Source organism: Balaenoptera borealis (assembly GCF_965194805.1).
Source record: "Balaenoptera borealis genome assembly, chromosome: 7".
Lineage (NCBI taxonomy): Eukaryota > Metazoa > Chordata > Mammalia > Artiodactyla > Balaenopteridae > Balaenoptera > Balaenoptera borealis.
The window spans coordinates 80,989,313-81,061,401 of NC_138864.1; the positions used below are offsets into that span (position 1 = coordinate 80,989,313).

General features: G+C 42.3%; 1 long non-coding RNA gene across 2 annotated transcripts; it reads left to right on the forward strand.

The window, feature by feature from the left end:
• Nucleotides 1–23,975: 23,975 nt before the first annotated feature.
• On the forward strand, nucleotides 23,976–48,044 carry LOC309631556. 2 transcript variants are annotated; one of them, XR_014246356.1, is made up of 2 exons: nucleotides 23,976–40,768; nucleotides 46,121–48,044. It is a non-coding gene; the product is annotated as an uncharacterized lncRNA (long non-coding RNA). The 2 variants fall into 2 exon arrangements; XR_014246357.1 differs by having other exon boundaries at nucleotides 23,976–38,599.
• Nucleotides 48,045–72,089: the final 24,045 nt, after the last annotated feature.

The window sequence follows — 72,089 nt, forward strand, 5'->3', positions numbered from 1 at the left end:
CTACACCTTACCTCCTTACAAGAGAAAATTTGGCCTCAGCAGCTCATGGAATTTTTTTCCTTTCGCTCACTCACAAAACATTCATTGTATACTGATCATAGAAAAATAGAAAAATGCAAACTCTCACATAGCATATAATAGCGAGTTTCTCTGACTACTGGGAACTGGGATTTGTTTCATTTGTTCATTCAACAAATATTTATTGAGCATCAGCTATATGCCAGGCTGTGTCTTGGGTGCTGAGGACACAGCAATAACATGACAAAGATCTTTGCCCTTATACAGCTTATATTCTAGTACAGAGATGCATGATAAACACATAAGCAAAATATGAGTATGTCAGATGCGGAAACGATGTAGAGGAGGAAAGGAAGTGTGAGGGGAGGGTTTCCATCTTAGATACACAGCCAGAAAAGACTACACCGAGAAGGGGACACTTGAGTAGACACCCGAGGAAGTGCTTCTTGGAAAAACTAGGATTGGAATCAGGAAGAGCTATCAGCACAAATTCTTAAAGAAGGGACAGGACTGGCATTTATGGAATGCCACTCTGTGACAAGCACAACGTTGGCCAGTTTATCTATATTATCTCTTTAATTTAACAGTGCCCTCTGTTGGCACTCATCTAATTGCAACAAGTTAGGTGATCAAGGCCAAATGCACTTAGGCCAGTGCCTCAGGGTGTCTGTCATCCCAACTCTGAAGTCCTCTTGGTGCCTAAGCGACTCAAAGGAGTCACTCTTGGATTAAGGTCTTGCTTGCAGCAGAGTAAAAACACACATTTCCTGGACCTGCTACCTCTAGTCTATTAATTTTTCTATTGATTGTATTACCCTTAGCACTACCAACCTTTTAGACTGGATAAGCCTTTGTTGTGGTGACTGTCCCATGCATTGTAGGATGTTTAGCGGCATCCCTGGGCTCTGCTCAGTAGATGCCACTAGTACCCCGACCAGTTGCAACAATCAAAGATATCTCCAGACTTTGCCCTGTTGTCCTCTCTCTCCCCTCTACCTCAGTTCCTGTTCCTCACTTTTAAATAGCAAAGACTCCCGTATTCTTTAAGGCCCAGCTCCAATTGCATCTCTTCAGCCAAGTCTTTCCCAATATTCGACTCAACCCTTTCAAAACAAATGGCTCTGGAACTACATTCCCATAGCACTTTGATTACACTTCTACTACTGCATTAGATCTCAGCTCATCCATCTGTCCGTCCATTTATCCATCCACTTATCTATTTATCCATTCACTTATCTATCCATCCAACAAATGTTTATTGAGCACCTACTATATGCCAGGTACTCTTCTAGATCCTGGGGATCGAGATGTAAACAAATCTAGCAAAAAACTCTGCCTTTGCTGATCTTATACTCTAAATAGGGAGCTAGAAAATAAAATAACTAAATACATGTCGCATGGTCATGGTGCCAGGTGCTACATTAGGTTCTGGAAATAGAAATAAGCTAGGCCCAATGCCTGCTTTCAAAGAGCTCATGGTCATGGCAGGGGTGGGTAGAGCAGGGGGGCTGTAAGAAGTGGGAGAAATAGCAATAGGGGCTGGGGGAGAAAGGAGGAAAGAGCACTTAAGTACTGTGCCCAAGTGTGAGGAGTGCCCAAGGTCACAGAGAGGTCAGTGAGATATGCCTGAAGCCTTGGGGAAGGCTGCAGTTTTGAATCTTCTGGTCTAAGCTTCAGGAGAACCTTCTGAGAGGCTTAGGACATTTACAGGGTGGAATGCATCTTAGGGAGACCTAGCCTCAGAGGTAAGACAAAGAGACAGTTTTTAGAAACAGTAAAATGGAATCCCTAACCAAATTTACCTCAGGCCAGAATTTTTCCCTTTGCTTCAAGGTCACTTGACAAATGATAGTGAAGACCGGACTGGAAGTCCTGAGACCACACCCCTGATTCACATCTTGTTCCTGAAACCCCTAGACTTCCTGAATTCCTGTGCTCCTCAGGTGGGACTTCCTGTCGGTGATGGAGTTAAAGGAACTGAAAAACACCTCCATCCTTCCTAGGATAGGCGTCATTTACACATAAAGGTAGACACATTTCCATAATGCTACCCTGGAGGAAACATCCAGGAAACATAAAGGCTGTCTCCCATGCATACTCCCCCAAACCAGAATATGTAAAATAAAAGGTCAAAGATCATACCAAGAAGTGACATTAAATCGAAAAAGACCCTGTGAGCTTTACTGGCGCTGTTTACCTGGTTTGTCCTAATTCTCTCCCACCTCTCCATCTGCCCCGACTTCAGGGGTGTGTTGACTTTCATTTCCTTGAAATAGTTAATTTTTGCAACCAGGTTCCAAATGGGAGGTTTAAACTGGGGATCAGCTCACTCTATGTGCAGGTCATTTAAGAGCTCAATCTCATCTTTGAAATATAGATTAGCCAGGAGAGTATGAGTTCAGCATTTCTATGTAATGTTGTTTCATTGATCCTGCAGGCCAGCTGGACATAGCTTCAGACGGATACCTAAAAATTAGTTTTAAAACTTTCCCATCTTTTAATATTTTATAACCTGTCAGAAAATCAATTATGGACTCTGCCCCCTTCCAACGCTTGGTTTCATAGGAGCCGATGTTTAACCAAAGTGAGGTTCTTTCCTCTCCTTTACGAAAAGCAGTGGACAAGTTCAGAGTGAATGATAACTTCAGGGAAATTCTTGGATTTGTAAAGATTTAGAGATGAATTGAATAGCTTTGACCTGCCAAGGCCAGAGCTTGGATTTCTCTCTCTCCCATGCAATAACCAGAGACTGGTTTCCCTAAACCCTGGGAAAGATCAGGGATCCAGAGTTTAGTGCTGTGGCGACCCAGCCATAACTCGAATTTGTCAAATATCTTGATATATTTCTTCAAGCCCAGTGAATCACAAAGGGCTTTCTCCAAAACCCATCCTTCCTTTTATGTACACGTATACACATGGAGCACAGTCTTTCAGATATAAAAACATTTTCCCACTTTTTTGTAGTAGAGGAGGATTTAAAGGAAAGAAAAATGTTAGAAGATATGCCAAAGTGATTTTTATTTTCTTCCTTGCCTTTTCTATATTCTGTAAAATTTCTAATATGAAAAATACATTCACGTTTTTTAAAAAATAAGAACCTAGGTAAAGTCCCACCAACATAACACCAAGAAAGTGGAATCAATTTTGGTATTAGTTTAACAAATAAAAATTCCAACTTCCATACCATGGGAGTTATTAAAGAAAACATGCATGAACCAGTCCCTACTGAATGGCCATGTACATCAGGATAAACCATAGTTTGTCCCATGAAAATATCAAGCATTCATACTCAAGAAATGGGGTGAGGAAGGAGGGAGAGAGAGAGAGAGGAGAAAAGATCAATTCCTGGGCTAGGAGGAAAGGGAATAAAAGGAAGAGGAGGTGAAGAGTCAGAAAAAGAAGGTGAACTGAGTGAGGCTGAGGAACCAATAGCGCGTTGGGTTCAGTAGGGAAATTCCAGCTCGCCTCCTACCCACATTTATTACAGTAACAGCAGGAGCCGCAGTACAATAATCCTCGTCCCTGGTAGAAGCTATGGTACCACTGAATGTTATTCTTTAAATGGAAGTAAAACACTTGCTGTCTTTGTTATTCTGACATTTAACAACCAGAAGAGTCCTGGGAGAAAGACACCCACAAGTAGCTGCCTTTGGAATACTGGCCACTGCTCCCAGAATAGTGATGCCAGTTACCTGCCTCTCTTTCCACTTTCTAACAAATTGTAGCCTGAAAACCAACAGTCAGCTGTCTAGCCACCAGCTGAGTCTCTCAGACCTCCCGGTGGCTAAAAGCTTGGGAAGTCTTGGTGCCTAGCCTGGGGCACAGAGAGAATGAAGCGGTTTGCTGGTAGAAAGAAGGCAGGCGGGGAAAGGGGGATGGGGTGGCCATGTTGAATCACACGGAACAGTTACCTAACAGATTAACAAAGAATATGTTCTATTTCTGCTTTGTGCCTACCTGGTTCTGAGAATTCAAGTTCTTTCTTGCTTATCGCACTTGCCAAATTTGCCAAGTCCCTGAAATATGTCACCAGGCAAATTAACCAGTTTGTTTTTTGGAAGGAACAAACAGTAAATGGAAGGAAACATGTTGTTTTCTTAGTCTCACTTGGCAACGACATTTCACCTTGGTTGAGGGCAATGTCTAAACATCCTCCTACTTATTAGTTACAGAGGTGCCCCAATGTAGTGGTGCCCCACTCTCAACTCCACCTCTCACTAGCAGTGGGAACTTGAGCAAGTTAACATACCTCCCTATCTGAGTCTCCTCACCTCTGAAATGCAGACGATGATAATAGTACCTACCTCCCCCAGTGGTTGCAAGGATCACCTTTATTAATGAATGTGAAACATTTAGAAAAATGCTTGGCGCGAGTTTAGAGCTGTTATAATTTTGATCATCGACACATATTTTTAGTACTTGTTATGTGCCAGGCACCAGGCTGAACACCAGGAAGAGAAAAGTGAGGATGCCTTTGGAGCTCACATTTCGGTGAAGTAATAAAATCATGACAAAAATAGCAGTAACAATGGCAACTAAAATTTATTGGGCGTGTAATATGCAAAATCTAATTTGATCTTCATAATAACCTTAAGAGGTAGGTAAGAACATTATTTATAGGAGAAGAATCCACGGGCTTAAAAAGGTTAAATACCTCTGTCGCATAGCACAGCTGGCCGAGCTAGGGCTGGAACCAGGCGACATGGCTCCGGAGTTCTAGGTCTTAACTGTGTCTTTCTATCATTTTAGGGGAACATGGGCTACTTGCAAATAGCAATCGTGGTATTGGGGAACAGCACACCCACCTTGTGCCTCCACATTAAAGCGTCATTATCCTGTCTCTGCTTCTTTTACGCCAGGCATTGAGGTTTTGGTACCACCTGTTTAATGTGATAACATTCAACTACCGGGCGTAAAACATTTTCCCCGCTGGTCAGAGGAACAACTCAGCATCTGAAAGAACATTTAACACTGTTCAGCTCGGCCTTCGTGCTGGGAGACAAGCGCACATCTCGAGGCCTACCCAGAGCCAATCACTGGAGAACGGTTTAATTGGTTAATCATATAAATTACAATCACTTAATCATTTTAATCACCATCAGCCAATTAGCTCAGAGTTATGGGCTCTGAGGTAACAGTTATGCAAATGTTTGCTCCATTGTAGGCTATTAACAGCCATATTTTCTCCATCAAGCAGACAGAGACCGATGGGTTGGGGGAGAAAAGGAAAGTGAGCATTTGTTTAGTTTAACTTCTTTTCTGATGGGTTATAATGAAGCGTTCAGTGGGGAGAAGCACCAAGCACAGTGATTTCTTTATTTTACTCAATATGAGCGTGCCGTGTGGATTAGGGGGAGGCCCCTGAGGACAGTGCAGGTGATGGAGGTGTGGAAGGACCAGCTAAGAAACCTGCGTGAGGCTGAACTTAGCACGCTGCCGCCGAGAGTGCCGGCTTTGCTGGTTGCCCAGGTTACTGCCCGTGTTGCAGATAAGGAAACTGAGGACCAAAATGGGGACATGACTTTTGCTGCTGCCTTTCCTCCACTAGGCAATAGGAAATGTCCACCAATAATGTAGTGCGATTAGATCGAGTGTGGACAGAGCATCTGTCTATACTTCTTCATTACCAACTATAGTAATAATAGTTACTCTATAATAACAGGGACGAATATATAATAGCCCTGGAAAGATAAGCCATGATCAGTGGACCAGAAACTTTGAAGGATCCCTGAAACATTGGTGATGTGGGAGTAGACGTACTCTATACATCCAGTGCCTGGTTTAGCACCTGGCACATGCTAGCTGTTCAATAAACACTTGTGAATGGACAAATTATTAGTGGCTAAATGGGAACCTTTTAGGAAATAAAGGAGTTCTAATCGGTTTAATGTGAATGAGCTCTGCAAATATGTATGTATGTGCTAATGTGTCCAAGACGGTTGGCTTCTGCAGTACAGCTTTCTGCTTGCTTTTATCCCCCTTAGCACCCCATGTAATAGAGCTTTCTGTTGTGTGGTCAACAGAGTGGACCGGCTTATTCGTGAACCTCCCACTGTCATATTTTCAAGAGCTATGACAGGGAGAAACAGCCAGAATTTCAAAGAGAACTAATTTTGTAAGGAATGTGCAGGAAATGACATGGCTTTGCGGTACCCAGAAAGACACTTTGTGACTATGGCAGTCTAGTCTTTCTTCAAGGAAAGCCTCAAGTGCCCCCGAGACTTTTGCCTGCCTTTGCTGGTAGTTAAGCGTAGGCTTGGGGTTGGACCCTCCCCCTCCCTTTTACTAAGCGTGCGCGCACGCACACACACACCATGTTTGTTACAAAATCTTTATTCATTTATTTAATAGTTCATATTGAACTACTGTTATGTGCCAGAGATCACGCAAGGGACTAGGCAGACAGCACTGAACAGAAAAACACTTGTGATACGATGACAAAGTATTGTCAAATGCAGAGAGGAGAGGTCAGTTCTTGAAGGCTGACAGAGTCTTGCAGAACTTTGAGTAATATCCACGTCATTAATGTAGTGATAGTTTTTTTAAAGGCTTTCTATTTTCCAATTTAGTAGTTTTTAATTGCCTGAAGGGAGTAACTGGCCTTGTTTGAACTTCTTTACATAGATGGTGCCCAGAGGTGCTTTAGCCCCAGACTGGTGGGTCAGTAGAAGTTTCTTGGTAGCTTCTTGTTTGACCTGAACTGATGACATTTCCCCTCTTGCTTGCCTTGCTTTTCTCTTCCTCAAACAGGGAAAATGATATTGACCTAGCCTACCACTGTTGTGAGGAAAAACATAAAAAATATGGCAACACACTTTAGAGAACGAGGAACTGCTAGAAAAAATGCCTAACAATGAGTATGCTTAGCTTAGTGAGAAACAGAAAACAATGGGTAGAAATGGAAAATTGGACAAAAATCATATACAGAGGTTTTAAAGATTTTCTTCCTTTTGCATTTACAACACTCTATTATTGCCTTTAGATTTTTTCTTGCACCTAATTAGTCAAAAGCTAGGTGAACACTCTCGGAAATCCTTTTACAGGTCAGACACTAGCTAGGGTCCATATTCCTAAGGACAGAGCTGTGGACCCACTTCCATCTTTGATTACTTCTCTGTTTTTCAGTTTTCATACATACAGCTTGCACTATATTTATTTGCCCGTGTAAGTAGGAAGTCATTTTGTTTGTCTTTGGGTATCCCCCCACCTTCACCCCAAAATATAATATAGATTCCTGACTTCCTGGGGAGCGTGCTTAATGAAGACACTTTGGCAAGACAACTCTCTTAAGAGAGCTTATAAAATGAGACAAGCAGACTCAAAACTGATTCTGATGTCAGCACCTATGGTGGTCAGGCCATATGCCCAGTTTGGTTCAAATTCCTCTTATTTTTCATGGTTCAGGATGGAGTTGAAACTTACCCTAGGCATTCCCTAGACTCTAAGTCCAGATTGATTTATATAATATAGGATGTTTTGTTTCCTCGTTTGAGTCTCCCCAGAAGCAGACCCAGAGACAAGGATCCAAACACAAGTAATGTATTTGGGAGGGGTAGGAAACACAGGCAGGGGAGAAGGAAATGTTACAGTGAGTGACTGGAGCTAAACCTGGGGATGGTATAGGACACACATCTCAGAACTAGCCCACTAGACGGCTGGGGAACCAGGTTATTTAGACACCAACACCGGTCAGTCATTGGTTGAAGGCTGCTGAGGGGTTGTTAACTCCTGGCAGAGAGCTTTGCGCAGTTCCAGAAAGAGCCCTTGGGCCTGGAGATGCAGGGACTGGCGGCAGGAAGTCGGCCTTCTTGGAAGGATACTGAGATGGCGGGGTTAGAGGGATGTGGGTGGGACAGGGAGGGCAGCTGCTACAGTTTGGGTCATAATGTTTGTCCTTTCTTGCCTAAGGGTGCAAGTTGGAAGATGCTTCGGGGACAGAGTAGTGGGCTCTCACCAGGTGACTGCCTCCTTCCTCCAGCAGCTATAAAAATGGCAAGGTCATTTGGAATCACTGTTGGCAATGTGCCTTGAGTAACACTACAGTGAAAGGGTCTGACGTGCAGACTTACTATAAACTTATTATAGCATAATCACAAATATTCACCGGGATACAGAGGATGGTACAAAACAGCCCTTTATTTTTCCCTTGGATCATCTGTCAGAGGAAGCTGGACCTGCCCTGGCGCCCTGAGGGGAGTCATGTTTGGTGGCTTCAGTCCTCTTGCCAATGATTGGTGTACACATGGTCACGTGCCTGCATGGTCCCAGCTGTGTCATGGTCCCAGCTGTGGCCCATGAGACCTGAGGAGAAGTTAAGAGTGTGGGTGCAGGGAATGTGGAAAATGTTTTTCCTGCTCATAAAAGAGATGATGACTGGATAAAAACATCTTTTTTTTTTGCTAGACATTGTAGGGTCTGCTTCTGATGCCTGGGACTTCTATACCCACTTTGTCACCATATGGGGGTGACATGACAGGGGAGACACAATTCAGTCTATAACATTAACCATTTAGATGTAGGGGTGGAGAGGAGGAACATTCTCCTTAGGTGTTCTTGATTTTCTTGTGTTCATCCTCCCTTTATAAGCTAATAATAATTATTATTTATTAAGCCCTTCTGACCTCACAACTTTATGCTAAGCATTTTGCATAAATCAGCAGTCTCCAAAGTGTGGTCTGAAACTCCTGGGGGGTCCCCAAGACTCTTTCGGGGGTCTGCAAGGTCAAAATTATATTCATAATAACTTTAAGCCCTTATTTGCCTTTTGCACTGTGTTGACATTTGCACTCATAGTATAAAAGCAGTAATAGGTATCCAGGTAGCAGCACAAAATGATATAAATAGTCATATTTTTAAAAACCACCACACACTTTCAGGGGAAAAAAAGCCAGTTTTGCTTAATAATGTCCTTGGTAATGCAGTAAAAAGTATTAGTTTTATTAAATCTCAACTCTTGAGTATACATCCTTTTAATATTCTGTGAGATGAAATGGAAAGTTCACATAAAGCCCTTCTGCGTAACAAAGTATGACAGTTGTCTTGAGGAAAGGCATGTGTGCAATTAAGTTGGAAGTTGAACTAGCTGCTTTTTTCATGAAATATCATTTTTGACTTGAAAGGACAACCAACAAATAAGCTATAATTAGCCAGACTTGGGAATTTTTCAGACTTCCTCTTGAAATTGAACAAAGTGAGATTGTCACTTCAAGAAAAACAAGTGACAGTTTTTGTTACCAATGATAAAATTTGGTCTTTCAAGTGAAAATTAAAATTTTAGAAAACGTGTATTTGCTCCTGGGAGCTTGATAGCTTCCCAATACTTCAAGAGTTTTCTGATGAGATTAGAGATAATAATAATTGATATGATTTCTTTAATATTATATAATGAAATGCTGAATGTATATTTTCCAAATGACCGATGTGTGGTGTTTCAAAATCATGCATGGGTAAAAGATCTAATCAAACTGAAAGAGATATCAATGAATTTTAATATAATAGCATATAAAAAGTTCATTGATTGCAAGTAACATTTAAGAAAGTACAACTTGGGCTTCCCTGGTGGCGCAGTGGTTGAGAATCTGCCTGCCAATGCAGGGGACACGGGTTTGAGCCCTGGTCTGGGAGGATCCCACATGCCGCGGAGCAGCTGGGCCCGTAAGCCACAATTACTGAGCCTGCGCGTCTGGAGCCTGTGCTCCGCAACGGGAGAGGCCGCGACAGTGAGAGGCCCGCGCACTGCGATGAAGAGTGGCCCCCACTTGCCGCAACTAGAGAAAGCCCTCGCACAGAAACGAAGACCCAACACAGCCATAAATAAATAAATAAATAAAAACACGTCAATTCATTAAAAAACAAAAACACAAACACCTAGATCCTTAGGAAAAAAAAAAAAAAAAAAAAGAAAGTACAACTTGTCAAGTTTTGGTGTAGTATAAGAAGAACGTCTGGAATTATTTGAAAGCCTATTAATATCTGAGTAAAACATTTTTATATACTTCAACCAAAACAACATATTGCAACAGATTAGAAGAAGATACAAAAATTGAGCTGACTTGAATTTACCCAGACATCAAAGAGACTTGCTTAAATAAAAGGAATATGTTATTCTTCTCACTAATTTTTTGTTTTGACAAGTGTAGTAATTTTTCATAAAAATATGTTATTTATGGTGATGTGAAATGGGTTTACTGTTATTTTTAAATGAATTTATAGATACATTTAAATTTTTTTAAGGCTATAATATGGCAAATATTGATACATACGACCTACATAAACAAAAATTCTTTGGAATCCTTAATAATTTTTAAGCAAGTGAAGGGATCCTGAAACTAAAAAGTTTGAGAATTACATAGAATCAAAACCATCTGAATAGATAGCTGTGTCAGTGTTCTCAGTGGCAGACAACAGAAACCCCTTTAACTAGCCAGTTTAAGCAGAAAAGGAATTCATTTAAATATATTACGTAACCCCCCCAAAGCTAGATGTTATCTCTACCACCTTTGTGAAAAGATGGACTCCATGCCTTCTCACCAAGAAAAAAGTGACGTACTCTCTACATAAAAATGTGTTGGTTCAATTCAGGTGTCATGTTTCAGGGGCCCAAGATTTGCAAGATAATGTGAAAACAGGAAAGGGACATTTTAAAATTCTCCTTTCTTGTGATTGTCAGATATTCAGCTGTTACAGAAGCAATATCCTGAGATGGTACAATTGATAGTGGTCACAGGCTTATATTCTGCAGGATACAGAACAGGGTAAGCCGTGAAGCTTAAATAGAAAGCTGAGAAACATGAAAAGTATCAAAAAGCCATTATAAACTCCTGATTTAGATGTTTAATACAACTGAAAAGTGGCATTGCTGCCAGTAAGGATACCGACTAAAAATCATGCCTTTTTCCAATGGTGGAGAGAGAGAGAGAAAACAGTGAGGAAGACTAGATGAAAAATAATGTGGTTAGCTTTATTTTTAGCAAAGAACTGTTAAGCTTCCAGTATCCAGTAACCAAAAGATCCTATTCACTTTGGTTCGAGGAGAAATTCTTACTGCTCATTTATTGTGTACCTGGGAAGGTAAGCTCTATGAGGGCAGGCACTGGTGGGTCTTGCTCATCACTTCACCCCAAGTGCCTACAACAATATTTGGCATGTGGTAGGTACTCAATAAATATCAGTTGAGGAAGTGAACAAAGGAGAATTCCTTGCTTTTCTTTTATACTACAGCCTCTCTACATTCTCCAATTCAATACAACAAATAACTGAGCTCCCACTAACCGTACTGGGCATGAGACATAACATGAACAAATGGCACCGAATCTGCCCTTAAAGAACTCTTGACTGACCAGTGTATTATGCCCGTGCTTCTCAGACTGCAATGTGCGTATGAATCCCTGTGGATCTTGTTAAAATGAAGATTTTGCTTCAGTAAGTCTGGAGAAAGACCTGAGATTCTGCATTTCTAACACACTCCTAGGTGACACTGTTGGTCCACAGCACTTTGAGGAACCAAGTGTTCTGGTACATCTGACTGTGTCATGGCAACTGTTTAGATGGCTCTGTCAACAAACTGAGTCATAGCCTGATTCCCTTACCAAGTGTAGCCTTAACCCTGGTCTTATTGTCCCCAGCGGTGTTTGAGTCCCAGAGTGCCTGCCCCCCAGCACAAGTGGCCTGAGGGCAGTCAAGACTACCTCACGTTCTGCTGGGGTGTGGAAGACACATGATGGTGGTTGCAGTCTAGGTGCTGATGGGAGGTAAAGCATTTCTATACGTTGTGCCGGTAATAGAGTCAGGGTCTCCGAATATATCATTTCTTTTCCACTGCTGGAGACAGTTAAGCACATTTTCATTGTCACGCCTAGTTGAGATATCTCATAAATCTGCAGGGTAATCGTTTAGAATTTAAGTTCTTTCCCACTAAAAAGTATTCATAGAGGATATGAAACTTAGCAAAATGTAAAGGCTTTTTTCCCCTCACATCACGAATGTGCTTCCTCAGCAACTAACAACTTTCAAATGATCTGTCACACTTTGCATAATTAAATCACAGTCTCAGTGGCTGAGAAATCATTGCAGGAACAGCTAGACAGCACTACTAGAACATGGAGTATGGAGGGGGAGAATTTCTTGGTTAGTAAATTTCTCTTATATCAGGCTAAGTACTCCACTCCAGCGAATGGAGGTGGAGGGAAATAAACTCTCAATTTAGATCCACTGAAAGAACATTTCTAGAGCACCAACTGGGTGGTCCCTGCCCTTGAGGAACCCACAGTCTTATGAAGAACAAAAGGTCAACGACAAAATAGAGTTCACCCTTGGTGTGTCAGGAGCACCATCCGGATAATGATATGATAATTACAGATTGGTTATAATAAGGGTCATTTGATGGAGTCACTGTAAGTACAACTTTTCATGTCCACTTTCCTAACACTCATGTCAGCCACCCAACAACATGGGTTCTTCATCCCTTGGAACTTTTCTCCCTCCAAGACTTTAAATTCAGATTCAGTTCCCCATCACATCATTATTACCCTCTACTTTTCCTGTACCCCACCCTCATTAAGCATCACCAGGACTTTCTATCTTTTTAGACGAGTGTGGTGTTTTGGAACATACAGGAACACAGACTCTGGAGCCTGACTTTCTGAGTTTGTGTGACCTTGGGCGAGTCACCTAATTACAGTGTGCCTCAGTCTGCTCATCTGAAAAATGAGGGTAACAATGGTACTATATCATAAGGTTATCGCAAAGATTAAGTGAATTTAGCAACACATGTAAAGCACATAGAACAGCAGCTGGCTCATAAGCACTAAGTATGTGTTTGCCCTCATTACAATCACTGATCCTTATTCTCACAATTCACCTCCAGCTGCATGGCTTCCCTTGCCTCCTGACCGATGGCAGTTGGTCTACCATGCCCGCCTTCATGATGTACAGCCCTGGAGACCCCTGGAGTCGGTCTTCTCCACTCCCACTGCTAAGATGTCAGGTGTCATTAGGGAAGATGGGGTCATGGACCCCTCTGGCCGTGTCTGTCAGGCTCACTGTGATCTCCATTCTTGGGAACTGTCCCCAACACACAGGGGGTGGGCTGCCAGCCGTTGTGAGCCCTTGACCCCTGGCTGCAGCTGATTGGTCTATGAACAGGCCACTGGCCCGTGCTGGGCCCACCATTCTCTCTCCCAGGAAGCTGAAATTGGAACAGAGGTCTTGACTTGAGCCTTTGATGGCGGAACTTTAGAGAGAGGATCCCTGACCTCTCGATGCTGAGGCCCCTAGCATTGCCCTGGCCCCCTCACTTCTCTTGGCTTCTCTTGAGATACTCCCTTATCTTTCCAAGAAATTCCTTTTTTCTTGTATGCTGACCATTTCTACATTCCACACACCAAGGGAACCTCAACTGAGGCTGCCAAGAAACAATTACAATGAGTTCTTCTTCAAAGCCACGCTATTTAATCTCAGATGGTCCATCACTACAACTCAGCACTTTTTTTTTTTTTAACATCTTTATTGGAGTATAATTGCTTTACAATGGTGTGTTAGTTTCTCCTGTATAACGAAGTGAATCAGCTATACATATACATATATCCCCATATCTCCTCCCTCTTGCGTCTCCCTCCCTCCCACCCTCCCTATCCCACTCTTCTAGGTGGACACAAAGCACCGAGCTGATCTCCCTGTGCTATGCAGGCTCAGCACTTATTTATTCATCTCTTTTTTTTTTGACTCTTTGGAGAATTCCCCACAGCAGCAGTTGAAAATTCTCTCCACTCAGGATACACTCAACCCTCCACCTCTTCCTCGCCCCTATTCTTCAGTGCAGAGGTTCTCAACCCTGGCTGCCCACTGGAATCACCCAAGCATGAGAAATACCAAGCCTGGATCCCACCCCCAGAGATTTTGATGTAATGGGTTGAAGAGCAGCCTGGGTTACTCCGATGTGTAACCAGGGTTGAGAACCACGCCCAGCCAGACAAAGACTACCCTACGTGAGCCCCTTCAACAGACTTCCACTTACGTCTACAGTTTTCCCTTTCTCTGGTCCTTTTCTCCTTCATTCCGGGTTTAGAGGATGACATGTACCTGCCCTTGCTAAGGCCTCTGCTGGTGAAAGTGGCCAGTCCCTACACTCTTAGTTACCCCACTCCTCCGCTTCCTCCCTGTTCCTCCAGCCGAGCTCCGCTGCAGCCTAGGTTCCATCGTGTGCTAAACCAAATTAGGAAGACTGAAAAATATATTTACCCTTCCGGGTATCACATGACCTTTTTTCCCCTTAATTATTGCAATTAAGAGTTTTTAATGAGTGGAAAATGTGCAATAATAATAATAGCAAGCAAATAATAGAGCACTTACTATGTAATACGAGGCACTGTACTGTGCACATCCTGTATGTGTGTATCTGATCTCATTCTCACATCTACCCTATGAGGTAGAAGCTATTGTTGCCACTTTACAGATGGAGAAACTGAGATACAGAGAGGCCAAGGAGCTTGCCCAGTAACACAGCTGAGACCTGTGTAGCTGGGACTCAAGGGGATTCAAAACAAACATTTAGTAACAGCCATTGCTTTTTATTTAAGAAACGTATACATGTCTGTTTTGTTCTAACTTAAACAGTTCCCTATATATGGTTAACCTGGAGTTTGATTTTTTAAATGACAGTCTGACAGAATTCTAAAATTAAGACAAAAATTAAACAGCTGCTGTCCCTTAGCCTACAATCACTTATTTCTGTAGTAATAGCCCCCCCCCCCACCTTTTTCTTTAATGAGAAAGAGAATGTGGCAGGGTAATTGACAGCATTTTAGAGTCTGTGTGAAGGCCAACAATTGTCTAATAGAGCCGTGTCATATGCTAATATTGATTAAATTCAATGCTGAGATTTTTCAGCAAAGAAAAAGAATTCAATCTATTTGTGTCAGCCTAAGAGGGACCATTTATGGAATTCTTGCTGTTTGTGATTGACTGCTGCTAGGGCAGACACTGTGTAATGCAGTTACTCTCAGGGATTATTTTCTGCTCTCCTTTGGAAATGACAAGTTACAGCAGTGCTCGCTGGGAGCACTCTCTGCTGAGCCGGTGTGTGCGGGCCAACAGCGGAGTTACCAGCCGAGCACCAGCAGGCGAGCGAGGCCGCTGCTACTCCCACCATCACAACCAGCTCACGCACGTGACAAACAGGCCAACGCTACCACCTCGGCCTCGAAGAGTAATTGACTGCTGCTCAATTAAGCAGAAATGAGACTGTCACTCACTGAGGTGGAGACGTGAGAACTGCCTTATCTGGTTCTCAATAGCAATTGGGTTTTTGAAAGTTATTTTACAGTTGTAATGACAAAGGGAAATGAAGTCTGCTTTGGCGATGTTACCAGGTGCTCTTCCTTCCATTATGACCTGGATGAATAGCCCCCCAGAGCAAACGCACTGCTGGTCTGCTAACTGGTTCTATTATGCAAATGCAGGATTGAAAAAACACCATTCAGTTGAGGGAGCGGCTTAAGACCCAGGGAGGCGGCTGTCTGTCCTCGTTCAGACCTTTAGGTGAATCATACAAACTATCTTTAAAGTCAACAACATCCTTTTAGACCAAGGAAACCAGATTCTAATCTAGAATTTTTACTTAAAAATTAGATCTCATGAACAAGGAGAAACTTACTGCCATCAGCTGAGCTCTTCTATGGACTTGTTCCTAGTCCCAGTGAATCACCCGAGACAAATATAATCACATGACAAGATCTTAAGTTGGTTTCAGGGAAAGCAGAACTTTTCTAGAATCTTCTGTTTATTTCTCATGGTCAGATCACAGGGTAAGTCCCTTCACTTTTCTGTGCTCTGCTTTTCACTTAAGGGAGTTTTCTAAAATGGAATCACTTCTAAGGAGGACTACTGAGAAAAATGCTATAGAAACAGACCAGAGCAAGGACTTCCCTGGTGGTCCAGTGGTTAAGAATCCGCCTTCCAATGCAGGGGACACGGGTTCAATCCCTGGTCAGGGAACTAAGATCTCACATGCCATGGGGCAACTAAGCCCGTGCGTCACAACTAGAGAGCCCACACACTCTGGAGCCCACGTGCCACAACTAAGACCCGATGGAGCCAAAAAAAAAAAAGACCCAGAGCAGAGTCAGGGTTCCTAGAATGTTGGAAGGGACTTGAGCAGCCATGCCATCTTGTCCTCTCTTTGACAGTGAAAGAGATTGCGGGCCTAGGAGGTAGAGTTGACTGCCTGCCCCAGGCCACATGGCCAGTTTATTGCAGGGCCAGAGAGAGAAGCAAGTCTCTGAGTTCCAGGCCAAGGGCCTCTTTAGAAAATCCTTAAGTGCTGTGTGGAATCCAATGCAAAAAATCGCAACTTACTCCTTCAACTTGACACCCAGTGGGTTGTACCATATTTATTGCCTGTATCTCAGAAAGAGCACTAGCTGATGGGCAAATGGTCTAGGCCATTCCCTCTTGAAATGGGCATCACTGCCATGGCTATATTAAAGAAGGCAACAGTGATATGACATTTATTAAGCATGGACCATCTGTCAGGTGCTGCCCTCATCAGTAAGCTTTCTGATGGGATTCCCATCCACCACCCACCACTGCCCCCCTGCAAATAAATGAGTAGAGTCGGATCCTTTTATACCCTTCTGCCTAAAAAGTTTTTTCCTCTGAAGCTCAGACACAACAATGGAACTAACCAATGAATCTTCGTCTCCCAAGTATTTCAGAAACTCTACACCTCTGGTGGCCAGAGCAAGAAATCACTTGCAAAGAGTTGGGTCGGTGTGCTAAGAGCTAACCTTCTGACCCTTGCAATAAACAAATAGTAAAGTTGTCTTTTGCTAGTCAGTACAAAACTCCCTCTCGCTGCTCTAAAAACCATTTGGAATTGGTCCAGCTAACATATCTGTTGGATGTTTTAGAAATAGATTAAGAGGTCAGCAGGGAAAACGAGACATCTCCAGATGGTTGTCTAAATGGACAATGGTAAGAAGAAAGGAGTGTGGGGTGGGGGATTGGGGGAGTCCGTTGTGGTGAAACAGAAAGAGGCTACTCGAGACCACAGAACCAGAGAAGCCTAGAGTCACCAGGTGAGGGAGCCTTCAGTTAACAGTAGCAGAAAACCCAAGTCAGTGGGATTATACTATATTGGGCAGTACTTCTTAAACTTTAAAGTACACATTAATTACCTGGGGATCTTATTAAAATGCAGATTCTGGTTCAATAAGTCTAGGATGGGGCCTGAGATTCTGTATTTCTAGCAAGTTCCCAGGTAATGCTGATTCGGCTGGTCCTTAGACCATACTTGTTAGGGTATCTGATAGGCCATGTCCCTGACAAGACAACTGTAAGGGCAAGCTTCAGGATTCCTTATCCAGAGGCTCTACCTTGTCCTCAAGAATCCAGTTTCTTTCCACTTCTCTGCACTACCAGCTACAGCTTTGGCCAAAGTCGAAGGACGCTTCACCTACTGCTCAAATCATGGCTTCCAGGCATAATCTGGGCTGCTTGCCTCTTCATTCTCATACAGTAAGTGAGTGATTGCTAAGCAAAGCTCTGGAAATTCACCCCATTGGATCAGCTCAGGTCACGTGCCCACCCATGAGTTGGTGGCTGGTCAGAGGAATGGGATAGGTGAAATTTGTTTAAACTCATCAGGCCCCATCTCTCAAGTTGGGCAAAGGAGGAGGTTCTCCTGAAGCACAAGGGCTTCATGGGCAAGAAGTGGCCAACAGATTTTAAAAACTGGGTACCTCGGGGGGCACGGAGGCACGGATGCTAGGTAGCCAATCAACAGAGCCTTTGGTTATGAGACTTGGTGAAGAGTGTGGGCCCTGCATTCTTTGCCAGTCTTGGGTCCCTTGATGACCTGAAGTTTCTACTGTTTGCAAAGTCACACCCATAAAGCATCCTGACAGTGTCATCCCCGCCCCCCATAATCCACTCAGTGAAGAAAGGAAAACATTTGTGTTTCATGAGCAAAGTGTGTTTTCCAGTCTCCCTCTTCTATATTATGGACCTCCTTCCTTGACCCTACCATGTGTATGGCACTGCTACAAGATCCAAATGTCTTCTCGGGGGAACCTAGTAAAATGTACCTACGCTCTGTTTCACTTTCCAAGGTGATAACTAGCTGACCTGATAAACTAAGTGATATCATGTGTGCCCAACAGTGAAATGTGTTGTTTCTCCTAGAGGGACCATAATTACATTTTTAACTTGTGTTCTCTGGAGTTTCAGCATCTTGAGTTAAAGGACTAAGCCCAATAATGGCATTTCAGGTGTCGTAACAGGCCCCTGGGAGAAGACATTTCTGGATAATGGAGCTTTTGGAGCCCCTTAGGCCATAGCATGTTGGTAGCCATGTATTCTCACCCAGAGAGAATGCTAGCCCAAGACTGGTGGGAAAATGACTAACAGTTTAAATGCACTTTCCCATAGGGAAGCTTTCTCTAATTGCAGCACACACACACACACACACACACACACACACACACACCACCTCCACCACTACCACCATTAGGTAAAAACCATGCTGCTTACAATTCTGTTTAGAACTTATTTCACTCCAACTTGCTGCCATTTTTGTTTCTCTCCCCCATATTGGAAGTTCCTTGCAGGCGGAACCTTCATGGTGCCAAGCACGGTACTTGGTACAGTGCAGATATTAAATAAATGTGTGTGGCAAGTGGAGCTGAAGTGGTGAGGACAGTCACAAAGCCACACCAAGATGCTTGCCGTGACCGTTCTCCTTACTAAAGATAATCTACAACAAGCATAACAAGCATACCACCACAGTTTCACAGTTGTTTTTGAAATTGAAAGATACCATCAGGAGTGTTCACTTCCAGCCATCAAGAAATATATTCCAAAATGGGGACGTAATAATAGAATCAAAGATTGAGAACTAATAAAATCTAAATATAGTCTGTCCCCACATTTATAACACCCTTTCTCAAAAAAGGAAGGGAGGGAGAGAGGAAGAAATTGCTGGCAGGGTGAATATTTTGGCTACTGGGCAGTGGGGCTGAGTACTGAGTTATTTTCTCTTCCTACATAGGTTCTCATAAGATAAAGCAAAATTAAAGTTTAAAACAAGAGTCTTTTGAGGATTACACGGGATTGTCTATGTGTTCTATTAAATCTCCATTTGACAGATAGCTGAGGCAGCCAGCCACGTTAGGAGCGGGACACCGCCCGGTCTCCTAATGAAGGCCAGAAGTGTCATCACTGAGAGGTTCCTGTGTAACCACCGTCATCAACTCTGACACAGGATCACTTTGTTTTGCACCCAGAGGAACCCTGTACCAAGGGGGAATTAGAACAATCTTGGCTCCCCTAGAAATCTTGCACTTTTCATTTTTCCCCCAAACTGGCAGGAAAACTATTTAGATTTACATTTTAAAATGTGCTAAGTTTTGCTTAACACTGGTTTAAATGATTGGATATCGGACCAATAAAAGAATAGTTTCAGGTATAAGTTGAGACTGTAAAACTTTTCTAGAATCTGCTTCCACAGTAAGTTGTAAAAGCTGCTGCTTTGCTCAGAGAACCACTAGAGGTAATTTTCAGTTCCTTAGATCTGGCTGAGGAAGTAAAAAGAGTGGGGAAAGGAGATATTTTTAGTTTTCTTTCCTCAAAATGGGCAATATTCTATTGGAAAAAAGACATAGGAGATCACATGATTTTGTATAGCTCCATTGTGAATGTAAGTTCTTGGGCTTTCAGCTTCTGCCCTGGAAAACACAGGTGGGCATTTGGAGAAGAGAAACAAAGGGAAATTTCCTTTTTCACCCCCAAGAAGCTCATCCTCAGCCTCCTCTGCAAAGGAAGATATGAGGATGAGGCCTTTATCTTCAGGGAATGCTTAGAACTTTCTAGCTATGGGTACAACTGTACACAAGAGAGAAGCGTCAAGTATAACTCCCTATGAAAAATGAAAAGGTTTAGGTTTAAAACCTAAAAGCGAAAGAAAAAAAATTTAAACATAATAACTAAGAAATGGACACCAAATTGTTCTAGATGCCTATTTTCAACTCTAGCTTTCATAAAACCACATTCTAAGATGACATTTAATAAGGGAAAAGAGCTACATTACTGGGCCAGAGGCTTGGCCCATGGTGCCATTTCTGCTATTCACTGCTGTGTGCCTTTAGGAAAACCACTTAACCCAGCAGGGCACCCGAATAATCCTGATTTTAGCCCTGAAAGTCCTGAGTCCCTGGAAACTTCTCAGTCTCAGGAAAATTAGGATGGTTTTTCACTCTCCTTAGCCATGCTGAGTCTTCTTTTACTCATTTGTAAAATAAGAGAATTGGATTAGATCATCTCTTAAGTCCCATGTAGCTCCAGATAATACTGATTACCTTAAGTTGTTCCATTATTTTATTTGTTTATTTACACATACTTGGACGATTTTACCAAAGATCTGAGGAAGCTTATGAGGATAAACAGTATAAAATCAAAAAACTTAAGTAGATTTTTAAAACCAGCGTCACAAAAACATCTAGAATAGAAGAACAAGACCAAAGGTAAAGTGTAACATAGATATGCTGCCTTTTGATCCAGTAATTATTAAAATTGAGGGGCAAATCTGGCTCTGAGCTTCCTGTCAGTCAAAGCAAGAGGGAAAACATAATATATATGTGATACACATTATCCATGAGGGAAAGTATCAGTTTCTCTGGGCAATAAAAGATCTTTCTGGGATTTTGTCTGAAAGAAACTTTACACACTCATCCTTATGTAGAGGACATTGAATCCTGTCAGAAACACTGCTCTTAAGAGTATCCTAAGGGTAAAAGGAATAACGACTCTCATATGGCTGTTTATTGAATGTCTGTCAATGTAAGCAGAGGGTATTATACCAAAACAAACTCAGTGGAAATAATCCTAGAGTCTGCCAAAACAATATGGTACAAGAAGATATTTTTGAAGTTGGCTTGAAGAAGAGAAAACCTACATAATCTAGAACACCTGGTGTACCACATGGCCATCAAACAATCCTCTCTAAATTAATATCTTTCAGTCAGACTTTTTCTTGGTGTTCAAGAAATCTAAGATTGTAAATCATGGAAGAGAAGCTTAAAACTGGATCTCAGATAGAACCACTCTAAGGGTCCATTGTCCCTGGTCTTGTGGGAGGCCGCCCACTGGATCCCTTTCCTCATGCCTTCTCCTCCCCCCACCCAACGCCCACATTGCAGGCCCTCTTACTTCTCCCAAATGGAGTTCTCAGGACTAGTTTCCGCTCTCTTTTTAACAGATTGAATAAAATATCAGCCCATAATATATAGATTCCTCTTATATTACTGTCCAGAACTATTTATCATGAAACTTCTAATTCAGAATTTGATTTGGATTTTATCTTTTTCAAAAATATTTATTTATTTATTTGGCTGCACCAGGTCTTAGTTGCAGCACACAGGATCTTCATTGCCACATGCGGGATCTTCATTGCAGCCTGCGGGATCTAGTTCCCTGACCAGGGATCGAACCTGGGCCCCCTGTGTTGGGCGCGTGAGTCTTAGCCACTGGACCACCAGGGAAGTCCCTGGATTTTATCTTTAAATAACTAAATGTCTATTGAAGTGTTTTGTCCTCAGTAAGCTCAAACTCCCAAGAGTGAATTCAAGTCTCCACCTTGAACTATATAAGAAATTTTAAGGCCTTAGATAAAAGTATGGTAGTCTTTGCAAGCTAGTAGGGTTTCTCCAAGTAGTTATGGCACCCACAATTGCCTGGGGAATGTGGGTGGGGATTTTGGAAGAGAACTTTCTTCCTTTTCCATGGCAAATGCCAAGGATTGTGAACTTTTCTTTGTTATACCTACATACAGATGTAAAGACAGGGAAATTAAGAAATTACATCCAGGTGAAGGTGAATGAGCATCTTGCAGAAGCAGGGTCCTTTTTAAAAATTAACTTTTTGGCTTTGTTTTGCTTTTATTATTGTTATAAAGTCACTGTATGCTAATAATTAAAAATTTAAACAATAAAAAGGGTAAAAAGTTAAAAGTAATGTTTCTTTTCTCACAGAGGAAGATATGCTTCTTACATATCTGATGCAAAAATGATCAAAGATGGTCTGTCAAGGATCTGAATGCTGATTTAACAAATAACATTACTTTTTCCCAAAAAGTAGATACAAGCTACTGAGTGAGTATAAAAGTCATGGTTCTCAATTGGATCTCAAATCAAAGAATGCACCTTATCATTTCATAACCAAGACCCTTACTCACTTAACATAGGCTACCTAACATGGGTAGCCTAACATGACAGCAGGCAAAATATTCCAGAAGGAAGAAATGTGTCTTGACTAGTTACCTAGCAAATGCAAAGATTCATTAGGAAATCCTGTGAAATTCAAAAACCTATATTACCATGATCTACAGAAATTTAGATTTTCTAAGATACAACTTGAAATGTCTTGATATGAGATGGTAGATCTATTAGATTCATGTTTTTTAAGTTGGTGGGATTCTTCAGGTGGTTAAAAGTTCCAAAACTATATTAAGGTTTTTGGGTATTGAGAAGTAGAGTATAAATGACACCAAATTCAGCAAGGAGAAAGAAAATAACTCCCTCAATACTTGCCTCACTTTTTTTATCTTTATGGGTCCTTTTGAGGGAATCAAGACAACCAGAGCAGGGATGTCTTTTTCTGTTCCTCAGTGTTGGTGGCAGCTGGAATTCTGAAAGTCTGAGAGCTGGAAACATCTATAGGCTCTTCTCTCATGTGTCTGGAGGTTGATGCTGACTGTTGGCTGAAGGTCTAGCTGGGACTGAGGGTCAGAATACCCACACACGGCTTTTTCCTGTGGCTTTGGCTTCTTGAAAACATGGAAGGTGGGGTCCAAGGGCAAGTGTCCTGAGAGAATGAGCCAGGTGGAAGTTGTATCCTTTTTATGACCTAGCCTTGTAAGTCATATATCATCACTTCGACCATGCTCCATTGGTGGGCAGTCATACCAATATTCTAGGGGAGGGAATATAGACCTAGGGGAGGTCTATAGACCTCCATCTCTGGGTGGAGAAGTGTCAGGCACATTGTAAAAAGATCATATGGGATGGGATAAATGTGTCAATGTGGCCATCTCTGGGAAATACAATCTGCCATACCATCCAAGAGAGGAGAGGTTATAGTTAGTAACGACATTATTGCTAGGAAGGTCCACTAGACATGGTTAATGGCGTGCCTCTTTTGTCAGATCCTGGACTAGCCCCATGCAAAATCAGAGATATAGGTAAGGCATATCTTCAAAGATGTGTACCTGCCCCAGCCTTCTACTTCTGTCTTCTATTTCTGCTTCCTTCTCTCCCAAAGGCTCATTGTTCCCTAATGCCTCCTAGATGCCCAGGCTCCTCTACCTTCCATACAAACTTATCCTTGGCTGTGCCATTCCACCAAGACCCCCCAGGAGATCTCACTTTCACTTGCTAAAGTGAAAATAGCTTAACTTTTTAGCCATCTCAGAGGATAAACACATTTCTACAGTATGAGGGCTTTGTGAAAACAATGTCGTATGCCAAGGCATGGTCTGGGGAACTGGTAAAGCCAATAAAGCTCTTGATAACTTGTGCTTTTAGGGAATTTACTCCTTTCTTCAAAAAAGCAAAAGAGGGGCTTCCCTGGTGGCGCAGTGGTTGAGAATCTGCCTGCCAATGCAGGGGACACGGGTTCGAGCCCTGGTCTGGGAAGATCCCACATGCCGCGGAGCAACTGGGCCCGTGAGCCACAATTACTGAGCCTGCGCGTCTGGAGCCTGTGCTCGGCAACGAGAGGCCGCGATAGTGAGAGGCCCGCGCACCGTGATGAAGAGTGGCCCCTGCTTGCCACAACTAGAGAAAGCCCTCGCACAGAAACGAAGACCCAACACAGCCATACCATACATACATACATACATACATAAAAAGAATGTAAGCAGACAAGAATAGCATTAAAAAATAAAAAATAATTAAAAAAAAAAAAAAGCAAAAGAGTGTCCTTGATATTCATCCAACTGTTAACTCTTGTTATCTGTGGAATTGTGTTTGACTTTTATTTTATCCTTTTGTATTTTCAATCTTTTATAAGTTTTCCACAAAGAATGTGTATTGATTTTGTAATTTGGAAGCAAAGCTATTTTTAAACAGGTTTATTGAGATATAATTCACATACCCTACAACTCACCTGTTTAAAATGTACAATTCAGTTGCTTTAGTATATTCACAAAGTTGTGCATCCATACCATAGTCAACTTTAGAACATTTTTATTACCTAAGAAAGAAACTCCATATCTCTTACCTGTCATTTTCTCAACCCACCCCCCATCCTACACCCCTTATTTTCTGTCTCTATAGACTTGCCTAGACTGGACCTTTCATATAAATGGAATCATATAACATGTGGTCTACGTGACGGGCTTCTTCCATGTTTTTAAGGTTCATACATACTACAGAATGTATCAATACTTCTTTTCCTTTTATCGCTGAACAATATTCCATTGAATGGATATATCACATTTTATTTATCCATTCATCAGTTGAGGGACATTTGAGTTGCTTCTACTTTTTGGCTATTATGAATAATGCTACTATGAACATTCATATACAATCTGTGAATGGACAAGTTTTCATTTCTGTCTAGGAGTAGAATTGCTTAGATCATATGGTAACTTTCTTTAACCACTTGATGAAACACCAAACTGTTTTCCAAAATGGGTGCATCATTTTACATTCACACCAGCAGTGTATAAAGGTTCTAACTTCTCCATTTCCTTGCCAACATGATTATCTGTCTTTTTTATTCTAGTCGTTCTACTGGATGTAAGGTGACATCTCATTGTGGTTTTGTTTTGCATTTCACAAATGGTTAATGATGTTGAGCATTTTTTTCATGTGCTTGTTGACCATTTGTACATCTTAGGAGAAATGTCTATTCGAATCCTTTGCCTATTTTTCAATTGGGTTGTCTTTTTTAATGGAATTGTAGTAGATCTTTATGCATTTTATTTTATTTTTAAATGTATTTATTTTTTGGCTGTGTCGGGTCTTAGTTGCAGCACTCGGGCTCTTTGTTGTGGCACGTGGGCTTCTCTCTAGTTGTGGTGAGCAGGCTCCTGAGTGCATGAGTTCTGTAGTTGCTGCATGCGGGCTCTTTAGTTGTGGTGCACTGGCTTAGTTGCCCCATGGCATGTGGGATCTTAGTTCCCCGACCAGGGATCGAACCCGTGTCCCCTGTATTGGAAGGTGGATTCTCAACCACTGGACCACCAGGGAAGTCCCTTTATGTATTTTAGATACAAGTCCCTTATCAGATATATGAGGTGCCAAATTTCTTCTCCTATTCAGTGAGTTGTCTTTTCACTTAATGATGTCTTTTGAAGCACAAAAGTTTTAAATTTTGATGATGCCCAATTTACCTGTTTTCTTTTGCTGCTTGTACTTTAGTGTAATATATAAAAACCCATTGCCTAATACAGGGTCACAAAGATTTACCCCCATATTTTCTTCTAACAGTTTTATAGTTTTAGCTATTACATTTAGGTTTGATCCACTTTGAGTTACTTTGCACATGATGTGAGGTAAGAGGTCTAACTTCATTTTTTTGCATGCGGATATCTAATTGTCCAAGTATTTTGCTGAAGACACTATTCTTTTCCTCATTGAATTGTTTTGGCACCCTTGTCAAAAATCAATTGACATACATGTTTATTTATGTTATTTTGTTTCCACAAAGATTTGTTTCTGGTTTATCAATTTTACTCACTGATCTATATGTCTACCATTAATGCCAATACCACAATGTCTTGGATACAACAGCTTTGTAGTACATTTTGAAATTGGGACATGTGAGTTCTCCAACTTTGTTCTTCATTTTCCAGATTGCGTTGGCTGTTCTGGATTCCTTGTATTCTCATATGAATTTTAGGATCAGTTTGTCAACTTCCACAAAGAATGGGATTTTGAAAAGGATTGTGCTAAATCTATAGATCAATTTGTGGAATATTGACACCTTAACAATATTACATCTTCTGATCCACTAACATGTGATGCTTTTCCATTTATTTAGGTCTTCTTTAATTTCTTTCAGCAACATTTTATAGGTTTCAGAAAGAGTTTTGCATGCATAATTTTGTCAAATCTACTAAACAATAACTTTTTGTTAAATTTATTCCTAAGTATTTTATTCTTTCTTGGTGCTATTGCAAATGTAGTTATTTTCTTAATATAATTTTGTTTGGTTCATTGCTACCACACAGCAATACAATTGAGTTTTGTGTGTTGATCTTGTATTCTGCAACCTTGCTGAACTCATTTATTAGTTCTAATAGTTTTTTAGTGGATTTTTAAGGATTCTCTATACACAAGATCATGCAAATAGAGATAATTTTATCTCTTCATCTTCAATTCGTATAAATTTTATTTCATTTTCTTGCCTAATTGCCCTGGCTGGACCTTCCAGTACAATGTTGACTATAAAAGGTAAGGGTGGACATCCTTGTTTTGTTTTTGATCTTAGGGGGAAAACATTCAGCTTTACACCATTAAGTATGACATTGGCTTTGGCTTTTCCATAGATGTCTTTTAACAGATTGAAGAAGTTCCCTTCTATTCCTTGTTTGTTGAATGTTTTTATCAAAAAGCGGTGTTGAATTTTGTCAAATGCTTCTTCTGTATCTATTGAGATGATTACGTAGTTTTTGTCCATATTCTATTGGTGTGGTGTATTACACTAATTGATTTTCAGATGTTAAACGAACCTTGAATTCCTGGGATAAATCCCACTTGAGCATAGTGTATCATCTTTTTATATATTGCTAGTATTTTGAGAACTTTGGGGTCAATATTCAGAAGAGATATTGCTCTATAGTTTTCTTTCCTTGTGATATCCTTTGTCTGATTTTGATATCAAAGTTAAAGTGCCTCATAGAGTGAGTTGAAAAGTCTTCCCTTCTATTTTTTGGAAAAGTTTGTGAAGAATTGGTATTGATTACTCTTTAAATGTTTGAGAGAATTCATCAGTGAAGAAATCTCGGCCTGGGCTTTTCTTTGTGAGAGGTTTTTGATTCTCAACTCAATCTCTTTACTTATTTTAGGTTTAGTCAAGTTTTCTGTTTTCTTCTTGAGTAAATTTGGTAGTTCATTTCTTTCCAGTGATTTTCCCGTTTCATCTAAATTATCTAAATTGTTGGCATACAGTTGTTCACAGTATTCCTTCATAATGCTTTTTATTTCTGTAAGGTCAGTAATAATATCCCTCTTTCATTTTTGATTTTAGCAATTTGAGTTTTCTCTCTTTTCTTGTTTAGTTTAGCTAAAAGTTTGTCAATTTTTGTTGATCTTTTTGAAGGATCAACTCCTGTCTTCACTGCTTTTATCTACTGTTTTATGTTCTCTATTTCATTAATTTCTTCTCTGATCCTTTTATTGCTTTTCTTCTGCTTGCTACAAAAGCTATTTCCGAGTTATTGACAAGAAGAAAAAATTATTTATCCAATATACTATTGATGATCATTTGGATTATTTCCAGATTGAAGCTACTATGGATAAAGTTGTATGAACATTTTTAACATGTATTTATATGAATATATATTTTCATTTATCTTTGGTAAATAGGTAAATATCTAGAGAAGGATTAGGAGTGAGGTAGGTGTATGTTTAACTTTTCAAGAAACTGTCAAACAGTTTTCCAAAGTAGTTGTACCATTTTACATGCCAACCAGAATCATCACACCTTCCCAATATTCAGTATTGCTAGCCTTTTTCCATTTAGCCCTTCTGCTAGAAGTATAGTGGTATCTTCTGGTTTTAATTTGCATTCCCCTGATAATCAATGAGATTGATCACCTTTTCACTTCTGTCAAAGTGAAGTGAATTTCTGCTCAAATTTTTATCCTCATTTCTATTGGGATGCCTGCCTTTTTCTTAATGATTTGAGTTCTTTATATATTCTGCGTATGTATCCTTTGTCAAATAAATTATAGTACTGATGGGGTTCAGGACACACTACCTCAAAATATGGTACCTTGGCATATAGAATATTTCAAGCTGAAGGAATTTGAGAAATTGCATGTGCAGGAAGGACTTTCTGATCTCCTCTTGAAGTAGGTCATAAAAACCCTCTCATCTCTCACATGTCGTCATGTGAGAGATGGCCTCCCAATATCCAGAGGAAAAGAGCATCCTTATCTCTAAAGATGAAGGGACACAGAGAGAAATCTGAATGAATGGGCCTTGCTAAGTTTCCCCCAGTTTACTGCACTTACCTCATACTCTTTGTCCTATCATATCTTTTCACAACTTTCCACCCTTCATCAAACCTAGCATAAAAACACCCAGATTTAATCATTTCCTCAAGTCTTCATTTCTTTATGAAGCCTCCTGTGTCACATAAAACTTACATTAAATAAATCTGTTGTTAACCTGTCTTTTGTTACAGGGTCCCAGTTAAGAACTTACAAGGGAGGAGATATGGGGATATATGTATATGTATAGCTGATTCACTTTGTTATAAAGCAGAAAGTAACACACCATTGTAATGCAATTATACTCCAATAAAGATGTTTAAAAAAAAAGAAAAGAACTTACAAGGGTAGAGGAAAAAGATATTTTTCCTCCTTTACAGTGAAAATATTTTTCCTCCCTTACAGTACATTTACACAATGGACTACTAGACAGCAATCAAAGTGAATGAACTATTGCTATATACCGTTAATGTGATAAACTCACAGACATAAAAATGAGCAAAAGAAGGCATTATAAAAGAGTATATACTGTGTAATTCTATCTGCATAAAGTTCAAAAACTGGCAAAACTAACCTACTGTGTTATAAGTCAGGAAAGTAGTTCCCTTTAGAATATTGGGTAATAACTGAGATGTTGCATGTGGAGATCTCTGGGGTCCTAGTAACATTCTGTTTCTTCAACAGGTCACTGGTTACATGGGTGAGCTCACTTTGTGAAAAATCCATTGAGTTGTCACTTTGTGGTTTGTGCACTTCTCTGAATGTTATGCTTGAACAAACAATTAAAAAGAAGGAAAATTGTGTTCTTGAGAAAATGTGGTAGTTACCAAATACTTGGTATTTACTAGCACGTTCTCTACATATGATGCATTTCTCACTTACTGTATTAAGGTGTTTTTTTTCCTTTGCACTAAATATTTTCCTTTTGTGCATACTTTCTTTATATTATAAGACTAAAATTTCATCTAATAATAGGTCAATAGCAGAGTTTAATTTTTCCTTTGCTCTGGACTGTAGACACCTTGGCAAATAACACGGTCTGAGTTCCCAAGGGCTATAAGATTGTAAAATCTGCCCCTTCCCCATCAATCTCATAATGCTGAATACAGTGCTCATGCAATGAAATGCCGCAGCTAACACCACTGTAGCTGCCCCCTTAGGAATTCACTGTAAAAGGGTTTCACTGTACTTTGTAAAGCAATTTGGAATCCTTCATGATGAAAGGTTCTATATAAGAAGGTAATATAATGGACTTGGCTTTCAACTTCTTTCACTTAAGCCTTAACAGAAACATGAATCTACTATATTAGCATCATAAACCAATAGGTGCTATATAAATGCTGAATAGAAATATTCTGGGTGAATAAAATTGCAAATATAGCCATGTATTAGCTAAGTGCTTTACCAAGTATTATGCAAATGAGGATTAATAAGGCAATTATACTTAATTAAAATAATAATAATAATAACGCTACATTCTTCTAATTCTCTTGGCACGCATTGACTTAGTTATTTGGTGTGTGTCTAAATCCCAAGTCTAAATGCAAATGCAAAGAACCTACTGTATAGCACAGGAAACTATACTGAATATTTTGTAATAACCTATAAGGGAAAAGAATCTGAAAAAGAATACACACACACACACACACACACATATATATATACATATGTAGGGGAGTTCCTTAGTGGTCCAGTGGTTAGGACTTGGCGCTTTCACTGCCTTGGCCCAGGGTTCAATCCCTGGTCAGGGAACTAAGATTTCATAAGCCACGTGGAACGGCCAAAAAAAAAAAAAAAGAATATATATATAAAAATGAATTGCTGCGCTGTACACCTGAAACTAACACAATATTGTAGATCAACTATACTTTAAAAATAAAGAAAATGCAAACTCACATGAGATGCCTCTTTGGAAGGAAACAATCTTCCTCTGAGCTGAAACCAAACAAAAGCTCCAGCAAGTTAGGAGGGATAGGGGCAAAGGAAGCCTCTCTCATATATGAGATTGACTTGATGTATTTAAAGAGTCCATGGTACTTGAAACAATTCTCCCAGGCCCTAGAAAATATGTAATACTGCCCAGAGTTACTTTTATGCTTCTCAGCATTTCTTTTGGTGACTAGATTCTCCAATGCTTCCCAACACTATAATCACCAGGCCTTGCATCATTAAACACTTGCTGTACTTCACCCCAAAGACGATGATGAGCAGAAATACCCAATGTCATCCCTACATGGAGTCTAAAAAGTTATTAGAATGCTTTTGATAAAAGGTGTGTTAATATAAATCATTATTATCATACTGTTCGTTCTTTGTAACATCTTTGGGGACCGAGTGGTGATCCCCACTTCTACAGGATCTGTAGTCCGAACAAAATTATTTTGTGGGTCTTCAAGTTCAGATTTACAGAGAAATGTACTAAATCTACAACTATTAGTTTTGCATGTATGTCAGATGAACTACTCAACTTTATGGGTGAAAAAGAGGCATTTCTATGTCAAGCTCTTATTTTTGATCCTTACCGTGATGGGACAGAGCACAGTAAGGGTCTTGCTAGAAGCCGATTTTCTTGCAGCCCCAATGCACAAAATGATATAAATCATCAATCCTTTTGCAGAAATCTTCAAATTTCACTTTAGATAGGCAAAAAAATTTGAAAATGGTGGGGAGGAGAGATTGCACAGACTCGAGCGGATGATAAAGAGAGGATGGTGAGCGGCTGTTTCCGGTCTCACTGAAGATGGGGCAGGGCTTAACTGAAGTGGGAAGGGTGGGGTTTTATGTCTAAAAGGAGCCGCATTGAAATGTGCAAGTCCCATATCTCAAGGAAAGCCTAGAATGAACCCCATTCTTGGCTCTATTCCTTTTGGTTGCAACATCACAGATATTTTACAAGAAATAGCATATTCTATGCAAGAAGATTCTGGTCTTAAGGTTGTCCAGTGGGTTCCAGAGCCCTTTTTGATAAGGAACACTTTGTTCAAGGAAATCTTATAATGAAACCCCAAATAGAAAACAAATTGAAGCCCTCCAAGGGAACCCTCAGCAGTCTGTTTCCTCAGCTCTAGTCTAGTATTAGGTAGATCTACACACTCTTCAGTGACGTCTTCATGGAGAAGATGGGATCTGAACCAGGCTTTACATGGCCAATAGACTCTGCCTGGATGATGTGTCTCTCAGATTTCAATGCAGGAAAAATAAACCACTCAAGGCATGTCAAGCAGAAAGAGATGAAACACAGGGAATGAGGTGCCTACAGTATCATTGGAAGGACTGGAGGAATAAGTCAGGGGTTCTTTCGGCTGGACTTTGGCTTCAAGGTCACACTACAGTAGTTGTGATGCAGAGATCAGGAAACTGCCAAGACTGTACTGCCACCAATCTGGCCACTCCAGAGCCACCCACCACACGTGAGCTGGTAGAGCTGGGCTGCTGCAGCCAGTGTCAGTGTGTGTGTTAAGCAGCAACACTGCAGGAAGATAGCATCTGCCTCCTCCTGCCTTCTAATCTTCATGCAAGAGCATCTCACTGCAGAACCTAAATTGAACCACAGCCTCAGAGAAGTCTGGGAATAGAGCTTTTAGCCTATTTTTATCTCTATGACATAAGATGGAACCTAGAAGAAGCTGACTGGATCCAGTCGAGAAGAAATGGGAAGAGGCAGTGTTTGGGGAGAGACTTAGCAAAGGTGGAGCTGATGCAAACTGGAGGACCAGTTCTGGGTCAAGTGGAAATCTGCAGCCTCGCTGTGAAGTCAATAAGAAGCCTTGAATGGATAAATGGAGGGCAAGGAATCACTTTCCATAGAAAGTTTAAGAATAGCCCAAGCAATCTTTTTAGGATGATTTGAGATGCAGTCTTTTATTTCTTTCCTGTTTTATAGCATAAGTAATCTATGTTCATTGTAAAAATATTAGAAAATGCATTAATCCAAAAAGAAAAATAAAAGTCACTCATAATCCCACCATTGGGAGATAATCATATATTGGTGAATCTCTTTCCAGATATTCCAGGGTTTCCTTTACTATGATATCATGGTTTTTAACTTTTTTAAACTTATGAACAACCTTCCACATTAATAAATGGCCATCTAGCGACAACATCAATATGTTACCAGCCATACTGTCAATAGTATTCTGTTATAGGGATGTCTCATATTTTATTTAATAAATACTTTATTTTAAAGCCCCTCTTTGTTGGACATTCCAATATTTTAGATTAATAGTGATGGAATGAATAGAAAATGCAGTATTTCAGAGAGGGGTCGAATTGTGAGGTGCTAAAAGCAAAAATATCAATGAGATGGGAGAGGTAGCAAAGCTCATAATGTGTTAAAGCTGGAAAGAACTTAGAGGTCATCCTCGTCCATCTTCCTCATTTAACAGATGGGTGCAATCGAGACCATATTTCACTCTCGTTATCCCGAACTCATCAGTCCTTGTTCTCCATCTTTCTTTCATCTTTCCTAAGCCTTGTGTACGATTTATACTGAGATCCAAATCTAAACAGCAACTGACAGAAAATATGACTTAAAGAACAAGGTCAACAAAACCCCAAGTTATTACAGTTCAATTCAATTCAACTCAATTCATCTAGCGTTTATTGAGAGGCTTCTCAGTGGTTAATACAGTGTTTGGGGAGAAGGGGATGTAAAAAAAATTCGGATACTGACCCTACCCTCCAAGCACCTACTGTCTTATCTCCTTTGATGAGAAGGAAGGCTTCAGGCATGTTGAAGCACCTGCCTGTCTTTTATGTGGGAATGGCCTTGGGTCCCAGACAAATTTCCTCCACAATTTCCTCACCTCTTGGGTTTTGGTTGTAAAAAAGCAGGAAAGTGAGAAGGAACTGTATAAGGTTTTCTATTTTCCAGTACAAGAACATTTAAGACATGATCTCTAATATTTTTCTTGTCTAGACATTCTCATCTTTTTACTTTTTAATAAAGCAATAGGCAGTTATCCCTTGTGGTTTGTAGCTACAGTTCATTATCAGAGGAACGCCTGGCTTTTAAACGGTGTTAACACTGAAATCCTCTTCTCTTGTCTCTTTCTAGTAAAGATTTCCTTGTCTTGATCCTCTCTCTCCACATATTGATCACACATTGCCTGCTTCAAAGTGTTCACTTAATCATTCCACTTTTTCTAAGGGAGTATCTAACTCTTAATATGCCGCAGGTTTCCTATGACACTTCCTTTGCCTTAAAAATATCTTGAAAGAGTAAATCTGCCAATAAAGAAACTACCCAGACCAAAAAAAAAGCCCTTCCTCAAATTCTCCCAAATGGAGCTGGACTGTAAGTGGAGACAATGTAGCAGTGACATTCGAACACTGTCTCCGAGCTCCTGGACCCATACACGGACTGGTCCAACTCCAGTGGAAGCCTCAGCCCATCACTCCCTCGCCACTTGACCGGTACCTTCTGAGATCTCAGCTGGATGCCCTGGAAGCTGTTTGGGGATAATGAATTCCAAGCATGGTTTGAGATCTAGTCATCTTGCCCTGTTGTTCTTGTATTCCTTCTGTTTAACAATTTGTAGCTTTTAATGTTTTTGGTCAGAGTTATAGCTCTTAGGCAGATGGTTGTAATCAGTCCCCAGGGGAGGGCCTTGGAGGGAAATTGGATGGGAGACTCAGCAAGGAATGAGAATTCTGACTCACTCTGCTCGACCGCAGGGCCAGCAGTGAGGGTGCTGATTGCTCTCAACCTGTTCTGGGACGAGTAGTAAATGTTGATTGATCTTTCCTCATACGGTAGGGACGATATCCATATAAGAGAACATGAAAAATAGTATGTGCCAAAAATGTATTCACGGGAGCCAAACTCATGCGTGCTTAGAATCAAGTTGCTGAATCCAGTCCATTTGTCATTCTTTTTATGTCCAAGTTTTAGTAACAGGATGTTTACAAATAGTTTACATTCCTCTTGGGACATCTTCCCTAACCAAATGTCATACTAGTGTTAGCCGGGAGTTATTTGGACTTGCTCAGTTCTTGTTTCCAGCCCCATGATTTAGGCTATTTATGTAAGCAGAATCCTGCATTGAAGATAATGGGCTTCTCTTGTCTGTCCATAAGGAGAAAAATTATTAGATCAGTGGGAATTTTACAGAGTATGTTATTAAATCCTCAGACGTTAAATATTTCAGTTACTTGGAATGCACACATGATAGAAGCAAACTTCAGCTGACATTCAAAAGCATATTTGATGAAAATGCCAGTGCTGACATTTATTTTTATTAATATTATTTTATGTAATGCTATTCTCTAAGGAAATTATATTTATCAGGCCTTTTTTTTCTCTAAACTCTTTCATTGTACTCCAAAATATCTTTCTTTTCTGGTTATAGAGTGGTAAATCTTTATTGTAGAATATTTGGAAAACAGAGAGAAGTATAAAGAAAACTAAAAAGTACCTATGATTCTTCGATCCTGTGGTCTTCAATATTTTAAAAGATAGTCAACAGTGAACACTACCTGAAATCTTGTAAAACTTTGAAATTTTTTTCTGAATTGAATATTTCCCAGTTTAAACCCTGATTCATTCTTCTGATAGAAATCTTACCCTAAAGTGTCAAGGCTCCCTGATGCCACACATCAAATGGAGCTTAGTTCTAGAATGACTCCTTTTCAGATAAGTAGACAGGAAGATGGGCAAGAGGTAGTTCAGCCTGGTTCCTTTCACTGGAGTCATGGTTAAACCACTATTTCCTTTTTTTAAAAAAAATAAATTTATTTATTTTATTTATTTATTTTTGTCTGCGTTGGGTCTTTGTTGCTGCTCGCAGGCTTTCTCTAGTTGCGGCGAGCGGGGGCTACTCTTCGTTGCAGTGTGAGGGCTTCTCATTGAGGTAGCTTCTCTTGTTGTGGAGCAGGGGCTCTAGGCGAGCGGGCTTCAGTAGGTGTGGCACATGGGCTCAGTAGTTGTGGCGCACGGGCTTTGTTGCTCTGTGGCATGTGGGATCTTCCCAGACCAGAGATTGAACCCACGTCCCCTGCACTGGCAGGTGGATTCTTAACCACTGCGCCACCAGGGAAGTCCCACACTATTTCCTTTTTAATGTAATATTCTGAGAATAAAATCTAGAACCACGCATGCAATTGAGGAGATCACTCAGTTGTAATAAGAGAATATATTCAGCAGGTTAGAAAATGAAGCCTCAGCCTTGGCTGCAAGGAGTCCTGGGCGGTAAGTATTCTGAGTTGGACGTATTGCTGCTGTGGGCAAAATGGTGATTCTGAAGTGAGGGGCAGGAAGAGAGTGAATACCCGGTAGGCAGCCAACGAGTCTGCTGAGGCAACGTTACTCACAGAGCCAGTCGGGGCAAATATGGGACACTAACTGGAGGCCTTTAACCCCACATGCCACAAGCTTTGAGCTAAGTGGACTTCTTATGCCCACTTTTCCATATAAACCTGAAACCAGATGAGCAAGACAGTTATGTTTTAGAATTGTTCAACACAAGTAGTGAAAGATAAAGTAATATTCTTTTAACAGGGTACATGGAGTTTTTACTGAACCAAACCATGTAGATAGATGTATTTATGACTGAATTCACCTCCTATCTCCAGCCAGGTCTCTGGAAGCAAATTCTTTCCAGCTACAACCATGCTAAGATCCATGCCAAGAAATGCTTATTCTAGAGCCAGTAGTTTTTCACACAAGCAATTTCTAAACTCAAAAATACACTCTGGCTGATAAACATCAGATAGGAAAAAAAAAAAAAACCCGATGTATTTAATTCAACAAATTTTTATACTGGTATAACTTAATTCTACGGGTTTGTGTATAGATGTAATTCTAATCTTGTAGTATATCCTTCATTTAATGTGCTTCATATATATCTTGATTCTAAAATTCTCTCTAAAGTGACATTTCTATAGCTTTTTCTTAGGCGTATGCCTTCCGATCCCTGTTTGAAAGTGAAGGCATTCTCCAGCTAATACCCACCACCTGGAATGCTAAGCTGAGAACTTGCTAATTATTCATCACCTTTCCATTCTTTGCCTTCTTTTTCCTCCTAGTTACCACCTCAATTCACTTACTCTAGCCTATAGATCGAGAGAACAATCTAGAAGCATAATTGCAGATATTATTTGGAACAACAGCTGTCATACAAGTTTTTGTTTTACTGCTGTCTTGCCCTTCCTCGCTCTTTTCTGCAAGTGAGTGGCTAATTGCCCAGACTTTCTAAGATCTGGGGTTTAAAACTCCACCGTCTCAAGGCTGTACCTGCTATCAGATGAGATAACTACATTTGGCAGAAGTGTGTAGAGCTGTTTTGATGGCAGAGAACATTAATTTGCAACTACTGCCACACAGAATGAAGGAAATGCAACTGCTGTCCTCCTGGGAGAAGACACTTAGGCAAGAAAATAAATAAGAGGATTTTGATTATATTAGGGACTCTTATGTTTGTGTCCAGGGAGGCTCCATCTTTAAACTTGTGTTGTTATGTTTACACAAGAATTATAATGGAAGAAAAATGGCTCAGAGCTCTCTGGACCAGCATTTCACATTTAAAAAATATAACCATGTTCTATGAGTGTGATACAAGCCACCATTTGCATTCATTCATTATTTCATCTTGTTAAATGAGATAACAAATGTAAAGGGCCCAGCGCAGTCCCTGGCATGTAGTAGGCCACCTAGAAATGTCCTTTCTCATCCCTTCTACCTCTCTCGCTTACATCTTTTTGCCCCTGCTTCTTGTCAGAAGTCGTATCTGAAGAGAATCCAGAACTCCAGCATGTCGGTGCAGTAGTCGGTCAGAGCCAATGAACACATGCTCTGCTGTTGCGCATCAAGCTCTCCAGGTCCCACTATTTTCTGTGTGTATCGTGGCTCATCCTTGTTGGGTACAGAGAATCATGTTCATGCGGGTTGCTCTTACCCGACCTACTACTTATGGAACAAATGGAGTGTTGGTCTAGTGGAGGGAGAGATATGCACATGAATAACTCATAATAATACTCTGTGCCAGGCACTGGGTGATCATACTATAATAATAATAACCATTGTTAGTATAGCTAGTAATTATTGAGCACTTACTATATGCCAAACACTGTTCTAGATGTTTTTACATACTGGATATACTTATTTACTGAAGGGGCCCAATGAACTAGGCTTCAATCTAGAAACAACTTTATCTCCTTCAAACACAGTCTGTCAGAAATTCGACAATATCAGATTCCTATCTTTCCTTCTCACTTGCAGTTATTAAACCAGTCCCAATTTCATGTATGACAAAGTCCAGACCAGACTAAAACAAAACTTCAGACTCAGGTCAGGTTTAAATCTGCCTGGATCCCTCCTGGCTTCCCAGTTCCCATCTGCAATCCCCATGAAGACCAGCTGTGCCTGACTGCATGAGCTGCCCCTGTAATTGTTCAATATCTTTCTCTCTTTATTTGAGCAAGCTGGCAACCTTACAACGAACCTTCCTTGACTAGAAGAAGATGGGCAATAAATTCTCAGCAGAGCTTTTGAGAAACAAGACACTTTGGCTGCTGCAACCACATTGGCCACCACCCAGTTGCTCTGGTAGTAATTGGTTGCCTCTTGCTACATTTTCCCCTTGGACAGCTCATGTGTTGTGGTGTCATGAGTTTTTAACTAACATCTTTGTTTCCGTAAAGGGATGTTGAGGCTGAAGTCTCAACTAGGCACCGAAAGAGGGGAAAGGGGAATTTTTTTGAGGAGGGTTTTTTGGCGGAAAGCTTCACCCTCTATCTTGAGAGAGATTCTGCCCTCTCACCTCCAGTGAGATGAGGTTACTGGGCAAATTTAATATGTAAACCTCATGAAGTTCACTTCCTCTCTAGCCTTCTCTCACACAGTCTTTTGGGGCCATGATTGCCGGATCTCGTAGGCCCCTCTTTGTAAATCCCAAGGAATGTGTCTTGCTCTACTCTTTCATGTGGGGTTCCTTATCACCTCATGGCCACCCCAGAGATTCACTGGGAAGCTAAGGCAACAGGATAAGCCCCCTCCCACATTCTTTTGCACAAACATTATCTGACTTGATCCTCACAACAGCCCTCAGAGGGAGAGAGTAAGGTTCTTGAATTACAAATGAGCAACAGTAGGGAGATTAAATATCTTATCCTAGATCACATACTCAGTAATGCTATTACTAGAATAAAACCCAGGTTGGGCTGATTCCAAAGTCCATACTTCCCACCACACCCTGGCAGAGAAGAAGGTGAAAATATTACAGAATAAGCGGGGCTGTGAGGGGTGAGCCTGCGATGTCTGTGTCTCTGATGGCAAGTGCTCCCGGGGAGCTGCAGACGTAAGAAGCATGTGGAGATGGTGGGACATGGGTCCAGAGAGGAAGCCTGAGGCCAGACTGGGGAGGGCCGTGAGTAGGTGATGGGCCCGGAAGACGGGGCGGGGGAGTTTGGACTCTGCCAGAGGTAATCAGAGTCATTCAGGTTTTGAGCAGGCAACTCCCTCATTTCTCTGCTTCAGAGATCGTCCAGGTGGTCGAGTGGAGAACAGGTGGAGGGGAGCAGGGCTGCAGTGAGAAGTATTGCAACTCTCTGAGTGAGAGGAGGTAAGAGTCCACCAGGCAGTGCAGGTGGGGCTGGAGGAGGAGGGGCTGGTGCAGGAGCAAAAGCGGTGCCCGCGGTGCCCACTGGTTCTCCACACACACACCGAGGATGGAGGCAGGGACAGGAAACAGTGTGGGTGCTATCCAAGGTGCCCTAGAAAAAGGCAGATCTCCAGGCTTCCCCAGGCAGCCCAGCCCGGCTGGCGCACACCACGTAGAGGTGCTGAGCTCTGCAAAGGGAAGATAAATGCTCAGCAAAACGCATCCCTGCAGCTTTAGACAGGGAAGGCCCGAACATGTGTTTGTAATGGGTTCTCAGGCTGCCAACAGTTAACACTGTAAGTGACCTGTGGAGAGTGCAGAGTCATGGGTAAGGGCTACCCGAGAAGCTTGGTGCTCACCTGTGAAGTCTGCAAAGTGAGCCTGGGCTGGCTCTCTTCTTCTCCTTTTCAAAATACAGATGCTAGAGTCTTAAGGGGGTGTGGGCGTGCGCGCATGCAGGTGTTCGTGTCTAAATCGTCTTCTCTCCACGTTCAGCAGACTGATTTCCCTGCCTGGGTCAGGTCACCTTGCTGTGGCTGGGAAACTCTATGCCATGCATGAAGCTTTTCATTCTAAATCACTTTTTGTTTCTAAATGAGTTTTACAAAACAGCAACCATTAATCAACACCTTGTTCGGCCATGGGTCCTTTTCAGCTGCATTAGGTGTCGTGGGAGCGTCTGCCGGGGGCTCCCAGATGAAGTCCACATTCCTGTCCCTCCAGCCCTTCACGATCTGCCTGCTTCTTGCCCTTCCAGCCTCGTCTCTCACCGCTCAAAAGCTCCCTAGTTCTCAGACTTTCTGGACTTGCAGTTCACCCTACATGCTTCTTCACATCCAGGGGCAGGGGCACATTTCATCCTTTCTGCTTGAAAGGTCCTTCAAGCACAGGCACCGTGAGCCCCCTCCCTTCTCCTGGCAGTTCCGACTCACCTTCCATGCTTGGCGTAGGTGATGTCTCTTCTGAGAAGCTCTCCCTCACTTAATGGCTCTGAGTTTTCTTCTTCTGTGTTCACATGGCTTTGTCACACTTTCACACTGTATTTTAAAGTCTTTTTCTTTCATTATAAAAGGCACTCAGACTTGCAGTAGAAAATTTGGTCAAGACCAAAAAAAAGAAAAAAAAAAACAAGCTTAAAGGAGAAAAAAAATTAAGACAAAAGTCAACAACTTGGGGTTATAAGTACTGTTAATAGTTTGATGGATTTCTTTCCAGAATTTTTTTCTATACATATACTTATACATTTTTACATATTTAGAGAAGGAAAAAAAATAAATCAAATGCTGCAAAAAAGACAAGGACAATATTGCCTGTAACAGTTCAGTGCATGTAGTGTTTCTAGGTGAATGGTAATTTTTAAAAATAGTTCAGAAAGTTTGCAAATCAGATTGCAAGGGATTTTTTAGCACTGGTTTAACAAAAACATATGCTGGAAAATATGCTTAAACAAATCTGTTTAAACAGTCTGTATTCTCTTTTTTCATCTGGTATTTTTCATGTCTTAAATCTTCTTTGAAAATGCATTTTATTTTTAGTCCATAATCCTCTGTTTTATAATTCTCATGGTATTATAGTATTTGCTTACTTTTTGGTAGTCCCTACCAGATTGCAAGCTTATTTAAGGCTGAGCCTGTGAATTTTATCATTTTATCTTTAATACCTAATGCAGTCTGAGTGGGTTCAGTTGGCATGAAATACAATGAATGAATGAAAGATGACCTCATTCTTTCTGAATTCTTTACTCAGTCAACCAACCCCTGACTATTTGTTATCTACCTCTGAGGTGACCAAGACTATGCTTAAGTCCACAGATCTGCTGGATGCCAGGAAGTAGAACCACAAGCCACATGTCCCTTCAGGGGTGAAGGTGTGACTCTCCCCACTGCTGACAGAAAGCCCTTGGGGATTGCCTCTCCTAAAGGGAGCTGCTTTGTCCAAGGTCAGCCCCTTTCCTAAGGTCGCCTGCATCCAATGACTGGTCCATGGACGTATAAAGCCCTGGTTCCGTCTCTGAAGAGTTGCTGTCCCAGCTTCTGAACTCCCCTTAGTGTCTGTCTGCTGAGGCCACCACAAAGACAGCACAGCTCAACTTTTCCCTTTGCCCACTCCTGCTTCTTTCTCCTCCTTTACTCGGGTGTTGACCTCAAGAGCACCGCCCCCAAACTTTCTGTGCATTAATCTCCACCTCAGAGTCTGCTTCCTGGAGAGCCCAAGCTGCAACAGTAGTGACCCAGAAGATGCGTAGACACACCCCTAACTTGAGTCTCATGCACTTCCAGATCACAGACTGTAACACCTTGAGCAGAGACCATGACTTACATCTGTCATAGCACTAACCTCACCACAGTCTCTAGTATGTAGAACACTCTCAAATTCTGAGTAAGCATCAGCTGAGTGTTGCCAGCTATTGGGATTAAAGGCAAGACTGACTGGTTCTCGAGTTTCAAGTCTGAGAGGCTGAGTGAAGGAGATGCTACTGGGAGCAGACGTTAATTTTGTGGAAAATTGGTTTGATGTTAGTTTGGTGCAAACCTGTTGCATTTGAACAGTGTCAGAATCTTCGAAGGGAAATGTCTGATAGGCAGTAGGCATACAGAACCAGGTCTTGTGTACAAGACAGTTTGGAAATAGAGATTGAAGCACTATAGATTCACTCAGAGCTACTAGTTGAACCTATGAGAATAAGGAAAGCTCAGAGTTGGGGGTTTTTTCTTTTTAAATTTAGAAATAGAAGAGTAGCAGATCCATCAAATGATGGCCCCTCGATTAAAGAAGGAGAGAAGAGGATGTATTGAAGGGAGAGAGGAGGGGTCAAATATATTAGGAAGAGACTCCATATGGTGCAGTATCTCCAGAAACAAAAAGAAGAAAATTTCAATAGTGATTTCTTCATGTTAATTTGGCTCAAGCTATGTTGGAGCTGCACATTGAGTTATCTGTCCCACGATGCAAGTATGGTAAAGGACACAGAGGCAATGCAGGGATCAGGGCAAAACTTCAGGGAATAATGATTGTTATCTTCAGAGAGGAAGGGAAATAGCAAGATGCTAGAAAAGAGGAATATCCAGTGTACAATAGAAAGCTCTTGGAAATTAAATACATGATAATAGAAATTTTTAATGTAATAGAATTGGAAGATAACTGACTAACTCTTCCAGAAAATAGTATAAATAGGGAAAAGTATGGAGAAGAGAAAGTTGGAGAATCAATTCAGGAAGTCTAATTTCTGAAAGATAGAACAAATAAAACAGACCAGGGAATTATCAAAGAAATTACATAAGAAAACTTTCCTGAAGGATATTTTTCAGATTGAATGAGCTCCACAAAGGCCCAATACAATGAATGAAAATAACCCACAACAATGATATTGATAGATATCAAAGATATTGTAGATTTCTGGGGTTAAAGAATAAAAGCTCTGGGAGACAGAGAGACAGAGACAGAGAGAACAGATAACAGATCACATGCAGAACCAGGATGGTATCAGACTCTTCAATAGCAGTACCAGAAGTTAGAAGACAATGGAATAATGCCTTTGAGGTCCTAAGAGAAAATAATTTCCAAGCTAGAATCTCATACCCAGCTAAGCTTTCAATCAAATATGATGGCAAAAAAGGACAAGATCTCAAAATGTATCTTCCATGTGTCACCTTTTTTTTTTTTTTGGCCGTGCCTCGAGGCTTGCAGGTTCTTAGTTCCCCACCTAGAGATTGAACCTGGGCCACCCGGGGCCACGGCAGTGAAAGCACCGAGTCCTAACCACTGGACCGCCAGGGAATTTCCCATGTGTCACTTTTCAAAAAGTTCCTAGAGGATATGCTCCACCAAAACAAGGTAGTTAAGAAAGAGCAAGACATGAGATTAACGACATCAGTCACAACAAATAAACAAAAATTAGAGGATCCAACAGAGAAGAGAAGAAAAAGGAATTTCACGGATGATAAGGTGGAGGAGCATGAGAGCTGAATTCTGATTTCTACGGCAGGAAGTTAATGCATAATAGCTGTAACTGAAAAATAAATAGCAGTATAATATTGTTATTTAGAAATATGAAGGTAAATAACAGGAGGTACAGCTGAAGAGATGAAAGGAATTTCCTGGGATCTCATGGAAGAAGAAACTAGAATTTCCTGGAATGTCATGGAAGAAGAAATTGGGGGAGGGGATCGGTTGGGAAAAGGGTTGCTGTTTTTCTTTCAAAGTCTTGTAGTAGTATTTGACTTTTAAACTAAGCACATTTATTACTTTCATACAAATTAAATTTAGGTAAAAAGTCCATGAGTATGCCAGAAATCATTTGTAAATTGTGTGTAAAAATAGCCCCCTCGGACTTCCCTGGTGGTGCAGTGGTTAAGAGTCCACCTGCCAACGCAGGGGACATGGGTTCGAGCCCTGGTCCGGGAAGATCCCACATGCCACGGAGCAACTAAGCCCGTGTGCCACAACTGCTGAGCCTGCGCTCTAGAGCCCGCGAGCCACAACTACTGAAGCCCGTACACCTAGAGCCCGTGCTCCTCAACAAGAGAAACCACCACAATGAGAGGCCCGCGCACCGCAACAAGGAGTAGTCCCCGCTCGCCGCAACTAGACAAAGCCCGCGCGCAGCAACGAAGACCCAACGCAGCCAAAAATAAAAAATATAAATAAATAAAAAAAAAAAAAAAAAAAAAATAGCCCCCTCACCCACACTATTAGAACTCATCGTTCAGGAGAGAAGGCAAGCTCCTCTGATTTGTCTTTCTTCTTCCGCAAATGGTTTTTGAGCAAATTCTTGGGAGCCCAAAAATCTGCCAATTAGAAGAAAATGCAAGCGTAACAGCAGGAATCAGGACTGCAAGGAAACAGTTACCATCCCATAAAATTATCGCCTTTACCAAATTAGAATAAACCTGTCAAAGCGATGTTTAACTATCTTTATGTAAAAATCAAAATGGTCTGACTTCAACTGTCACACAGACTCTTCCAACTTGTCTGTAACAAAGTGCTCCCTTAGTAAGTCATATACGTCAAGTTGCATTTGCACTTTGGGGAGCTGCCAGCCCAGGAATCCAGGAGGCTGCCTTTTCCACGGCTGCCTCTGGCACACATAGAACGGCCCGCTAGCTAAGTTGGCCTGGCAGTTGCAGCAGGATGGGTGAATGTCGCTCCTGCAGGAAAACTATGAAGTAAAATATCATTGTACCTACCTCACTGATCAATAAAACAAAATTAAAAATCTAGCTTCTCCACCTGAATGAGAGGCAATTTTCTGTGGCTTCTCACATTTGCTAGAATTTTACAAATATGTTTCCCCCAAACCACCAGATGAGAAAAATCAGTACTAGTTATTTTTATGTGCTGCCTCATCCTTTATACAAAGTATCTCAGATCACTTTAAAGTGAGAGGGAAGAATGGAGAGTGTGATTTATGGAGCCTGAGGGACCAGGGCTAATGCTGCAGAAGTAGGGGATGGCCCACGGAGGACTCAGGAAGGAAGGAAGTCTAAGAGTCGGATACGAACCACAGTTACTGGCCCTTGCAGGGACAGGGAAAGAATTGTAGCAGGAGTCACAACTCTACTCTCAGAGTTGAGGAGGTCATCATGGAGGGATGGTCAGAACTAGAAGATAGGTGAACACTAACAAGGGTTGACATGCTTATAAATCTCTCTTCACACTAATTATTTTTTAGAAAGAGCTTTATTGAGATATAATTTATCCTTCATGCAATTCACCCACTTAAAATGTAAAATTCAATGGTTTTTAATATATTTAGGGAGTTATGTAAGCATCAATCAATTTGAGAATATTTTCATCACCTCCCAATAAAACCCATACCCCTTAGCGGTCACTGTCCTGTCTCCCTCCCTGCCTGACATACAGTCGTATGCAATCACTATTCTACCTTCTGTCTCTGTGGAGTTGCCTTTTCTGAACATCTCATATAAACAAAATCATACAATATGTGGTCTTCTGTGACTGGCTTCTTTAATGTAGCATAATTCTTTCAAGGTTCATCCATGTTGTAGCATGTATCAGTATTTCATTCCTTTTTATGGCAGAATAATATTACATTGTATGTATGTACCACATTTACTTGCCCATTCATCAGTTGGACATTTGGATTGTTTACACTTTTTGGCTACTATCGCTAATACTTTAGAGAACGTTTATGTATCAATTTTAGTGTGAATGTGTTTTCAATTCTCTTGGATACATCTCTAGGAGAGGAATTTCTGGGTTATATGATAACTCTATGTTAAACATTCTGAGGAACTGCCAAATTTTCAAAAGCACCGTTTTACATTTCCATCAGCAATGTATGAAGTTTCTAATTTTTCCACATCCTCATCAACACTTGTTTTTACCTGTCTTTTTAATTATAGCCATCCTAATGGGTATGAAGTGGTATCTCCTTGTCCCAATAATTTCTCATCTTTAATTTCGTTCCTACACTCTCATGATATGCGGGCTTTAATGGTCAGTGGCTGTTTTATTAAAATTCCAAAATGGAAAGAAAAGGATCAATAAAGAACTCCTGAACTTCAGTGCACCTCTTAAAATTGTCCACAGACCCCAATGTTTGGAAGAAAAATTACCCCAATGCTTGGAAAGGGTAAACACAGATATTAAATAAACTATGCATTATCACTATTCATTACCATCATTACTTACTGAGGACATATATACCATGAAAGGACCATGCCAAGTGCCTTAGAGGAAATGAAAAACACACAGGCTCCTGACCACCAAGGATTTGCAGAATTCTGGAACTCATAATGATGGCAATAATACTGATTGCACACAACTTAACAGATTATAAAGGGCTTTGAGATCTTAACTCTGGGTTGTTTTGGGTTTTTTCCTCAGAAGTTGAAAGTTAAAGCAGCCAGGGGCTCTGTGACCCCTCTACTCCCACAAGACAAGGGATCAGGGAGGGGCTTATCAGGAGGTAGATGTGCCATGGGGCAGCATGGCAGAGGAAATGTATCTGACAATGGCTCTGACAAGGAGCCCCACATGCAGGGAGCATGAAGAGCCAAGAAGGGCTGGTAGCCTGGGAAGGAAGTCCGATCATGTTATGACACCATGGGCAGGAGAAACCATGGGGTACAGAGACATGTACTGGGGGGCCGAGGCGCCCAGACAGGAGATTGGGGACCAAAGGGGGGGTGCCTGGGCACACATCTGCAATGGCCTCGTGAGCTGCCACTGGCTTTCCCAGGCCACCTCCACTTCCCTAGCAATACTGGCCCATTTGTGAATTTTCGAATGTGCCGCCCATTCTTATCTTTGTGTGTTTCTTCTACAGGTTGTTTCCTGAAACACGTCCTCCAATTCCTACACAACCTTGCCAAAGACATTACCATTCGAGACAGCATCGGTTGCTTATTAAAAACCTTTTGCTCCCTCACCACCACTTATGTAAACGTGACCAAAACGTGGCATTCAATGCTGTTCCCAATCTGCCCCAGTCCCCCTTTCCCAGCTCCTCTGCTGCCCCTTCCCCTGGCATTTCCCGCTCTCCCCACACACTCCGCAAAGCCTTCCCTGAGGCAGAAGTGATTGCCTCTCCTAGGCAGAAGTGATTGCCCTTTGCCTGTGTTCCCTCATCCTTTGCTTTACACCATCATTGGCCTCATCATCATCTAGCGCGCTACAGACAAAGTTGTGTATGTTTCACTTCCACAGATCGTGGGGTCACTGCAAGCAGGGGCTCCGCCTCATTTATCCTTGTAGCAACAGTGCCAAAGTGGGTTATCCAAGTGGACATGTCCAAAAGGTAACGTGTGAATGAATGATGGATGAATTAATGAATAAATGAATTTACACAAAATGTTAGACCAAACCTGGCAATATTTAGGAAAAAAAGTTGCCTTGGACAAATGTTATGGTTAAGAGTTAATCTCAACATCAGATCAGAACAACTGGCAAACTGTGTTTTTGCTTATACCTTTGTTCTTAAGAAAACCGATATAACCTGCTTTGATTAGAGCTCCTTTTTTTTTTTTTAAACAAATTTATTTATTTATTAATTTATTTTTCCCCACCAGGGAAGCCCTAGAGCTCTTTTTTGATTCGAGTTCATAAAGGATATAGAAGTGGGCTTCCCTGGTGGCGCAGTGGTTGAGAATCCGCCTGCCAATGCAGAGGACACGGGTTCGAGCCCTGGGCCGGGAAGATCCCACATGCCTGCCGCGGAGCAACTAAGCCCGTGGGCCACAACTACTGAGCCTGCGCTCTAGAGCCCGCGAGCCACAATTACTGAAGCCCGCGAGCCTAGAGCCCGTGCTCCGCAACAAGAGAAGCTACCGCAATGAGAAGACTCCGCGCCATAATGAAGAGTAGCCCCCGCTCGCCGCAACTAGAGAAAGCAGGAGTGCAGCAATGAAGACCCAATGCAGCCAACAATAAATAAATTAATTTAAAAAAATAGGATATAGAAGTATTATTCAACCAAAAATGCAAAATGACAAAATATAAATGAAAAAGTGAAATGCAAGCATGCTTTTATTTAACAGTGGTCATTCATATCAGTGAGCTAGAAGAGTAAACAGAAGCATAGTTCCTGGGCCTGATTATTCTCCATCGTAGTAAGATGTGTATAAAAAAGGAGGGGATGGTGCTGGCCTTTGAGTTGATTTTCTAAGAAATGTAGTAGGACTTGTACATTTGTGAAACAGTTGGGCAATGTCAGAGATACATTTTGTGGTATACTGTGTCCTCAGCAAGCAAATTGATCTCTAGAGGAGAAAATACCTATAGCGCATTAAACATGGCTGCAAGTTCTTTGCCACTCCTCTCATTAAGAGGTGGATCTATATCCTTTCACCTTGAGTCTGCGCTGGCCCTCTGACTTTCTTCATCCAATAGAAAGCAGCAGAAGTGACACTGTAACTTCCCAGGCTGAGCCTGGAGAGGCCTGCAGTTTCTCTTGTGTGCTAGAAATGCTCCCTTTTGGAATCCAGACTATGCTATGAGACACTCAAGCCATGTAGAAAAACCAAATGGAGAAGAACTAAGGTGCTCTGGTCAACAGTCCCAGATGAGCTTCCAGCCACCAGCCAGTGCCAACTGCCAAGCATATTGGTGAGGCAAATTAGAAGTTCCACCCTGGTGAAGTCCCCAGATGACTGCAGTCCCACCCAACACCACACAGAGCAGAAGAAACATCCAGCTGAGCCTGGTTAACTCTCAGAAATGTGAAAGACAATAAATGGCTGTTGTTATTTTAAGCCACTAAGTTCTGGTGTGGTTTGTTTTCCAGCAATAGATAACCAGAACAAACCCTGATTCGGAACCAGGCAGGCTGAATTTACTGGAAAGTGAGACCAATTCAAAATTCTGCTCAGCCCTAGGAATACCAAAGTGGGACAGAAATAAGACTTTCTGCCTCCCAGGCAATTCCTAAGAGAAAGAGCTTAGTTGGCTGTGGAAGAATTAATAAGAACAATGCAGTAAAGTGAGATAAACTGTGCTTTGTCAGCAGTGTCAGTGGCAAAGTGTACAAAACCTATCATGCCATTAAAGTAAGCAATCTAATTACTACAATATGTATGAAGTAAAATAATCAACTTGCAGTTTGATGAGAAGAGTATATAAAATCAGTAGCTGTAAACAGCACGGTGGAATCAATAAAGTTTATGAAAATGGGATTTGTTTTGTGTGAATGTGAGTGACAAATGCACAACATGTCTTGTTCTTAGGAAATGAGGAGAGGGCCCTCTGTGGTCTGAGGCCACATTCAGGATAAAGGGTTGATGTATACCTATCTACTGCTTGATTTATTTTGATTACATCCAGGACTGTTGGGTTTATTCTAATTTTTTAGGTTTCGCATTTGCCCAGACACCTGTCACTTGCCCATTTTGCCTCCAACCCAGTGGACTCCTACTAATCAATGTCCAGTTAATACCACCTCTGTGAAGCCTTCCTTTATTCCTCCTACCAATAACTAATCATTTTCCTCAGTGTGTCCCAATGACACCTTTTACACATTGTTAAAACAGCACATATCACCTTGTTTCAATTTCTCATTATGTGAGCTTATTGGGGGCGGGACTAAGCCTTATTCAGGTTGGTGTGCCCTCTAATGGGTAAGACCTGGTCCTGGGCATGTAGAAAGGCTACACAGTGGGTATTCAGTATTCAAATGGATGTGGAAGGACAGAAAGAAGGTTAAATGGGGGTGGGGTGGGGGTGGATTCCCCTTAAATGGTGACTTATGGAAAATACTAAGAGTTGAAAAGATAGGAAAGGAGATTATGCGATGGCTTGAGAATTTCTCTACAGGAAGGGCCTAAGCATGAGAGTACTGTTGGAAGGAGAGGTTAGAGAGTCTGCTTAGAAGCACACACTCTTTTAATTTAGATTTCATGTTTATTTGGGGTGGATTTGGGGCTCTGTTTGAGGCTATGGAAAAGCTAAAGCCACACCTTGGTACAACCACTGAAAAAGGTGCTTGCAAAATAAGTTTGATTGGTTCTCAAGAGCTTACTGGTTGGTGGCAATATCTAATGTGCCCAAAGAAGGCAACTGGGACTGAGAACAAAATTACCTGATTGGGGTTTGAAGCTTGACCACTGGGGCAACAGCAAGAAAGCATCATGATTTCACAGCACCGGGCATAGAGGTCTCTGTAGATGGGGTCTCTGTCTTCCAAAACTGTTTCTCAACCATGCCTGGGCTTGCCCCCATTCCTTGGAGACTTTGATTTGATTGATTTGAGGACAGACCCTTCAGCATTTTCTAAAATCTTTCTGGGTGTTTCTAATGGACAGTCAGGATTAGAAACCATTCATTGCTCTAGGAGCTTACATTCAGATCCAAATACAATGACAAGGACCACAGTGTTTTCAGGATACTCTGGCAACAGAATAAAAACATTGCCTGCATATGAAGAGAGCCACATTGTATTTACATTAATTGAGCTGACATTTATTGAGTGGCTATGATGTGCCAGGCCCCATGCCAGGGGCTGGGAAACAACCATGTGCAGCGTTCACGGCGTTTACATAAGTCTAGTTGGGGTATTAGACATTAAATAATAAACACATATGTAATTACGAATTGTGATAAATGTTCTGGAGGAAAGGACAAGATGCTGCGATACAGAATAATCCAATTTAGGTGGAGTGGGGCAGGAAAGGAAAGCAGAGAGCAAGTCCCATTTAGGTTGAAACCTCAGAATACAATTCAGTGATAGATGTGTTTGAGGAGATGGAGATTAGCATTAGGTTGAACCACATGAAATTGCTGAGATTTAACCATTTATGACCTACAAAATGGCAATTTCATACGGTTCAGCCTAATATAAGCATGTAATCTGAGCAGGGACCGGGGAGAGAAGGCATGGGGTGTTCTATTTTCATCGTAGCAGGTACAGATGGCTGCAAGATTAGAGACAACTGCAGCAAAGGAAGGAAAACCTGCAACCCCACATTATAAAAGTAGCACTGGAATTTGAGCAGTATATTGAATGTTTATAGCATCCTTTGATTTTAAATACCCATACTTGTTCTCAAATCACTGATTCGATGTTTGGAGAAAAATCCAAACTTCCGTTATCTCCCCTCCTTCTAAAATAGAAGTGGAGAGGGGCTGTTGTTTAAAGTTTGGTTCTTGGGGGCTGTGCATTTCTGAACAAATCAGCTGCTCCCATCACCAGGTAACCACACGGCGGCACACAACGTGGTTCAGTTACCATGACTGCATAACAAATCTCCCTGAACTTAGTGGTGTAAAACAACAATCATGTAGTATGCTCATGGATCCCAGGGATCAAGTATTGGAAAGGCCACAGTGGGGATGGTTCTTCTCTGCTCTACAATGTCTGGGGCCTCATCTGGGAAGATTTGGACTACGAGGGGCTGGAATTGCTGGAATTGGAGGATCTATCTCCCACATGGGCTCTTCACTCCCTTGTCTGCTACCTGAGCTGGGATAGGTGGAAGGCTGGCTCAACTGGGACTGTGGGCTGGGCTACTGCCCTTGGGCTTCTCACAGCCTGCTAGCTAAATTCTGAGAGGAAGGGTCCCAAGAGGGGACCTTTGAAGAGTGAGCATTTCAAGAAGGCCAGTTCAAAGCCAACTGTTTCAGAAGTCACAACGAATCCTTTCTGCCACACTCCATTGATGGAAACAACAACAAGCTTACTCAGATCCAAGCAGGGGGAGAGAGGGACAAAAATCCCACCTCTTGATGGGAAGACTGTCAAGGTCACATTGCAGAAGAGCATGGGGTATGGGAGATATTACTGCATCCATCTTTGAAAATACAATCTGCTGTGAAGTGATTAGAGAGTAACACCCAGAGAAGCCTTCATGAAGGGCCAGGTAATGGCTTTGCACAGGATAGTTGTGCCTGGACAAAGTGAAGGTGAGAGTGAGCTACCTCTGTTACAAGAAAGAAGTGATTCCAGCAAAAGGAGTTTCCACAAACAACACTTCTATTGTCATAGTGTGCAGAGCAATGCTGGTTCTTCCTGAGAGGATGGAGACACGCACACCCAGTTTAGAGAGAGACAGAGGCCTTCTGCTGGCAGAGCCAGAATTTTGCAGAGCATGTTAGAGGGAAACAGAGTCTTCCAAAGAAATCAAAGGCTCAGTTTGAAAAGACCTCTTAAAGAGAACTGCAGAAGCAATATCTGAGATTTAGTGACTGGAGGCAAGAAGCAGATGTCAAGATTTAAGACGTCCTAGACTGCAGCCTGGAAGGAAGGAGCCAGGGGGATAAATACCCTGACCTTTCTCAACTCCTGCCCTTTGATCTCCTGCCAGTACCTCCCTTTGGCCAAAGCAAACCAGAAGCCAGAGGGCAGGAAGCCTGGGCCAGGCAGCCCCTGGAGGCCTGCTTTTCGAGGTACAGAGCAGTGTGGAGAGCGGTGGAGGTGGATCCAGAGCACAAGCCCTGAATGAAAGAACACACTCAGAGTCTGTAACCCACACTATATGGACACCTGGACCTGGGAGGTCCAATCTGTAGGCCTAACCTAACTATTACATTCAAGGTTTGGCCACCAGGATGAGCAGAACTGGGATAAGCATTGTCCTTATTTTGTGTTACTGAGGCTGAACTCTGTTCACATACGGTATTTGTTGGAATGCTCCTGCAGCGTTAGTACACACAGACAGAGTGAGTGTCTTTGTGTCCCACGTTATTTATTATAAGGCAGGGCAGCGAGGGGGTTGAGATCCAAGCTCTGGAGTCACACAGCCTGGGTTCAAATCCTTGCTCTGCCACATATTAGTGTGGTAGGTGAGCTACTTAACTTCTCTGTGCTTTAGTCCCCTCATCCTGAAAGGAGGGATGAAGATTACTCTGCATGGGGTAGTCTAAGGGTAAAATGAAATCATGTGTATCAAGCACAATGCTTGACATGTAGTTTAAGGATTTGATAAATGCTGTTATTGTTTTCTTGCAACAGAAGCTTTCTGAGGGTAGTTTACATGCGGAAAGCTCCATACTTCTTCAATGCAGTGTAAAGTTGCTTTAACACCCTTTTCAATGCTATTTTAATAACATGTCTCTTAGTCATACTTTAACCCTTACCCCCGATACACTGTCAGGTGGACAAACACGTAGAACATTACAGTCACAATTTAAAATACGTATGCCTTTTGACTCAGCAATCTAAGAGTAGGATTTTAACTCACAGATATAATCACAGATACGTCTATTGTACCCAAAGAACTATGCACAAGAATATTCTCTATAGTTTATATTTCAAAAGATTATAACACAGTTTAATCTTCTAAAAAACATCTTTAAAAACATTTAAAAAAATCTTTTACTGCTGAAAAACTGTGAGACCAACACAGTTTTTCAGCAGTAGGGGACTGGTTAAATTATGGCACACAGAATGAGGCAGATCATTCTGATATGAAACAAACTCCAAGATATACTATTGAGTGAAAAAATTAATATGCAAAAACAATGCTTACAGTGTTACCACCTCTTGAGGTTCAAAAAGGATACGGTGTATATATATGCATGCGGACACACACACACACACACACACACACACACACACACACACACACACACACACACAGGCTGGTATATATGTAGACTAGCTCTGGGAGGACACAGGAAAACTAGTAACTGGGGTTGCTCCTTGTGCAGGGGAAACAAAGGCCTGGGTGGGAGAGGGGCAGAGGAAGGGAGCCTATTCTTTGTCATACATTGTTTTGGACATGTTCAGTTTCTAACTATGTGCATGTATTACTTGGTAAAATTGATTAAAAATCCCAACACAGTAAATACACAGCAAAGGATACTGCTCTATACAGTATACAGCAATGACACATTTGGGGGCTGAAGGAGTAATGTGAGCACATTACTGAAAATGTAATACTTAGGTATCACATTTCTAATGATGCACAGCTCGGATTTCTAGGGATGTGGAGGAAAGAGGGAGGGAGGATCCACATGCAGGTGGGCTGCAGGGGAACATTACCTTGGTTTCCTCAGCTAGGAGACGTGGCTCCGTGGTGAGGGCTCTGACGACGAGGAGGGGCCTCTCTCTGGGTGGCTTGGCCAACTGTCCACGTCAAATATCATTCTCACTCCTGCCGTCTGGCAAACTGGATGTGAATTTTAAGAGGCAAAGCATCAAACTCTGACTTGTCCCATTCATTCTTTTCCAAGATGTCAGTTGCTAACATATTTTTAGCAAAATAGGACTATCTTAAGGATGCAGAGAGAGTGAGGAAGCCTGGCAAATGCTGGGAAAGTGAAGGCCTTGCCTGGAGAGCAGGAGAGGTTTCTGAGTGACCTTCAAAAGCATGATTTACCGCCCTGCACCCAAAACCCTCCCTGTTTCTGAAGGGGAAGGCTGCCCATGCAAAAGCAATGCCTATACTGCACGGGGCTCTGTGAGCTCCACCACCGGGTTGCTGCCGGTGCAATTCAACCTTAGCCTAGGACCCAGGAGCCAACCAGAAGTGGCAGCCTTCCCGTGAGGCTCAGTGGCCTCCAAGACCACACTGCATCCTTAGCAATGGCCCATCTGCAAATGACCAGGGCTCTCGGTGACCCCCCTGAAGAAGTCACAGCCCTGGACCCCCTTCCCCTTCCACCCACTCTGATGGACTGAGCCAGCACCTCCATGGCACAGGGGCAGTACTCATGCTAGAGGCTGGGCACCTAGTGGACCGTGATTAGACCCTGAATCAGGCAAAATTAAAGCACAGGCTTCTAAATTCTGGTGTGCAGAGCTTGGTGGAGTGGAAAGTTCCCTTGACTGAAATCGTGTGGACAAATAAATATATCCCATCTCGGTGCCTACATAATTGTTCACGGGCTTCCCACACAGGCCAGAATTACCACGACAGTACACACGTTTGATGCAGAGAAAATCAAGGAAACAAAGGCCTGAACCAGAGCAGCAGGGCACTAAGTAGCTGATAAAATCCAGCTCCTCTGATTTCTCTGGGGTCTGGCTTCCTCTGTTGGATACTCACCTGGCCTGGGAGTCCTACAGATGACTGCACGCTTCTCTTACCTCTGAATCCCACTTCATACTGGGCATATTTGCCCAGAAGGAATTCATCTGTCCTACATAATTTTTTTTTAAAAGAAATATATTTTTCTTTTAATGAGAAGCCTGTAATTTTCACTTGACCCCTGACTGCAGTGGAGGTCCCAACCCAGGTAGCCTTTCCCCTGGAATGTGGAGTGCAAATAAGTCCTATTTGCCCTCACTTCCTCTGGGCCAGGCCCCTACTAGCTGGTTAACAGCATCAACTCACCTAATCCTCACAACAGTTTCTGAGCTGTGTTTTATTTTTAGCCCCATTTTACAGAGAGGAGACAGGTTCAAAGAGGAAAAGCAAGTCGCCTATAGTCACCTGGGCAGTGTGACTATCACTCAATACACCTCATGCTCTTTAGTAGTTTAACAAACAACAAAAACTGAAAAGTTAAAAATCCAAGATTCCATTTCTTGACTCCCAAAGTCCTGCTTTTGAATCCAGTGACATGGCCCTGAAGTCCAGGCCACGCAGGGTGGAGATCGGGGTCAAAACCCGGCGGCCGCGCAGTACTCAGGCGCATGCAGGGAAAGGGCACCGCTGCCCGCCGCTATCCCAGGGATGGCACCTTTTCCTCTGCCAGGCCAGATGCGTTCCCAGGTGATCTGCCCCAGTGAGAAGCGGCTGCTTCCAGGCAGGCGGGGCGGGTGTGTGTAGGCAACGGCGGGGTCTGACTAGGCGGGCTCCTGGGAGTGGGGTCTGCCCTGGCAGCCGTCATTGGGCATCCCCTGGGGCTCAGGACGCCCAGCTGCGGGTCCCAGCGGGCGCGCGTGGGGCGTCCCCTCAGGGGCGGTCCTGCGCAGGTCTCCACTCAGGCTTCCTTGCACCTTCTCCCAGCGGGGAGACCGCCTGTTTTCATCAACCTCTAATGAGGTCCCTACCTGATTTAACAAGAGCCAGCGTTGTCTCGGCTATTCCTGGAGTCTTTACAAATCTTTACTTTGAAATCCCTGGAAAGAAAGAAAGGTGCCCTAAACATCTTTCTGCCTCACCTTTAAAGGGGTTCCCATCCCACACCCTCTCCACTCCCCCCCACTTCCCTAAACCAAATGAAAAGCATTCTTTGCAATCCCTCTAATTAACAGTTTGTTTTTATTTTTCAATATTTGGTGGCCAATTTAGTTTAAGGTCCTTGGGGAATTTAAACTACATAGATTAAATAAAAGCAGCTGAAAAATGGAGAATGTTTCAGCAGAGTTTCTTTTCTCTCTCTTTTTAATTGGTAGCAGCACCATCTGTAACAAGGTGAGTCTAATTCCATTCTGCTGAAAGAAGAAGAAAGTTTTATTTTATTATCCTTCCAAGAATATCTAGCAAATTGGCAGTGTTGGTGGGTTTTTTTTTCCCCCCTAATAATAATGAAAGGGAGAAAAGCCCCAATTTCTTTCCATTTCTGAGGAATCATCAAGTATGGGAGTCAAATGAGGACACGGATACATCCCTTGCATCAAGACTTTGCCTTACTCTAGAGCCCTGACCCTGGTACCCATTTTATCCAGTCCAGCACGGGCTGGCTGCCCCGCCCCCAGCCATTAAAGCCAGCCTGCTCCTGCTCCACTTGGCAGCACAAAGTGCCTTCTCCCCTCCAGCCACTCTGAGACATCTCCCCACTGGGGACAGGCGGGCCTCTGCTTCACATCAGCTGTTTCCTTGACCTCTGGACCAGTCAATTACCTGCTTTCAAGCCTCACCTCCTCCATGAAGCTTCCCCAGACTAACACAAACTCATCAGACTACTCCCTTTCTGTGAATTCCACACAATCCTGCACTGTTGGGCATAATTCTCTAGCATGGACAGCAAGCTTCAAGCTTTCACAGACACTGTTAAAAACTATTATTTATATATTCTCAGTACTCTTATACTGGTCAATTAAAAAGCAACTAGATACAGCCTTAATGAAAGGCAGCTTAGTAATATGAATCAAAAAACTTAATATTTCATCGGCCCTTTGACCCCAATTATACCTCTAGGAATATAACCTCAGGAAAAAACATGTATGAAGGAATGCTCATTAGAAATATTTATTACTTCTAAAATTTGGAAATAATCCAAGTGTCCAACAATAGGAAAATGGTTAAATAAATTATAGAGCAGCTATACAATGGACTATTCTACAGCCATTAAAAATATTATATAATAATACTTAATGACAGGGAAAGTTATTCAGGTCATATTTTTAAGTGGAAAAACAGGCTTTAAATTAGTGGCAAATTTTACTTTTAATCATCTAGCTTTAGCTCAGAAGAGCTAAAAAGGGAAATAGACAAGTCATAAGATTACAAGGCTCCCTTTATTCTCCCTTCTTCACATGTTAGATGAAGAAAAATTTAAATATAGACAAGCAAGGAAAAAATTAACCAGGTTGTTTCTATCCACATATAACCACAATTAACATTTTGATGGACCGTCCTATCTTTTTGCTATGTGTGCATGCATGTATGCATGGGGGTGATTGCATGTATCACGTTATACACTCTTTTACTATTCTTAGAGTCATTAAGAGAGACTATAATATACATCTTTGATTTTAAAAAGTCTAATGTTATTTTGTATTTTTACTCTCTTCTGATAATACAAGAACCTTAGGTCACTACTTTACCCCTCTTCCACTTCTGATCTCATGTGATATTGTTGACATGTATTTTAATTCTATATGTATTATAAATTCCACAAAGCACCTTCATAATCAATATTTATTTATGTTCCCTACATACTTACACTTTCCATTGCTCTTTATTCCTTTCTACACCTCTTATTTCCATATGTGATCATTTTCCTTATGAGTAAAGAACACTCTTTAGTATTTCCTTTAGTACATGTGACAAACTCATCCAGTTTTGGCTGAAAAATCACCTTCATTCTTGACGGATATTTTCACTGAGTATAGGATTCTAAACTGGCAGTGATTTCCTGTCAATTCTTTGAAGATGTTTTGAACAAATTTACTCTGATTTGCCTAGGTCTGGTTTTTCTTGTATCAGTCCTGCTTGGAGTTTGTAGTGATTCTTGAATCTGTGGCTTGATGTCTTTCATCAATTTTTTTCAAATTCCCAGCAACTATCACTGCAATTGCTTCTGCTCAATTTCTCTCCTCCACTTTTGGGATTCCACTTACACATTATGTTAGACCTTCTCACAGATTCTCCATGTCTCTTATTCTTTCTTCTGTTTTTTCCTCATCCTTCAAAATATCATTCCAAATATTTTTTAGTGACCTTTCAGCTCATTAATTTTCTATACAGCTATGTCTAATTTTCTATTAAACCCATCCAATGAGTTCTTCAGTTCAGTTACTGAAATTTTCAGTTCTACAGTTTCCATTTCATTTTTCTCTGCCCAAAATCTCAATTTTATCTTTTATATCTTTGAACATATCAAGCATGATTATTTTAAAATCTTCATTAATACCTCTATTGTCTGGATAATACCATTGTTTCTGTGGGTCTGTTGTTTCTCTGGATTTTTATATGTGTGTTTTCTTTCCTTGTGTGTCTGGTTATTTTTGATTGAGAGTCTGAAATTGGATAGGAAAAACAGTAGAAAGGATTTGAAGTCTAGGGTGATGTTATCATTCCTTCAGAAAGGATTTATCTTTGCTTCTGGATGATAATTAGGGACATAGCAATCCAAATTAAGATATGAGAGGATCTGAAACCGGGGTTCAGACTCTTTGAGAGTTAGTTTACTTCTGGTCACCTTTACTTCCAAAATATAGATATTTAGGGGTATCACCCAAATTATGGGATGCTTACTAGGCTCCCTCACCTTGGGAAGCCTTAGACTCCAATTTTTGTCTCCCCATGTCCTACAAGGCTACCAGAGCCCTGCTTAGCTTCTCAACCTCCCAACCACCTCTTCTGTAATTGGCAGATATGACCCTACATGCCACTGGGTTTCCATTGCTCTGGGTGTCTATCTTCTCCCAAATCTTAACCTGGTAATTCTTTTCTGCCTTATTCACTCTCTAATGCCTTCAAGTGGATTTTTTAAAAAATGAGTTGGCCCAGCTTTTCTAATTGTTCTCAACAAATAAGTTGATCCAAGTTTCCTTATCTGCCACTACTGAAAGTAAAAGTCTGTCACCTATTATGAAATTCAGTTTTTAAAGGGCTCCTATAAATATGTTTAACCCTTGTTATTGGATAATTGGCCACTGTCTGTTTCTTGTCATTATTATTGAGTTAGTTGTTCTTTGTTCCTTTGAATATCAAAAGAATTGCCAACAAAAACTGGAGAAAATCACTTCTGCCTGGGGTAAAGTTGGGGTAGATAGCCATTCAAGGATCCTTTCTTTGTGGTTTATCTACTTTCCCCCACTGTACTGGTCAGAGACTGATCCATGATGTTGCCTATTTCCTAGCAAACCAAGGCCCAAGTGAGACTAAATCCTGATGTCTGAGTACACACCACACTGCGTTTTCCTCCCTGAGGTCTAATTCTGGCCGAGGGGTGGAAGCCTGTAGTGAGTCAGTTCTACTGTCCCAATTCTATTGCATGGGGCTGTGGAGAAGAAGGAAAATACAGTCTGCAATTCCACACACCAAATACCTGGGAAACCAAGCTGATGCATCCACAAGATAACATTTTAATTTGCCTTTTGCCCCCCTCACTTGAATTGGTGAGATCTTCAGCTACTGGCCCCTTTTCTGAGTGACTCACACACTTCTGTGGCTAGTGCTGAGTTTCGCAGCTACCAGAAAGAGAATCTAATGTTTCTTTTTCAAAGGTCAAGTATATCAGTGTTATTAATTTCCTGTTTAAGCTAATTTTAAGAACAGCCTTTGGAAGGAGAGAGGATGAGGTGGTATTCTATAATAGTGCTTCCCTCTCCAAGGCTCCTGATGAACAGAAGTGGGTCTCGGGAGGAGGTGAGTGTAGTGGTGTTGAGGACCTCAGGGCATGGTGCTTCATGGTTTCTGGCTTCTTAAGGAAGCATCAGAAACAATGGGTTTTCTGTGCCCCATAAAGCTTATGTCAGTTAGTGACCTTTGGACACCGATTAAGGATGAGTACCATAGAAATCATGCCTTTTAGAGAACTGGGAGGTTTCTTTTTTTTTTTTTTTGCCATGCCACATGGCTCACAGTATCTCAGTTCCCTGACCAGGGATTTAACCCGGGCCATGGCAGTGAAATCTCAGAATCTTAACCACTAGGCTACCAGGGAACTCCCTAGACAACTGGGGGTTTCTAAGCCTGGCAGGGAGGGATCTATCCTAGTTCTATCACATTCCTTTCATCTTTCTATGAGAGGAAGATCTGCCAGACTCCACCTGCTCATGTGAGCACCAGCTCCCCTCATGGCTCATGCAAGATTTTAACAACACTGCTAGCCCCTCTCCCTCAGGCAAGTTCTTAGTAGCTCTTTCCCCATCCTAACCCGGCTTCCAAACCCATGGGATCTAAAGTAATAAAGGCTCTGGGTGAGCAAACTTTAGAAATTGAATTCAATTCAAATCACCTTTGTTGAATTCTTGGGGCTGAGGATATGACCAGGACACTGCATCTTTTAAAGAAACAACAGTCTTTATAGTGACCTCAAGATGTCTATCATATGCTTTTGGGGGGAAAATATTTGATAATATCATTTTAGACATATAGACACATCTACATATAAGTAAATGATAGTATATACATTTAAAAAATCTAAAAGAACACAAAACATGCTGTTAATATAATTACGAAGGGAGGACTTAGTTTTTTACTTTATATACTTCTTTCCTTTTTTTTTTTTTACAAGCAAGAATTACTTCTTAATAAAGATTTAAATTTTTTAAAAATAGAGGCTTTGGAAGAGTTTCAGGAAAAATAAAATTATAACAAAATACACTGGAATACTCAGAACTTTAAGTTATTTTAGATTTAAAATTCTTTTCAGTAATTGATTCATTTTTTATTCATTCCACACATATTTCTGAACATCTCTGTTCTTTGCATTTTATTACTAGGTGATTTTTAAGCTTAAAATGGATTGGGTTAGGGGAGGGTAGAGGGAGCAGAGAAGAACCATGAAAGGAAGACCAAAGAACTAGAAAACAAGGTCCTCATGCTTAAACTTACATAATTTATTCATCTCATCCAAGCATCCACCCATCCATCCCCTCAATGAATATATACTCATCAGATACTTACTTCTTGCAGGACTCTATGCTAAGTACTTCAGGGGATAAAGAGATTAGAAAAATCACTCCCACCTGTAATGAGTCCACAGTCATGGCCCTAGAATGTTTGTACTATGTCTTGGAAATAGTAATGCACCTCCCAGATCCACCTTAAACAAAAGATCTGCTAACCCAGCTGCTGGGAGTGTTGGACAGGCAGCCTTCAGTTGTCAGTTCCTTCAGGGATGGCCTCAGCTCCAGAGAGCCACCTGGCCCAAGGTGTGGCCCCTTCCCAAGTGGCCGATATCCAATGACTGTTACAGGAGCATAAAGGCCCAGACATCTCAGTACAACTTGGGAACACTCTGAGGGGATATTCTACGTCCAGAGCTCCTGTGGAATTGGCTGAGTCTATAGCTGGGCCTGCATCACAGCTTGGCTTCTCTATCTACTCTAACTCCCCCCTCCCCCATTTTCCACAGGTGATGATACCAAAGGCATTCCTTAATAAACATTCTATTCATTAAACTCCCTCTCAGAGTCTGCTTCCTAGGGAATTCAATCTGCAACACACTAGCCCTAGAAAATCGAATGGTTACAGAAAATGTTAGAATAAGTCAGCTTCATCTACTTCTTGGCATTAGTCCAGCCAGGGCTACAGAAGCAGTATTGCATAGGGCAGGGGTTGGCAAACTTTTCTGTAAAGGGCCAGATAGTCGGGCTTTGCAGGCCACATAAAGTTTCTGTTGCATATTTCGTGTGTGTGTGTCTGTGTAAGTGTTTAAGATGTAAAAATCATTCTTAGTAGATTGGCAGTAGAAAAACACAGGCAGGAGAAAACACAAGCTGCATGCCGTTGGGTCATAGTTTACTGACCCTGGTGTAGGGTATTAAGAGCATAGACTTGTTAGGAGACCATTCTCCATGGGTCACTCATATTTCTGCACATCTAGCAAAGCAGAGACAGGAATAACATTGTCCCACACTACCTTTTTAAGTATTTTGTATAGCCTACAGCCTAGGAAGATACAGCCTCTCCTTCCACAGAAGAGGTCAGGCATGATCTCTGCCCATCTAGCAAAGCAGAGACAGGAATAACATTGTCCCACACTACCTTTTTAAGTATTTTGTATAGCCTACAGCCTAGGAAGATACAGCCTCTCCTTCCACAGAAGAGGTCAGGCATGCTCTCTGCCCACTGTAAAAGATTGCCACTTAGGTAACATGGGAGATAGAGCCCATCTAAGTCTCTCTTGGCATCAAGCCTATTTCATGATTTTTCCAAAGTATACTGTGCCTCCTTCTCTACTCGCTTTCTGATGTGCCTTCATGAGGGAACATGTTTCCTTCCCTCCCCCACTGAGAATCTCTGATTTAATGTCAGTGGAACCTCAACAGGGTAAAGAAGTATAGACCAAGTACTGCAGAGTGCGTTCAATTTTTATTACTTAAGTGAATTCTCTGTTATTTGTAAAGTGTAGGCCTACAAATACAGAGAAAGGAAGACTTTGCTAAGGGCTGAGTGCTGTACACGCCTTCCCTCAATTAACTACACAACAGCTTTCACGGACGGCAGCATCAGCACCTCCCCTTTGCCGATTAAAGAAATCAAGGACCCAGGAGGTGGGGCCTCTGCCTGAGGAACTGGCAGCTGATCAGTGGTCCGGGGGGAGCCCCATGTCTGCTGGACCCCGAGGCCTGTGCTCTCTTTCATATCATGCGGTGCCCTCGCTGTTCTTTTCTGTTCGTGGGTCTCTAGTCAGGCCGAACCAGGATCACCTGGGAGTTTTAAAAAATACGGCTGCCCAGGCCCCAACCCAGACCAATTCAATAAGAAACCCCGGGGATGGAGTCTGGGCAACTGTATTTTTAAAAAACACCTCCCCGGGTGGTTCTCACGTGCAGCAGTGTTGAGAGCCACTGACCTCTCTGCCCCTGGTGGGGGGGCGCCTGTCCCTTCAAGGCCCCGTGCTCGCCTGTGGGTTGAGGGGAGGGGAAGGCTCACTGAAGCCCGCCTGTTCCACTTTTCCCCACACACAGAGCGAGGTCACTGGCTTCTTGGGTGCCTGGGAAGCTGCCAGCCCTGGGCCTGCCTGCTCTGGCCATGGCCCTGGAACAGAAGACTGGAGTCCCTGCACCGCCGATGGCACTCTTAGTCTGCCACTTGCCAGGAACATTCTGTGGCTGAATATTTCTGTCAAGAAGGTGATCAATAAAAATGGTACCTGCTCGAGAGAAAGAGCAGCTATTAAAACACCGGGATGCCTGGGGTGGAGGCTGGGGGCTGGGAGCTTACTCACAGGGCCAGACAGAGAGAGGCGTGACCTGGGCTTCTTTCCAGAACTCCTCCAGGACCAGAACTGCTACTCTGACCCTGCACAGTTATTCTCTTCTCGGTGCCAGGTGGGACGGAGCGCGGGGCTCCGGGATGTTAGGTCTGGCAGATTCCAGAGCTGATCATCTAGCAGAGGGTTGTCCAAGCTCCTTGCCTGCTTCTGCCTCCGCCTCCCTTATAGCCCACCTGGTGGTCATTTCACTGCTCATTAGCACCTCCTCCAGAAGGTGAGGGGTTGGGGAGGAGGTGAAGCTCAAACCCAGCAATCCTGCCTGTTAGCAGCGCTTATAAAAGCCTTGACACTTATAAAAGCCTTCACGGAGGAGCAGGTGAATGCAGTTGGCTAGAACCCGAGCCTCCGGCATCCTGGTGCCGCAGCTGCCTGGGGCCTGGCATTTGCTGAGCATCTCCTGTAACCACCAGAGCAGCAGCTGATGGTGTGAGAGGCGCCTGGGAATCTGGGAGGTGCTTCAGAAGTGAGCCTCCACCAAGCCTGTGAGGTGGGTACAATTCTTGTCTTCCCTGACAGATCTGGAAGCTGCGTCTGGGAGAGGCCAGTGACTTGTGCAAAGCCACGCAAACCACAGCGAGTAAGTCCACCAGGAGTGTGAATTCTGGCAGAAGTCGGAGTCCGGATGCTACAGGCCTTACTCTACCCCTCTGGTTTCCTACCATGTGCGCTCCATGTGAGGCTTAAGGTCCCCACTCTCAAGGGACTTCTGACCCAACAGGAAAGGAATGTCATTTTTTTGAGTTAAAATTGAACAACCCACAAAACCCAAAAGGGAAGTGACGTGTGAGAGTCACAGCTGCTGAGAGGAAGAGAACCAGGAGGGGGATCCTAAAGGGGAAGCATCGGAGACCCACTTTGAAAGGGGGCAGCATTTGGGTAGATGAAGATCAGAGGAGATTCTAGGCAGGGACATGCGACTGGAAGCCCTTCAGAATGACAGGGGCTGTGGTCAGGTGAGCGGAGGTGGGATCGCAGCTGGCCTGGGGCAGTGGTAACGCCTGCTGCTGCCTGGCAACCTTTGAAGGCTGAGAAGGTCAGGTCCGAGTTGCGGCTGTGCTCCAGGAAGGCCGCAGGGGCAACCGTGGGTGGGACAGGCGGAGGGGAGAGCGCACAGGAAGCAGGATCAGTTCTGCTGCCATCCTGGTCCAGGCTGAGCCAGGAGGGAGGAGGGGCCCGACCAGCAGAGAGATGCCCCACAAACCAAATCATCCCCGTTTTTGGAGCCTGTAACCAACTCCAGGCGGTGCCTTTAAAATGAGACTACGGGGCTTCCACGAAGTCAGGTTACCTTGTTACGGCGTCAAATGGGTTAGTTTTTGGTCCCCAGATGGCTGATATATCTGCTCTGGGATTTACAATTTTTCTAGAAATACTCAAGTCCCTGGAATTCTTAAAGATTTCAAATCCTTCAGTAATAATTTTTAAACATTAAAATTTTCTCCAGCAATTTCTTCCAGGCTTCATAAAGTCAGCTATGCTATTAGGCTCTTGGAAGAGATATAAGGGGGTGGCCTGTCTTCTGAATAATCACCCAGCAAATCTCAACCAGTGCGACTGTCTCTCACCAGGCTCCCATGTACATAGTTTTGTATCTTGTCATGATATGTCTCTAAAATGAACTGGCCCACAGAAGATCTTAAAATTAATGTTCAGGGGGCTTCCCTGGTGGTGCAGTGGTTGAGAGTCTGCCTGCCAATGCAGGGGACGCGGGTTCACGCCTTGGTCTGGGAGGATCCCATATGCCGCGGAGCAACTGGGCCCGTGAGCCACAACTACTGAGCCTGCGCGTCTGGAGCCTGTGCCTTGCAACAAGAGAGGCCGCGACGGTGAAAGGCCAGCGCACCGCGATGAAGGGTGGCCCCGCTTGCCGCAACTGGAGAAAGCCCTCGCACAGAAACGAAGACCCAACACAGCCAAAAATAAATAAATAAATAAAATGCTGGCTTAACTCCTAGAGAGTTTCATTAAAAAAAAAACAAAAAAACTAATGTTCAGTTCCCCATACACATCTTTCCCTCCTTCCTACCCTAGAACAGGTCTGGCAATAGATGAATTTAGGAAAGTTTTCTATTGTCTTGGTTCAGACTGACATTTGCCTTGGGAAGCAGGTAAGTGCTTTTTCCCAAGATGCATTCAGAATTTCATGCTGTGTTTCTTAAAATCTGTGATTAGGTTGATGGGTGGTCAGGAGCCCACCTCTCAGGACTCTCTCCCTGCCTGCCGGTCAAGGAGCAGCCTTTATGCAGACCACTTGCCTCCCATTGAGCTGATCAAAGAGTCCAGTCCATAGGCTGGCCAGTGGCTATGTGTGGCTGGGAGCAGAACACTGAACTGGGCCCATCAGATTCTAGCTCTTGAGAATTTGATCTGGCAAATATGGAGGAAATCAGGCACCAATATGAGCTGAAGTTGAAAGGACGTGATGATGGAACAAAGTATTCGGAGAGGGACCATGATGGGCCAAGTGGAAGACAAAGTTATGAGGCAGAAGAAGCAGCGGGCAACCCATTCCCTAGAGCTGCCTTGGATCTTGATTTCAGATTCCAGCTCAGGTCCATGTATATCCCATCAGTAAACCTTCTGCTTTTGGAAGTGCTCTCAGTTTGTGTTTTCTGCTCCCAAAGAATACCCCTTCAAACTAAAAACTTACTAATTATAACCTAACACAGTATCCCCTAACACAGCATGGGCTGAGCCCTACTCAGTCACCAGCTCTTCTCAGACCTGAATGTGAAAAGATCCTATTATTTTGCAGATTCTGATTCAGCAGGTCTGGGCTGGGTGCGGCTGGGGTTCTGCTCCCAGGTGATGCCATTCCTGCTGGTCCTAGGTCCACAAGAGCCAGATGATAGGTAACTGTTGTTACGTACTTGGAAAGAAAGAAAAACCTAAACTAAACAAAGCCAACAAAGACTAGGTTTCCAACCTGTCCAAAAGATAGGCAGTAAAGAAGCAAAATCAGTGATACTTTCTAGCCCTTTTCCTTTCTACGGCATTTAGAAAGAGAGTGGATGTAGATGGTCAAAACTGACATGACTAAGGGCCTCTGAAGTTTCAGGATACTGTAATATTTGAGGCAATCCTTTTTTCTTTAATTTTTTTTTAGAGCAGAACTCTTGGCATCAATAAATTCCATCATTTGCTAAACGGACTGGTTTTGAATAATGTCTATGACTCTTACAAGAAACTGTTACATTTCACTAGAAGGTAGTATGATGGAAGTTGGTAATCATTCTAAACTCAGCAAGTAAGTTTCCTGCTGCGTCATTTCCAACACTGCTGCTTTCCACTGCTGCTGAAGTTTGGGATGCATATTTTGCTATTGAAATTAGAAGGCTAATTCTTGACTGAATGCAAACATCATCTTCCTCACATGTATTTTCCTGTTCTAACTGCAAGATGGATCGAACTGCACACCCTCTTCCAACACCAAAAAGCCCCGCTGGGGTAGAGGTAATAGTGAGATGGGAAATAAAGGGAAGAAAAGGGGTACGTTACTGCAAACATGAAAGCCAACCTTGGAGCTGGTTTAATGAAATCAAAAAGCATAATATAAAAATGTGAGCTCTAAAAATATCCAGTAGACTACACACTTATCTTAAGGGGAAAAAAAGGGCTTTGCCTCGGTGGTATCTTGGGCAATGGCTCTTTTAGTCCATTACAGTTTGTGAGCCTTTACTGCCTGTGATAAGCTGGAGCCTCACCATGAATTTTTAGTGCTTCAGGTAGGGTGATCACAGCTTTCCAAACTGTAAATTACTTTAGCAAATACTCTGGACAGAAGGAAGTAAAACAGAAGACTCAAGCTGAGAGGACCGTTTTTATACTCCCTCGACCCTGCTGCTTATCTGCATGGGACATTTGGGTAAAAGCAGGTTTTATGCCACCCCCAATCCCTAATCTGACCAGCCTTTTTAGTTGGATTTTGAGTAAACTTCAAAGCCCTCTGTCAGTCATGCAATAGATGTGAACACAACTCACCATGATGATAAACACAAGTGCATATTGCAGGCCTAAGCACCACCTTTCATGAGATCACATTTTTAAAATGTTTCTCTTGGCCTTACTAATCTACTTCTTCACTATTCAACCAACTTCTTGAATCAATCAACAACAGGGTCTTTAATCGACAAGGTTAGTACAAGGGTAAATGCTTTAAAATCTCACTAAGATAATGAAAAGTATGCAAACTATATAAACCAGACCATTCACATCTGGGACATAAAATAATTTTAAAGATGTTATATTGATCATGTCCTCTGAATTTGAAATCAACACACATTGTACAGCACACAGTTTTCTTGAGCGGACAACAGGACAAAATATTTGAAAGTGGAACTGAGTTTTACTGAGTATCTTCCATGGGTCAGATGCTTTATATATACTCTTTCATCTCATTTATTTCTCCCGAAAGCTCTATGAACTGCTTCTCCATTTCAAAGACAAGAAAACTAAACTTTAGAAATGTTAGTGTGCTAATGCCATGCTGGTATTCAAATATAAGTCTGCCATACTCCAAAGTCACTATTCTTTCCCCTGTCTCTCTAGCTGCCAAATAAAGGCAGCCCTCTCTTTACGTCTCTCTTCTCCCCTATTCCTGACCCCGTCTTCTCCTGGCTGCGCACAGTAGCTCTATTTTATTTTCTATGGCTCTGTTATTTATCCTAGGATCATATTTGTCTGCCTATGCACAATCATTTGTACTCCCTCTCCAATAACTAGGAGGGCTATAGGTAGCTAGAAGCAAGGATGGATGGATAATTTTCACTGGCCATGCTGTGCCTCCATTGACAATTTAACAGATGTAGGGAGCATTCCGGGGTTCCTATAGTCCTGTGGTAGCTCTTCATACCTTTCTCCCGCCTCCAAAGCCAAACCTCTTCACCAGCTGACTCTGGGCCTGACAAAGCTTGGCTGGAAAGAGCCCGAGAAGGAGGCTTAAAGCGCAGAAAAGGCACCGAACCACATGTCAATACTAGAAAACAAGCTAAGATGAAGGAGTACACTTGTAAATATATCTCTGTGTGCTGAATTACAAACAAATGTTTCATTATTTCTTTAAGATGCATTGCTAGGAATGAAATGACTGGGTCAAAGTGTTTACTCTGTGGCAGGCACTGTGCCACGCGCTGCACATATATTGTCTTTTTAAAGCCTTTCAACTCCCCCATAAGGTAGGTAATGTTATCATCCCTATTTTAAGATGAGAAAACTGAGACTGAGGGAGGCTGTCACCTGTCCAAGGTCACACACTAGGAGATGGTAAAGCAGGGATTCACACTCAGGCCTGACCTCTTTATGGCCCAACTATCCTGCTTCAACGTTGCCATGTTAAAAGATGCAGGAGGTGAGTGAGGGAATGAAGGATGGCTTTCATCGTTATTTTCAAAAGTTTGATTATAAGTTTGTAAAATAAAGGTGGGTTTTTAAAACTATGTCGCTCATGTATATGAACCCAGGAAAACGAGATTAAGCAAAGCTTCTGGCTTTCTGCTACGATGCGTTTCCATGTTCCCTAAGCTTGGTGATTAGCCAAGCAGCATTTCAACGAAACGGGCCTGTGAGTCCAGTCAAAGCTTTTACCTGCCAGCATCCAGATACAGCCGTACTGGGACAGAGATGTTTATTGAGTATCTGCTATAGGTCAGAGGCTGGGCTAGTGGTTTTACATGTGTAATCCTGATGCCTTGGAATTGGCCTTGGGGCCCTTAATAACAGGGGCTAAGTGTTGTTGCTAACTCAGGAGAGCTTCCAAAGCTTGGGGCAGCACCCAGATGGCGCCCCCTCAGGCTTCCTGAGACCTGGCAAACCTGCCCCACTACAGCCAGTCGCCTTCCCTCCAACCCCTCCAATCCCTCCGGCTCAGAGCCCATGGCAGCAGAGCCCACAGCAGCTTTGGCTTTGCCTCTGTTCCTGGTGTTCCAAAGGAGGGGGAGTGTCAGAGTATTACTAATAAAAACTGGGGATGCTTATAACAGAAAACTGGTATCTCATTAATTCATTCATTTATGCATTCATTCTCCCAACAAATGCAGTATCTAGTGAGTCTATACTATGTGTTAGGCACCGCGCTGGGTGCTTGGGACACATGTAACCACAACAGACCTTGCCCGCATGGAGCTCCATGTGGACGTCTGCTTGGGCACTGGTCTTGCTGATCTGCCTCAGGCTGGCCTGAGCTGGGAAGAAGCGAGCTGGAGAGAGATGTCTATAGAAAGAGGGGGAGGAGGTGGAACAGCCAGGATTCCCACTGTTGTGCGTCTAGGAGGCAGGTGTTGCCATGTGTCGAAGACTCCTGAAAGGCAGGTTGGAGCCTTCTTGTCAGTACCCACGTAGAGGGCTCCTCCCAGGCAAGTGCACCTGCCTGAAAGACGCTGTCGGGTATATTCCCCCGTGGAAGCTGAGAGACATGTAGAAAAGGGCAAGTTGGAGGGGGATCTCCCTATGAGGAAATACTGTGTGTGTGTATGTGTGCAGGTGCGGGGGGATGGGAGTGTCAGAAAAGGGACCTGTAAAGCCCTCCAAGGCCTCATGTATGTTCCCTTGAGAGATACAGAATGCACGTGACCCAGCTTTCCTAAGGAGTACAGGTGTCTTGCCTGGTCGCAGATGGATTTCACTGGAACCCTCTCCCTAGCAATCTTCACAAGCAGGCAACTCAACAAGACCTCCTCTTCCTCCTCAGCCTAATCAAACCCATCTGGAGAAACAGAGGGCACGGCCTCCCTTTACACCCCCTATCCATCTGAATTACCTGGACAGGACCTGGAGTCCTGGCCAAGTCAGTATGAAATTGTCCCCGGCCTTTTTTCTAACACTTACCAGAGCTGGAACTTTTTTTTTTCAGAGTGGAATGTCTCCAAGGTGACATTTATAGGAGTGTGCTGATTTGATCTGGCTTCTAGGAAGCAGGGTAAGGTTGAGGTCCTTGGCCTTGACAAGGCCAGACACAGAGGCTGAAGGTTATTATTTAAACCCAAGTTCCCAAATGAGCAGGTTAGTGTCACCAATGTTTACAATACTTAAAAGCATCTCTCATAAGGAGAACGGTGCTGCTGCAAGCCAAAGAAATAGACCACTGCCCACCATCAATTCACTGCCCTTTTGGAAGGTCAGAGTTGAAAACTTCCGATATCATTTCATTTTCTTTGGAAACTGTTTATTTTCAAAGTTCTCAGTTGTCTCTACTGAGCTGCCCATTTGTCATCTATTCAAGGATCAGAGTAAGCAAAGGTTTTCTTTTGACATTTTCTTCACTCCAAAATTTAAGGAGAGAAGATATTCTTGATTTCTGATAGCAAGGCAATTACTAGTTATTCTGAAAATCAAAAACAAAAGTGCAGTTAGACTGATCAGAGGATCTTTTCTCTCTGGGAATACTGGTCTTGCCATCTCTCCAGCAAAGGGCTGCTGACTAGCAGAGATTTTAGAACGTGTGCTTCCCTTCCTCTGCTGTTCTCATTTCTCCATAATGGTAGGCTCTAGAAGGTAGGCTCTGTGAGGGCAAGGCTTCTGTCTGCCTTGAGCACTGAGGGAGGGAAGCCCGGCCCATAGAACACAGCCTGGCTCCAAAGAGGTCCTCCAGAAACTTTTGAAGGTAAATAAATATTTGTGGTCTGAGTCTGCAGCTCCATGTTACCTTTTCTGTGATAATTCAGCTTAATCCTCCTTTATCTCTCAAATAACATAGAAAGGGAGGAAAGCCTTTTTGTAACCTAATTTTAAACTCATAACCTACGTCCTTCATTATATCCTTCACCATTTGGAGCAAGCAAAACAGGTCATCATTTTCCCATTAGCTGCAGACAGCAAGGGTTCACTTTATATGAATATTCTTTCCCTTTCCCACAAAGTAATTACCTAAGATTTCTAGCTAGAAAAAAAAAAATGGTGTAATTTCTAACCTGAAACGGCATCGCTCATTAAGGTTGAAAAAGTGACTGGGGCTTGCTGAATCCTATGCAAATCAGTCCTGATGAGCCCTTAACTAATCTGTTTACAAACCAGACCTGCTAGACAGGCCTCAGTGATTTTCTATCAAAGCAAAGCACTGCTCTTTATGGGCATCTGGCTGTCCCTGAATGGGGAGTTTAAACATAGACCCTTTCCTTCAAAGTAAGATCAAAGGCTTTATTACTCTTAAATGAGTGCATTATTTCCACTTACTACCTTCTTGTTTGTAATCTGTGTTTATTAACAGCACTGTCTCAGGTTTACTTTGTGAATTACTAGTTTCTGAAAACAGTATGGCAGTTTTATGGACCACAGTATACATTGGTGGAGATTATGTAGCATATAATACGTAGAATGGCCCATCAGATAGGACATTACGCAAAGAAAATTCTCTGCAAAGATGACAATACCTGACCATGCAGAATTCATTTATGATTTCTTTTTTTAAGAGGAAACCATCTGGGGACTTCCCTGGTGATGCACTGGTTAAGAATCCACCTGCCAATGCAGGGGACACGGGTTCGATCCCTGGTCTGGGAAGATCCCACATGCCGCGGAGCAACTAAGCCCATGCGCCACAACTACTGAGTCCGCGTTCTGCAACTACTGAAGCCTGTGGGCCTAGAGCCCGTGCTCTGCAACAAGAGAAGCCATAGCAATAAGAAGCCCACGCACTGCAACGAAGAGTAGCCCTTGCTCGTTGCAACTAGAGAAAGCCCGCGCACAGCAACGAAGACCCAACGCAGCCAAAAATCAATCAATCAATCAATAAAATTAAAAAAAAAAAAAAAAAGAGGAAACCATCTGGCATAACAGGGCTAACATAAGAAAAGATTCCCCAACTCTAAAGAGCTGGAGATTAGGTAACTCTTTGACTGCCTTGAGGAGAATTTTCTTTGAAGTTTTATTTCTTCCGAAGAGAGCAAGTACGCCAAGCTGTACCATGGATGAGGGAAGCTCTCAGTACTGTTCCAGGAGAAGCACAACCAGGTGTTTTCAAAAGATAACACGCAGATTGTTTTTAAAAACCAAAAATGCCAGCGTGTGACTAATATCACTAATGGAATCCTTCTTTCAGAGTCCTTCAAGCCAGCAGTCTCCCCAGGGCCTGAGTGAGGGAGGACAGAGGCGTCTGCCCTCCCTGGTCTTAACACGGAGATTAGAACCCTGTCCTTCACTCCCACCCTCCAATTCATCTTAGGAGAATGAAGCTGCCAAGAAAATTGCATCTTTTAAGATTTGTGGTGACACAGGTATACAAGCTCGAGGGTGTCACTGACCTACAAAAGGGACCAGACTAAACTGCTACGAGCACAGTGCAACTCAGGGAACATGCAACGTCGGAA